Source organism: Arachis ipaensis, chromosome B6 (genome assembly GCF_059453495.1).
Source record: "Arachis ipaensis isolate K30076 ecotype BB chromosome B6, ASM5945349v1, whole genome shotgun sequence".
NCBI classification, from domain to species: Eukaryota; Viridiplantae; Streptophyta; class Magnoliopsida; order Fabales; family Fabaceae; genus Arachis; species Arachis ipaensis.
In genome coordinates this window covers 28722160-28794248 of record NC_142441.1, presented here as the reverse complement: position 1 = coordinate 28794248, position 72089 = coordinate 28722160, and the positions used below count along the sequence as shown (strand labels likewise).

At 39.8% G+C, this 72089-nt stretch overlaps 1 protein-coding gene and 1 non-coding gene across 2 annotated transcripts; one reads left to right on the top strand and one right to left on the bottom strand.

Moving 5' to 3' along the window:
- The first annotated feature begins 12470 nt into the window (after positions 1–12470).
- On the top strand, positions 12471–12577 carry LOC148554990 (small nucleolar RNA R71). The gene has a single exon (XR_015888212.1). It is a non-coding gene; the product is annotated as a small nucleolar RNA R71 (small nucleolar RNA).
- A 45969-nt stretch (positions 12578–58546) lies between these two features.
- Positions 58547–59497, bottom strand: LOC107646726 (uncharacterized). Its single transcript, XM_016350889.1, has 2 exons — positions 59393–59497; positions 58547–59344 (listed from the first exon to the last, which is right to left on the bottom strand). The coding sequence occupies exons 1-2, from the start codon at positions 59495–59497 to the stop codon at positions 58547–58549; spliced, it is 903 nt and encodes a 300-aa protein (XP_016206375.1).
- Between the last annotated feature and the right edge of the window lie 12592 nt (positions 59498–72089).

Below are 72089 nucleotides of genomic sequence, written 5' to 3'. Positions count from 1 at the left end.
AGGCTCAAAACTCACATGCTTATGTGTTCTTAGCTTAAAAACATGTTCCACAATATATAATTCAAGTAAGTTCGATAAATTTTTTTACTCAACTCAATTGGGGTGCCCTATAGATACATTTCTTGGAAAATTTTATTATTTTGACTAAGCTTATTATATATATATATGAAAAATAAGAAAATGAAACAAAAAATCCTAGAAGACCTAAAAATGAAATGTGAAAAGTGTTTGGATTAGAAATTTGTCACCCAAAAATGGCTGATCGGTCGGACGACCTCCCCATACTTAAAAGTTTGCACCGTCCTTGGTGCATCAAAGATGAGCAAGGGGGTTTGGCGACTTTTCGAATTGCCACCTTCAGCTAGTGGATTAACCGGTTGCTGTGTGTTCTTTCTCCTGCTTCTATTTTAGCTTATGATAACTCACCCATGAAAAATAGAAAATAGCAGAGTAAGATGAGAGAATGCAAAAGCAAGGAAGCATATATTGTTGGAATGAGGTAAGAACCACTAGAATAGAGTTAGTGAATTAGTGTGACATTAAGGAAGAGTAGTGTGTGAGTTCTAAGTTGCATGCGGTTTAGAACACACATACTAGCATAGAAAGTTTTATCACCACCACAAAAAAAAAAAAAGTATGCACTTCACTCATTCTAGTGTGCTTGAGATACTTCAAAGAAAACTTGTATGTTAAGACAACCAAACAAGTAGTGAAGAAGCATGAAAGCATTCAAGCAAAATTAAGTGATTGTGAAATAGAATGAATGGACATTGATTGATGTGCAAAGAAGCTTAATGAACAAAGGAACAATGAAAATCACACATCAATCAATGACACACTTTGAATTTTGGCTCACATCACCTAGTGGACATAAAATGGGAAACATTGTTGCTATGCAATGTAGTTAGATGTGAAAATCAATCAGATAGCAAGCATGGTCCATATGACTTGAGAATTTCATAAAGATGTCCCAAGGTGAACTTACAATCCAATTCACAATTGAAGCATTATGCCAAAATGAATTGTTTCAAATATGTGTATAGCACATAAGTAAACAATTAATGGTTAACATGTCATTAAAGCATAAGCATAACATATGGATGCATATGATCAAGAAACACAATGCATTATGATAATGCACAACATCCATCAAGGAATTGCCTAGTCAAAGAAAAGAATTCAAATCACCTGGTAGCCAAATCATGTAATTCAAAATATCTAGAATGCTTGAAGGCAATGTCAAAAGTACTTGGTATTCACAAATGTTAAGCATGAAGAACTAGAGCCAAGTAACAAAATATAACCTCAATTAAGAACTCCAATAATGATGCTAACATAGCATCCTATTAGTAATCAGCAGCAATAGATAGAAAACAAGATTAATAATCCAACACTTATAATGAAAAACAGAAAAATAAACATAAATCAAACTAACTAACAAACTAAAAGAGATGGTGATAGATGGTGATTGGTAGTGTTGGATGATGGTTGAAGGAGGGAAAGAAAAGAAGAGAAGAGAGAAGAAGGAAAGAAATGGAAAGAAGAGAAGAAAAGAAGTGGGTGAAACAAGGTAGTGGGTCACTCATATACGTCATGTCACGCACACGCGTGGATGGCAGAAGTGAGGTGCGACAGGTACGCATCATCGACGCACACGCGTGATAGTGCAGAGAGACAGATGACACGTACCCGTGGGTCAAAATTGTGCTAGACGCACAATTTCAGCACCCTACCCACGCAACTCTCTGGTTTTTGTACTGGACCTGATGAAAATTTTGAAGTGTCACGCGTACGCGTGGGCGAGATGTTCGCGTGAGGGGTTGAAATTCTTGGGGTCACCGTACGCGTGGGTGACGCGTACGCGTGGCTAAGTGCTCTGTTTCTCAAAATTTTTTAAGTTCTAGCACCAAACCAAGCATTCCAAACCTCCAAACAGCTACCAAAACACCATAAAATCTTATTTAACATACTAGACTACTAAACAAACAAAACTAAACATGAAATTAAACTTATTTTACCAATATTTACAAAAGAAAAAAATAAAAAGAGTTTACCATGGTGGGGTGTCTTCCACCTAGCACTTTTATTTATTGTTCTTAAGTTGGACTTATGGGGAGCTCTAATCAAAGAAGCTTGTGCTTGAATTCATCTTTGAACCTCCACCAATGCTTGGTCTTCCATTGTACCCCAAGATTCTCAATTAATTGCACCAAGTCTTGATGGAGTTCTTCACAAGCTTGGAGCTTCCAAAATTGATCCACATCTTGTAATCCGGGATCCCAAATCTTGTTTTCATACCCATCTTCAAGTTGATCATCATGATGCCATCCGGGTGGTTTAGCCTTGGAATTCTCATTTAGGCACTCAAATACCTTCCTAGATCCATTCGATGTAGCACTACACAACCATTGTACTTAGGCTTTGATAACTCAACCATAGTGAACCTTGAATTGTGATGCCTACGACTAACCAACTCTTTCTTTCTTTCTATTCCTCAAAGAGCTCTAAGTTGGCCATCCGTTTCAAGCGAACCATATTCAAGCGAAATTAGAAAGCTTAGATATAAGAGATTTACCCACTTGAATGGTGTAAAGGATGATTGTATCTTAGGAAGGGGGGCCTCCTCATACTTTGACAATGTGAGGTCTACTCCCTTGTGCTCCTCTTTGGTTACTTCCACCTGTTGACAAGCATCTTCCATGTCCACTTCTTGACAAAGTTCGTCACATTCAACCACTTCCTCATCAAACTCTTCTAGCTCTTCTCCATTATTCATGTCACAACTTGGAGGTAATATGGAACTTATCTCAAATCTACCTCAATTTCAATGGGGCGAAGGTTCCTCAAACCCAAAAGGATCATGTGTTGGTGTGGGATTATCATCAAGATGCGTATTTGTTGCTTGCTCTACTTCTTCCAATTCTTCATCATTCAAGATATGTTTTGGAGGTTGCACACCCTCCTTGACATTGCTTTCAATCTCAATGGAAGAAGGATCAATGGGATCTTTGAGGTGATTTGTTAGTGGGGACAAGAACTCATTAATGATTGAGTCCAATTCTTGATCACCCTCTCCTAATTCTTCAACCACTCCTTCCGACTCAATTGTCTCAACTTCCTCCCATGTTTGCGATTCTTTCTTCAACTCCTCTTCTTCACCTTGATCCTCCAAACTCACTCCCTCACTATGCTCCTTGGTTGATACTCCACATTCGTCAATAGGAGTACTTGGGATGCATGAGCTTAGGTGGGAGGCCATGTGGTTAATGGCTTCCGCCATGGTAGCAACCATGACTTCTAGCTTTTTTAGCTCCTTTTGCTTTTCTTCTTGCCTTTGGATATAAGAGCTAATATTTCTTTGTTGTTCTTGCAAGAAGGTTTGGAGAGTTTCATCCATTGAAGGAGATGGTGGAAGAGAGGGTTCATTGTTTGGGGGAAAGGCTTCATAATTGAAAGGTGGTTCATCTTGGTAAGGGTATGAAGGTGAGGTATATGGAATTGATGGTTCTTGAGAGTATTGATGTTGGAATGGTGGTGACTCTAAGTATGGCTCATATGGTTGTTGTTATGGTGGATATGGGTTAGGATCATATGGAGGTGAATGGTGGTATGGGGCTTGTGAGTATGGTTGTTGAGAACTATGTTGAGGGAAGGGGTCATATACATGTGGTGGTTGTGGTTGACAACCACAATGAGGGTCACCACATCCATTAGGTTGGTTTGCATTAGGGGTTGGATTATACCCAAAAGAAACCGGAGGAGGTTGTTGCCAAGAAGGTTGTCCATAAGCTTGAGACTCCTCCCACCTTTGATTTTCAAATCCTTGATGCACATCCTCATTGAAGCTTCCATTTCCATTTTCTACAATATAGTTTGAACCAAACTCATAGGCAAAGTGATGAGAATTCATAATAGACAAGGAAAACAAAAGCAAAAAACTAAGAAGAGATAAAGAAACAAGAACCTAACTAGTGACTCAAACAAGCAAACAGACAAAGAGCAAACCTATTCACACTATCAACATATATACAATAACCAATAACAAGCACACATTGCAATTTCCCGGCAACGACGCCAAAAACTTGATGTGAAGATTATCGTCGGTTAGGAATTTCACACAAATAATTCCATTGATAGTATAGCTTCCAACCAACAAATAATCCTCAATCAAAGTTTAATTTTTGGTTGCCACAAGTCCAACCCTAATAAAAATAACCGAGAGTATTAGTCCCGGGTTATTCTCCCTAGGAATTACAATCGAGTGCTCAGTTATTGATTATGAGATTCAAGGGGGTTGGGTTGATAAAACTAGAAATTAAAAAGGCAAGAAATGTAAATCAAATAACCAAAGAAAGCAATTACTAAAGAGAGACATTCATGGCAAGGATTTAGAATATAGGCTTTCTATCCTAGTCATTAATCATGATATTACAATTAACAAGAGCTAATCCTATTAAGTCATCTTCAACATCGGAAGAAGGTACAATGTTATCTTCAACATAGGAAAAAAGTCAAATAGGACTAGTTAATCTCAATCGAAAAGTCCTAATCAACTCACTAATTAAATTAGCAAGATATTAGAGTCAATGGAAACAATATTAACTAACAACTCTAGATCACCAACATAAGTTGGGTATTAATGACTCAAAATTACCTAGTTTCTCTTTCCAAGCCAAGAATGCTGATGCACGGAAACTTGTCTCTCAACAATTTTCCTTCGGCAAGTATACCGAATTGTCGTCAAGTAAAAACTCACAATAGAGTGAGGTTGAATCCCACAGGGATGGATTGGTCAAGAAAATTTAATTAGAGGAATGTTCTAGTTGAGCGAAGCAGAATTTGGTTTGAGAGTTGCAGGAAATTAAATGGCGGGAAAGTAAATAGCAGAAAATTTAAATGCTGAAAGTAAAGAGCTGAAAATAAATGACGGAAAGTAAATTGCAGAATCTTAAATGGGAATGGGGAAGATGCTCATAAAAGTAAATTGCAGAAATTAAAGAGAATGGGTAAGATCAGAAATGGGGAATTCATTGGGCTTAGGAGATGTTGCATTCTCCGGATCAAGTTTATTTTCACCTCTTCCTCAATCAATGCGTTCATTGATCTCCTTGGAAATCTTAAGTGATCAAATTACAATTCCTTGTAATTCAATCTCTCAAATCTTGATCAATAGCCAATTTCTTGGTCAATTGCTCATGAGAAGAGATGAAGTATGGTCACTGATTATACCACATGCATTCCCAAATCAAGTGTTGGTAGAATTATAGTCACCATATCCTTCCAACCCCAATTTGGTCCAACATGAGAAAGCATTTCTAGCATGATCTCCTCATTCCTCTTCCAAGGTTCAGAAGAGATCCAAGTATGAATAGCTTCTTTTCCAAGATAACTATCCAATTGGATGAAGATTGAAAGCTTTCTAGTAAAATCAAGAGAAAAGATAGAAGAAGAATAATGAAAACTAATATTGATCCATCAAATTACAACAGATTTCCCTAACCCAATGAAAGGGGGTTTAGTTGTTCATAGCTCTGGAAATGGAAAACAAAGATGGAAGATACATTCTGAAAAATAAACTAGAAATGCAGAGTAAATTATACAGAGAGTAGTTCTCAAATTTTCAACTCCCCAAAAAGCTCCACTTTCTAATTCAAAACTACCCCTATATATACTACTCTTCTGATCTTCTAGTTGGTTTATCAAGTCTTGGATATGGGCCTTTGGATCTTGAGTTTGAAGCAATTATCCTCTTCAGTGGGCTTAACTTTACTTGCAGAGAGAAAGTGTGAAGTAGGCAGGGTATTTAGCTCAGGACGTTAGTGGCGTTAACGTTAAGTGAGATTGTGGGTTTGAGAACGTTAGTGACAATCACCTTTTTCACTAACGTTCCTAACCCAGGGATGATCCACGTTAACTTCAATGTTAGTGGCACCAACGTGACCACTAACGTTGCCTCTAGGTCCTTCGCACACGTTATTGGGACTCACCTTTTCCAATAACGTTGAGAGTCTTCCCTTCCCCCTACGTTAGAGTCCACGTTAACTTAATTAACGTGGCTCTTAACGTAGGCTTGCCAATCCTTCGAGAACGTTAGTGACACTTACCTTTGTCACTAACGTTCCAAGATGCCCCTACTTCCCACGTTAGAATCCACGTTAACTAAGTTAACGTGGCTTCTAACATGGTGATGATAGCCATCTCCAACGTTAGTGACAAAGGTGGGTGTCACTAACGTTGGCTTATCATCCTTTCCTCCACGTTAGCTTCCACGTTAACTAAGTTAACGTGGGAGTTAACGTGGCTCATAGTGGCTCATTGTGGCTCATTCCAACGTTAGTGACAAAGGTGAGTGTCACTAACGTTGGCGATTATTTGCTTTCTCCATGTTAGTTTCCACGTTAACTAAGTTAACGTGGGAGTTAACGTGGCTCAAAGTCGCTTAGTCCAACATTAGTGACAAAGGTGAGTGTCACTAACATTGGCCATTCTTTTGCTTCCCAACGTTAGAGTCCATGTTAACTAAGTTAACGTGGCCCTTAACGTGGCCAATATGAGCTTGGTTCAACGTTAGTGACAAAGGTGAGTATCACTAACGTTGGCTCCACTTTCTTCTTCCACGTTAGAGTTCACGTTAACTTAGTTAACGTGACTCTTAACGTGGGCTATGATGGCTTCGAGGATGTTATTGGCGATTACTTTTCTCATTAACGTTGCAAGCTAGCTCCCATTCCATGTTAGTGGTCACGTTAGTGAGACTAACGTGGCTGCTAACGTGGTTCCTTCTTGCTTCCTTTGTCCTGAAATCAAGCAATAAAGTGCATCAAAGTTCTAATCCACATCATGAGTCATGCATCATCCAATTTGTCAATAAATTCATGCATAATTCTCATGAAATCATGTAAAGTGCACCATGTTTGCTTGAATCAAGATGTAAGTGAAATTCTACCCCAAAACTTGCTTATTTCCTAAGAAAATGCATGAAACTACCCTAAAACAGTAAAGAAAAGGTCAGTGAAACTGGCCAAAATGCCCTGGCATCACAACACCAAACTTAAAGCTTGCTTGTCCCTAAGCAAGTACTGGAACAAGAGAATGACAAGAGAAATGAGTCATTATTGTGGAAGTCATGTCCTTGGTTTTATGGTGGTTTCATGCATAGCAACTTAGGTTCATTCCTTCACTGGCTTTCAGACCTTTATCATGTCCTGGAATACCCACTTGACTGCATCTTATGAAACTTTTATTCATTGATCCTTTTTGTCATTTCAGGGCTTATTTGTGTTCTTAGACTAGGTGCTCTGTGAGGGGGCGACTCTTTAAGATAAGCTTTCAGCCAGCACTCCCGAACCAGTTGGTTCAAGGTGCTAGGTGTTAAGACACCCCTAAGGACTTACTCCCTCAAGTCTCTTTCCCCCATACATACACACCACAGGCACATGGTTTGTTATTTTCTTTTCTTGAGACCTTGGTGTCCAGCACCTCTTTGGGTTACTAAGTGTTCTGTAGCAAGGGTTACTCTTGATAGTGGACTTTCAGCTGATAATCCCGGGTTAGTTAACCCAAGTTACCAAGTGATAAGGCACCCCTAAGAGCTTATTCATCCAAGTAAATCCCTTACACAAGAGCACCACAGACATATCCCTTAAGATTCAAACCCTTGGTGCCTAGCCTTATTTCTTACTCTTTTTCTTTTATTTTTTAACTTTCATTTTTCTTTCCCTCTTTTTTTTATTGGGATCTTGTTATTCAGCTAGTCTTATAGGGTGTGTTTCAAGCATATGATTCAGGACAGATAGTTGCCTTCCCACCTGATTGGTGAACCAACTTAGCTAATCTATTACCACACCACAAAATTAGGAACTTACTCCACAACTTGAACTCCACTCTGGTCTTTGATAACACACATTCTCTTTTTATTTGATTAAAAAGGGGACAAGCATAAAAATAAGCAAGGTACGAATGCAGTGACATGAAGACTAGCAAGCATAGACCTAAGCAATGAAAAACTTAAAGGCATAATTCAAAATCCTAACTACCATGGAACATGTTCTATTTCATACATGATTTTCCTTATTTAAAGCTTGAAAAATATGGATCAAAGAGGGAACTCCACCACCTTTTATTCATACCTAGGGATTGCAGAGTGTAGATTATGCATATGACTAGACATATAGTTTAACTTAGCTTGAGTGTTTATGTTGAACTCCTCCTTATGTAGTTGCCGTCCTTCATTAAGTACACTGAACTCATTGAATGCCTTCGTCTGAGCTAACTGGCATTGGTTGAGTTTTTGAAGGCGCTTATCTTGACGCTCTTGCCTTCCAGACACTTGATTGATGGCTTGAGTGAGCTGGGAATAATGTTCCATTTGCTGTTTCTGCCACTCCCCTTGTTGATTCATCCAATAAGAAAGGAGCTCTTCTTGACGATCCATCCTTTGAGCTTGAATGTGCAGTTGTTGTTCTTGTCCCTCCATATAACTCCTTGCTAGTTCCTCAATGGCTCCATGAATGTGATTCAGGTTTATGTTGGTTGGGTCATAATATTCTCTTTGTTGGTGTTCTTTCTGATGAGACTCTTCTTGGTGAGCTCCTCCTTTTGGTTTTGGCTTTCCTATGTGAGGTCTTCTTTGTTGTTGGGCTGGTGTCACATGAGTTAGACGCTGAAACGTAATTAGCCTCCCAGGATTTAACCAATCTGGGTTGCTATCCTCGAAGACAACCTTGGCCTTCGTGCACAGTCTGAGGATAGTGCTGGGGTACCAAAGCCTGGCACCCAAATCAATCTTCTCAGCTGACTCTTGAATCCCCTCAGCTATAAGTTCATGCACATTGATATCTCCACCTTGTACTAAGGAATGTACCATAGTAGCTCGAGTGACGTTGACCTCAGAATTGTTCGCTGCTGGGAGGATAGATCTCCTCACGAGTTCAAACCATCCCTTGGCTTCAGGGCTGAGGTCTCCTCTCTTGATGAACCTGGGTCTCTTATCCGCATACCTTTCCTAGTCAGCTCCTATAACACATTTGTCATTCACAATTTGTTCGAGTTCATCATCGTCAGGGCTCTTGCTTACTCTTGCTTGATAACCAAGCTCATCAAAATGTGGTGATTTCAACTGAAGAGTTCTTGTTATAGCATTGGGGCTGAAGTCCACCTCTCTCCCTCTTATGTAACTTTTGAAGGTGGGAGCCTTGGTTTTGTCTTTTCTAACCATATTTGCATAGAACTCTTTGATGAGGTTTACATTTATCTTCCCCTCCGGGTTCGTAAGCCTTTGCCAACCCCTTTGTTCAGTCTTCTCTCGAATCTGTGGGCACTCATCCTCGTCAATTTGGAATGTTAACTCAGGCAGTATCTTCTTGAGCTTTATCCGTTCAAATTCGAGTTCATGGAATGCAGTTTTGAATATCTTCTCATCGAAAGGAATGCTCTCCACTGGTTCCTTCCTCTTTTGCCTCTTGGAGCTTGATGATGCCATGAGTTTGAGTTGATGTGTGAAGACGGTGGAAGGTACGGATAGATGAGGAATTCGGTTGGTTAGGACAAGGTGTGATGAAGAGATTTGGATGCCGAAGGTGTGAAGTGTGAGAAATGGGAATTGGAATGTGAAGGGGAAGTACGGACTAGGACTCACTTATATAGGGAAGTGATGAGGGAATGAAAGGTGTGGATTGATGGGGTAATTGTTTGATGGACGGTTGGGGTTTTGCATGGAATGAGCACAAGGATCACCAACTTTATGATGGGGTTGGTTCAGTTTCTAAGTTTGTTCTTCTTCCAATGTTGCATGGCAACCATTCCCAATGCAACCCCCTTGAAGACACGTGTGTGGTATCTTCCTTTTGTGTTATCCGAACCCTTCAATTTCCCCATCAATGCTTCTACAAAATGAAAGAAATGTGATTAAAAACATACTTTTAGAAATTGGTGGCAAAATTAAAAGGTTAAATATATTTTTTTTTGTTTTTGTTTTTAACTAACTAAGTGCTACTCATGAGTGCAAACCAACTGACTAACTCAACATCCATGTATGCAACATTGGCAACACCAAACTTAGTTTGGTGCCATGTGGTGTAAAAGATTTGTTCAAGGCCCCTAAGAGTGACATGATGTGGGTTACATTCATGTTCTCTTAGTGTGCCTTGAACACCAAACTTGTTCCTCACTATATGTTGCACACAATGATTCATTCAAGTGCATATCAAGTTGATTTGAATTTCATGAACCTTGAATTATTAACTATTTTTAAAAGCATGTAAAACATGGGTTGCCTCCCATGAAGCGCTTCTTTAGCGTCACTAGCTTGACGTTCTGCCTTTATCAGGGTGGTTGGTAGTGCTTCAAGTCCTCCCCCCTTGCAGTAAATCTATCTCCATTGGCTTCATCAAGGATCTCCACATGTTCCAAAGAGAGAACTCTGTTGATGGTAAAAACTTTAGGTAGCTGAGATGGGGTGGTGGGGAGATCGGGGGGAATGGTTGGGAAGTAAGCTGAGATTACTTTATCCCCTGGGGAGAAGTCCTCTGTAGGGATCTTCTTGTTCCTCCACCTCCTTGGTACCTTCTTCTTTGTTCCTTTTAATGTTGCCTTGCTCTTTATGACCTCCTCTTCAAAGTAGGTTTTGTTGCTGGTCTCATATAGCTCTGGTGGTTTAGGTTCCTTCTGATTTTTTTTGAGCTGTGACAGCTACTGATTGCCTCGTTCCTCAACTAAGGGGATTCCCAGATGTACTGGTTGTGCTTCAGTACTTGTTTCTTCCTTCAGTATCTCACTGTGATCTTTGCTTGGTTCTTTGTTCTCTTGATCTGTTTCTTGTGAGGGTTTGAAAACATTGAAAGTGAGTTGTTCATCATGAATCCTCAAAATTAGCTCCCCTCGCTCCACATCTATAAGTGCTCTGGATGTAGCTAGGAATGGTCTTCCCAATATGATTGGGTGGAGATGACTCTCTTCCATGTCCAAGATGACAAAGTCTGTGGGCAGGAAGTATTTTCCAACCTTCACCAGCATATTTTCAACCACTCCTACTGCTTGTTTTTGAGTTTTGTCAGCCAGCCTGATAACTACATCTGTGGGTATTATCTGATTGATCTGCAGCTTCTTCACAAGGGATAAAGGCATTAAGTTGATGCTTGCTCCCAAATCGCAGAGTCCTTTATCAAACATTGTTTCTCCTATGGCACAGGGGATGTAGAAACTCCCTGGGTCCTTCCTCTTTGTAGGCAGCTCTGGTTGAATGAGAGCACTGCACTCCTTATTCATCACTATTGTTTGTTCTCCCTTGAGTGAGCTTTTCATGGTCAGCAACTCCTTCATATACTTAATGTATGAGGGCATTTGTTGGAGGGCCTTGATGAATGGTATGTTTACATGGAGAGATGCAAACATGTCAAGAAACCTTGAGTATAGTCTCTTCTCTACACAGCCATTTAGTAATTGGGGGAAAGGGTGCATAGAGTCTCAGCAGCTCCTTCTGTGTCAGCTCCTTCTGTGTAATTGTGGTTTCTTGATGATTCTCCCCCTGCTTTCCTGCCGAAGTATCTTCAGGTTGTTCTAATGGGTTGTTCAGCTCTTCCTCAGTCTCCTTATTACTTATAGTAACCATATTGCAATCTTCCCATCTGACTTTCTTTGCTTCACCTCTCAGATTTTTTTCTGTGTCACTTGGGAAGCTATCAGTAGGTTTGGGAATTTGCTCGGAGAGGTATCCCACTTGAAATTCCAGCCTCTTGATGGTGTCTCCCTGATTCTTGATATTGGCTCGCACCTCCTCCTTGAATACCTTATTATCTTGAATCTCTTTGCATATGCCCTCAAGTATAGTCTCAATTTTGGAGAGTCTATCTTCAGATGATGGTGAGTTGAGAGTGGATGGGTGAGTTGGGTTATTTTGGTTTTGGTATGGATATGGAGAGGTGTTATTAGGGTGGTGTTGATATGATCTCTGTGTGGACTGTTGGTGAGCTGCATGGTTGTTGGGGTTGTGACGTCTCTGATCTTGGCTTTGATCTTGTTGATTTCCCCACCCAAAGTTTAGGTGATTCCTCCAACCAGGGTTGTAGGTCTTGGAGTATGGATCACGGGTCTGCCTGGGTGAGTTTCCAATGTAGTTGGCTTGTTCTTGCTCATCCTCTGCCTCTGCATTCACTCCCTCTTGGGTTGCTGATGAGGTGGTGATTGCTGCTACTTGGTTCCTCTCCATCTTCTTGGTGAGGTCAGCCAGCTCCTTGGTAATAAGCTTGTTTTGGGCCAGCAGTGCATCCACATTGTTTAGCTCCATCGCTCTTCTAGTGTTGCCTCTTTCAGAAGCATAGAAGTAGTCATTCTCAGCTACAGTCTCAATGACATCTATGGCTTCTTCAATGGTCTTCTTCTTGTTCAGAGATCCCCCGGATGAATGGTCTACTGCCTTCTTTGATTCATAAGAAAGGCCTTCATAGAAAATGTGTAGCTGCATCCATTCATTGAACATATCTGGTGGACACCTTCTTGTCAGGTCCTTAAACCTCTCCCATGCTTCATATAGAGTCTCACCATCTTGCTGCCTGAAGGTTTGCACCTCAGCTCTCAGCCTATTGATCCGTTGAGGAGGATAGAATCTTGCCAAGAATTTGTTCACCACATCTTCCCAGGTTGCTAAACTCTCCTTTGGGAAAGATTCTAGCCATTTAGATGCCTTGTCCTTGAGTGAGAAAGAGAACAGAAGTAATCTATAGGTATCAGGATGAACAATTGTTCTGAACAAGGGTGATGAGCTGTGGCTTTAGTTCAAAGTTGTTGGCATGTATAGTTGGCCTTTGGATGCTACTCCCGCAATTTCTTGGGTTTGGATTGATGTACGAACCCAGAACCCTTCTCTCTTGCCCAGCCTGATATGTTGGACCTTCTCGGCCATGGTTGTGAGCCTCTTCTTCATGATGGTTCTCCATATTCTCATCCATATCTGGTTCAAAGTACTCCTCCTTTTCCTCAGCACCAACTACTTTCTTTCCTCTTGCTTCCCTCCTTAATCTAAGGAAGGTCCTCTCAGGTTCAGAATAAAAAGAAGTTGAAGCCCCGCTTCTTCTCCCTGTCATACAACCAACAAGGCACAAGCAAGGAAATAGATGCAGAAAGTAATTTCTACAGAAATACTGTTAGTGTGAGTGATGCAATATATCAAACAGTTAGTGGGTTAGTGGACTGAATTGTAAACAACTAAGAGAATGGGTAGGGGAAGGGGAAGAAAATAATAGAACAGAAAGTAAATTACTCAAATGAGCTTAAATCAAACAAAAGAAAAATGCTCATTCTAGTTATCCTCCAATTTAATCATTGTTGATACAAAATCAATTCCCGGCAATGGCGCCATAAACTTGATGCACGGAAATTTGTCTCTCAACAATTTTCCTTCGGCAAGTATACCGAATTGTCGTCAAGTAAAAATTCACAATAGAGTGAGGTCGAATCCCACAGGGATTGATTGGTCAAGCAATTTTAATTAGAGGAATGTTCTAGTTGAGCGAAGCAGAATTTGGTTTGAGAGTTGCAGGAAATTAAATGGAGGGAAAGTAAATAGCAGAAAATGTAAATGCTAAAAGTAAAGAGCTGAAAATAAATGACGGAAAGTAAATTGCAGAATCTTAAATGGAAATGGGGAAGATGCTCATAAAAGTAAATTGCAGAAATTAAAGAGAATGGGTAAGATCAGAAATGGGGAATTCATTGGGCTTAGGAGATGTTGCATTCTCCGGATCAAGTTCATTTTCATCTCTTCCTCAATCAATGCGTTCATTGATCTCCTTGGTAATCTTAAGTGATCAAATTACAATTCCTTGTAATTCAATCTCTCAAATCTTGATCAATAGCCAATTCCTTGGTCAATTACTCATGAGAAGAGATGAAGTATGGTCACTGATTATACCACATGCATTCCCAAATCAAGTGTTGGTAGAATTATAGTCACCATATCCTTCCAACCCCAATTTGGTCCAACATGAGAAAGTATTTCTAGCATGATCTCTTCATTCCTCTTCCAAGGTTCAGAAGAGATCCAAGTATGAATAGCTTCTTTTCCAAGATAACTATCCAATTGGATGAAGATTGAAAGCTTTCTAGTAAAATCAAGAGAAAAGATAGAAGAAGAATAATGAAAACTAATATTAATCCATCAAATTACAACAGAGCTCTCTAACCCAATGAAAGGGGGTTTAATTGTTCATAGCTCTGGAAATAGAAAACAAAGATGGAAGATACATTCTGAAAAATAAACTAGAAATGCAGAGTAAATTATACAGAGAGTAGTTTTCAAATTTCCAACTCCCCAAAAAGCTCCACTTTCTAATTCAAAACTACCCCTATATATACTACTCTTCTGATCTTCTAGTTGGTTCTTCAAGTCTTGGATATGGGCCTTTGGATCTTGAGTTTGAAGCAGTTATCCTCTTCAGTGGGCTTAGCTTTACTTGCAGAGAGAAAATGTGAAGTAGGCAGGGTATTTAGCTCAGGACGTTAGTGGCGTTAACGTTAAGTGAGAGTGTGGGTTCGAGAACGTTAGTGACAATCACCTTTTTCACTAACGTTCCTAACCCAGGGATGATCCACGTTAACTTCAATGTTAGTGGCACCAACGTGACCACTAACGTTGCCTCTAGGTCCTTCACACACGTTATTGGGACTCACCTTTTCCAATAACGTTGAGAGTCTTCCCTTCCCCCTATGTTAGAGTCCATGTTAACTTAATTAACGTGGCTCTTAACGTAGGCTTGCCAATCCTTCAAGAACATTAGTGACACTTACCTTTGTCACTAACGTTCCAAGATGCCCCTACTTCCCACGTTAGAATCCACATTAACTAAGTTAACGTGGCTTCTAACGTGGTGATGATAGCCATCTCCAACGTTAGTGACAAAGGTGGGTGTCACTAACGTTGGCTTATCATCCTTTCCTCCACGTTAGCTTCCACGTTAACTAAGTTAACGTGGCTCATAGTGGCTCATTGTGGCTCATTCCAACGTTAGTGACAAAGGTGAGTGTCACTAACGTTGGCCATTCTTTTGCTTCCCAACGTTAGAGTCCACGTTAACTAAGTTAACGTGGCCCTTAACGTGGCCAATATGAGCTTGGTCCAACGTTAGTGACAAAGGTGAGTGTCACTAACGTTGGCTCCACTTTCTTCTTCCACGTTAGAGTTCACGTTAACTTAGTTAACGTGACTCTTAACGTGGGCTATGATGGCTTCGAGGACATTATTGGCGATTACTTTTCTCATTAACGTTGCAAGCTAGCTCCTATTCCACGTTAGTGGTCACGTGAGTGAGACTAACGTGGCTGCTAACGTGGTTCCTTCTTGCTTCCTTTGTCCTGAAATCAAGCAATAAAGTGCATCAAAGTTCTAATCCACATCATGAGTCATGCATCATCCAATTTGTCACTAAATTCATGCATAATTCTCATGAAATCATGTAAAGTGCACCATGTTTGCTTGAATCAAGATGTAAGTAAAATTCTACCCCAAAACTTGCTTATTTCCTAAGAAAATGTATAAAACTACCCTAAAACAGTAAAGAAAAGGTCAGTAAAACTGGCCAAAATGCCCTGGGCTCAAAAAGCTACTTGTTCCGAGGGTTACCTGAAACTGTAGGTCGATCTCGGACGAGATCTTCTGTGCTGGTCAGAGATGACGTGTCCGGCTGGTGGGTAACGGTCGGAGCTGTCGTGCTTGACTTGTTGGGCTGGCTGTACTGCTGATCCTTGTTCACCGGAAGGTGGGGGGTACCTGCAAGGGACTCCGATGCTTAAGCTAGCAAGGGTATTAAGCAGATTTTTAGTAGAATCAGAGTATGAGTTATACCTGGGTGCTCCAGTGTATTTATAATGGTGTGGTAGTGACCTTTTTAGATAAGATAAGTTAGTTATCTTATCTTATCTTATCTTATCTTTGAGTGAGGTCATCTTATCTTCTGAGGAACTGCCTTTATCTTTTCTGGGCTTTAGCTGTCTTTAGATTGGGCTGTGTTCCTTCGTTTGGGCCTACTTGGGCCTCTGTGGCATTTTGTCTGAGCTCTTTGTGAAGAAGTCGGACATTGGCCGAGCTCTTTGAGAAGAGGTCGGATAGTCTGATCTGAAGAGGTCGGTCGGCTTGTCGTTAAACATCCCGGGTCGGACAGCTTGACCCAGGGTATGAACAGTGCCCCTGCTTGAGTTCGATCTTTCCGTGAGATCGTGCTTTTCAGAGCTTCGATCTCTTTGGAAGTCATGCTCAAGCATCTGTCTGGCTTGTTTCTTCATTGCTTTGCAATCTTTGTAGATTTTCTAGAGGTTTGGTACTTCACAGTCCAACCTCTTTTGAGTGGTAGTTTGGGTTTTCTACCCTTGCCTTCTCGATCATGCCTTGCTTTAAGTTTGTGTTGACAACCCTCTGCTTTGGCGAAGTTATCCTTGCGGCTTGATATCCGGGCTTTTAGTGACTTGTCCAATGACTTTTTAGTGTTCTTTATATTGAACCTTTTTTAGTCTCGGATGACGTACGTAGCCCTGTTTGAGATTGTACCTTCTTTGAGTGGAGTTGTATCCCTTTTATCTAAGCATATTTGAGCTTTAGGTTTTTTCCCAACCTTTTGGCTTGTTCTTTTTTGAGATCGTGCTTGCGCCTCTTCTTAGCTGACGTTGACCTGTACGATTTTGCCCCTGCTTAAGTTCGGACCTTTCCGTGAGATCGTGCTTTCAGAGCTTTGATCTCTTTGGGGAAGTCGTGCTCAAGCATCTTGACTTTGGTCTATCTTGAGTAGTTTCTCCTTGTGCGAGTCTGGTATTGCCCTTTTTTGTTGAGAGGTCTTTTCAGCTTTCTTCCGACTAGTTTGTCTTCACTGCTCGGGCTTTTTAGTCATAATCCAACAACTTTTTAGGTAGTATTCCGATGGAGAACCTTTTTATAGTTTGTTTGGACGACTTTTTTAGCTCCGTCTTTAAGGCCGTGCTTTTTGCTTTTTAAGTAGTGTCTTTTTTCAAGACTTTGTACTTTTCAGCGAAGCACTTCTGGCTTTGGTATTTTGACCTTTCCTTGGCCTTTGTGAGATGTTTGTAGAGTGTTGGCATTTTGCTGTCTGACCTCTTTTTGTTTTGTCCACTTTTTGTTTTGTCAACTTGTCCGACAACTTTTTAGTGTTCTTTGGTAGAACCTTTTTAGTTGGTCTGAACAATTTCGATAGCCTTTTCATGGAGCCGTGGCTTTTTGGGCAAAGCTATGTCCCTTTTAGTGCACGTTTTTCGTTGGTCCGATTTCTCTTGTCGATCCTTCTTTAGCTTTCATTGGTCCGACTTCTCTTGTCGGTCCAAGTTGTAGCTTTCGTTGGTCTGACTTCTTCTTGTCGGTCCAAGCTGTAGCTTTCGTTGGTCCGACTTCTTCTCGTCGGTCCAATCTGTAGCTTTCGTTGGTCCGACTTCTTCTTGTCGGTACAACCTGTAGCTTTCATTGGTCCGACTTCTTCTCGTTGGTCCAATCCGTAGCTTTCGTTGGTCTGACTTCTTCTTGTCGGTCCAAGCTGTAGCTTTCGTTGGTCCGACTTCTTCTCGTCGGTCCAATCTGTAGCTTTAATTGGATCGGGCTGACTTCTTCATGTTAGCCTCTCCTAAGTTATTTCTTAGTAATCCATTTTATTTGGACCTTTGTCAGATCTCTTTTATGGATTACTTTTTATAACTTTTATCGGGCCGACTTCATTATGTCGGGCCTTTCTAAGTTACTTTTATAATCCTCTTTCTTGGACCTTGCTCAGGTCTCTTTTCGGGATTACTTTTGTACCTTTATGTTTTGGGCCGACTTCATCATGTCGGGCCCTTCTAAGTTATTTCTAGCAATCCTCTTTTTTGGACCTTGCTCAGGTCTCTTTCAGGGATTACTTTTGTAACTTTATGTTTTGGGCCGACTTCATCATGTCGGGCCTTTCTAAGTTACTTTTGTAATCCTCTTTCTTGGACCTTGCTCAGGTCTCTTTCAAGGATTACTTTTGTAACTTTATGTTTTGGGCCGACTTCATCATATCGGGCCCTTCTAAGTTATTTTTGTAATCCTCTTTCTTGGACCTTTGTTCAGGTCTCTTTCAGGGATTACTTTTATAACTTTTATATTTTGGGCCGACTTCGTCATGTTGGGCCCTTCTAAGTTAAAGTAATCCTCTTTTATAGGATTGGCCAGACCTCTTTCCAGGGTTTACTTATAACTTAGGTTGACTTGGTCCGACTTCTTAACGTTCGCCAGTCTTTAAGTTATTATTTAGCAATCCATTAAGACCTCGTCAGGTCCTTTCTCCGGATCACTTTCGATAACTTCTTGTATTATTCTGTTTTCATCTTTGCCAAATTGTAGAAATTGGGTTTGATCCCCATTTGGTTGACCTTTTGATGAATTTGGTTTTCATCTTTGTTGGTCTTTATCGTGATCGTGCAGTGAATTTGATTTTCACTTTCTGCCGATCTGTAGCTTTATAATCGGGCGATGAATTCTGCTTTCACTTTTTTGCCGACCTTGTCGAAATCGGGCGATGAATTCTGGTTTCATCTTTGCCGACTTTTATCGTGATCGGGCGGTGAATTTGGTTTTCACCCCGCTGACCTTGTCGTGATCCCACAGTGAAATTTTGCGTTTCAGATTAATGCGTCTTAGTATAGCAGTGAATTTTGTTTTCACTTTGTCGACCTTTGTCGAAATCAAACGATGAATTTGGTTTTCATCGTGGTCGGGCGGTGAAGTTGGTTTTCACCTTGCCGACTTGTCGCTTTGTAATCGGATGATGAATTTGGTTTTCATCTTGCCGACTTTGTCGTGATCGGACGGTGAATTTGGTGTTCACCTTGCCGACCTGTCATAGTCGGGCGTCTTGGTAGGAAATTTTTTAGGAAATCTGCAATCTTTTAAACAATAAAATGAAGATAAGAGTGTGTGCATGTTAGTACTTACCTTTCTAGGTCGGGCAATCTTTTTGGATCTCGGCCTGGGGCCCTTTTTAGAATGCAGGCATGCCATGACCTTGGTAGCTCTTGCCCCTCGAGGTTGGACACTTTGTAGCAACCTTTCCTAATTCTTCTGAACAACTTGGTATGGTCCATTCCAGTTGGCTGCTAGCTTTTCTTCTCCTGACCGACCTATTCTGATGTCATTTTGGATTAGGATGAGATCGTTGTTGCTAGATTACCTTCCGATTGTATCTTAAGGCCATTTGACGTTTTAACGCCTCTTCCTTGATCCGAGCTCTTTCTCGAGTTTCTAGAAGTAGGTCGAGTTCTTCCTTTTGAAGTTGGGAGTTGGCCTCTTCACTGTAGTGGATCACTCTGGGTGATCCTTCTTTGACTTCCACTGGGATCATTGCCTCCATTCCGTAAGCTAATCGGAAGGGTGATTCCTTTGTAGTGGGGTGTGGAGTTGTCTGATATGCCTAGAGGACTTGTGGGAGCTCTTCTGGTGGGGCTATAGGGAAGTTGGCATGCTTTTGATGTAAAGCTTTGACTTTGTATTTAGGTTTTTGCTCTGAAGAACTTTGGTTCTTTCTGCAAAAAGTTTGCCTCTTTAATCGTTTGTTGTGACTTTTCTTTTGTCGTTCGCCTTTGAGAAGAATGTGTGCTTTGCTTAGGGTTTGGTTGCTGTTCCTGTTTCTTTTCGTTGTTGCCTGACTCCTTTTGTACAAAAGTTCTAGCTTTTGTTTTGACCTTTTGTTTGAGAGGTGTTCGGACTGTTTGGGTATAGATTGTCGACTTCTTTTCTCTGTGTTCTTACCCTGTTGTTGCCTCCAAAGGGTGCCCCTGGACTTTCGTGTGAGTCCTGGGGTTTTCCTTTTACTGCCACGTCTGTCACTTGATGTTTTGCTGTTATTGTCCGAGTTGTTTTCTTATTTGCCCGAGTTATTTGGTAGTAACCCCATAGTCGACCTATGTCTTTGAGATGTCTATTAAGATCCCGGACAGCATGTCTGATTGGCTAGATTTTATAGTTTTAATACGTATTACTGTGGCTAACCCTGAGTACATTCCTTATACCGCCTTCGAGATCGACTTGTTGTGGTCTTGTAATGTAGCCTGGATGAGGCTTCTGTTATTGCCCCCTGGTTTGGTGTTGGCTAGTTTTGAAAATGCATCAGCTTGCGCATTCTATGTGTCAGACTTCATTTTCCCCGATTTTGTCCGAGTTGTTGGTGCTGGCTGGTTTTGAAAATGCATCAGCTCGGGCATTCTATGTATCGGACTTCATTTTCCCCGATTTATCCGAGCTATTTTCTGTTTTTGTCCAGGGTCTCCCAAATTATTTGAGATGTTCTCTGGTTTTGTCCAGGGTCCCCCAAATTATCCGAGCTGTCCTCTGTAGGATTCTTCCAGCTAAGTTTGTTATCTGTAGGATGCCTTTTATGGGCTGGTTGGTCCGAACTCTAATAGTGTGAGCTTGAAAGTATGGGTGGAGTCGTTGAGAGGCGAGTACGAGGGCGTAGGCGAACTTTTTCTATCTTTTGATAGTTTAGCTCGGCCCCTTGTAGAGCTTTGCTGATGAAGTAGATGGGTTGTTGCCCACTTTCGTCTTCTCTGACTAGTGCTGAGGCTATTGTCTGACTTCCTACTGCGAGGTATAATATGAGTTCTTTACTTTCCCAGGGTCTGGTGAGAATGGGTGGTTGCCCTAAGAATTTTTGAAATCTCGGAAGGCTTGTTCGCATTCCGTTGTCCTTTTTAAACCTCTCTCCCTTCCTTAATATACCTCTTTGAGGTGTCTTTTGCAAGATGATTTGGAGATCGAACCTCCTGCGAATCCTCCATTTATCATATGAACACGTCTCCTAGGGGGTGAGGTAGACGTTTAACTTGTCCGACCTCTTTGGTGTGAGGTGGATGTTCCACTCGTCCGACCTCTTCGGTGTGAGGTGGACCTTCAACTCGCCCGACCTCTTTGGTGTGAGTTGAACCTTTAACTCGTCCGACCTCTGATGGGGTGCAGAAATTGGCAAATTAAAAATTGTTAAAATATTCACGTTGCAAGTATAGTTCTTAACTTGCCAGAAATCCGCTCATCAATTTAGAAAGGTGTCACAGAGAATTAAAATTTAAATTACTGGGAGTATGAATCCCAGGTCATCTCCCAATGAGTTGCAGAAAAGTGTGCTATTTTATTAACCAGAAATTTTCAAGGAAATGAGTTGAGTAAACAGGAAATTCAAATTGATGAAATTAAATAATATAAATAAAAGCCTTGATTGGGAATTGATTAGTTGGAATCTCTATTATTGTTGGAATGCTTTCAAGATTAATTGATAATTAATGGTTGTTCTGTTTAGTTATCCTTTACTAGGTAAAGGAAAGTCAAACAAGTTGGAATACTACGTCTATTCACGAGTTGCAACCCACTTAGTTCAAAGGGATTGGTGTTGGTGACTAGAGAGCAATCCAACAGTTAACCCAATTACAATTTCTCTTTCAATCCTTCTAACTCAAGAGTTCCTTTCAATCAACTCCCCATCAAGTGAGGGAACTACTCGCTCATTGTAAATAATAAATCCATAACATATGAAAGGGAATTAAAAGAAGACATGATAAATATAATTTAAATTGATTAATTAGAAAATAAAAGTAATATTTGTATTAAATAAGCATAAAAGTATCCCAATGATGAAATTAAACAAAGCAAAGGACATGGAAGAATAGTACCCAGTAAAAAAAACGAATTAGAATGACGGAGTCTTGATGAGGTAATAACTCTTCTCAGTGTTCCAATGCAAAGAGCAAGTAAAAATTAAAATCCTAAAACTATGAATGTCTAGGGAGAAAACCTAGAGGAGGAGTAAAACTAGATCTAAAAAAAACTAAAACTGTGTAGAATGAATGTTGTGTTTTGTTTCTGCATGTTCTCTGGCTCTAGTCTGCTGTTCTGGGCCGAAAACTGGGTCAAAATACGGCCCGGCAATGCCCCCAGCGATTCTGTAAATTATGCAGATCGCGCATGTCACGCGATCGCGTCGCTCATGCGGACGCATCATTTGCGTTTCGCTTTACCACGCGGGCGCGTCATCCATGCGGCCGCGTCACTCGTGCTGTTCCATGCCGTGCGGTTGCGTCATCCATGCGGCCGCGTCACTGCAATTTGCTATCTTCCACGCGGTCGCGTCGTCCATGCGGCCGCGTCGCCTCTCGCTGGTCATCTCAATTTCTTGTGTTCCTTCCATTTTTGCTAGCTTTCCTTTCAAATCTCCAACTCATTCATGCCCTATAAAGCCTGAAACACTTAACACACATATCACAGCATCGAATGGAATAAAGGAGAATTAAAATGCACAATTAAAAGTCTCTAGGAAGCAATTTTCAATCATGTACTAATTCCAGGAAGGATATTTAAATGCATGATAAATTGATGAATAAGTGGATGAGGATCATGATAAAACCACACAATTAAACACAATATAAACCATAAAATAGTGGTTTATCAACCTCCCCACACTTAAACATTGGCATGTCCTCATGCTTAATTGAAGGAGATACAGTAAATAAGTATGAACATGTAGAAACTAATGCAATGCAATCCTATATATATATATATATATATATATATATATATATATATATATATATATGAATGAATGCAACTATATGATACTTGTCCACTTGATCAAAAGTAAATAGGCTCTTCAAAACAATTACAAATCAAATCTCACTAATTTTATCATTATCCAGTAAGACAGATAAAAGTGCAAGAAGAGAGCTCATGAAAGCAGGGAACATGGAAATTCAAGCATTGAACCCTCACTGATAATGTATGTACGCTTTCATCTCTAGTGTATAGGGTGATCACTCTATTCTTCTCTAATCATGCTCTCTAACTTTTGTTCTTCTCCTAACCAATCAACAACAGTTAATATACTAATGCAAACATCATGAGGTCTTTTCAAGGTTGTAATGGGACTAAGGTAGAGGTAAGGATACATGTATGGTCAAGTGAGCTTATAAATTGAATCTTTAATTAACCTAAGCTTCAACCCAACCTATATATAATGTAATTTTAAAATTCATACCTAGCTACCCAGAATTCCCTTTTTCAATCCATACTCATGTATCAACTTTTTATTTTAATTTTTATCATATGTGCATTGATCCTTGAATCTTAATTCAGCATTGGGGTGATTTTGTCCCCTTATTTATTTATTTATTATTATTATTTATATATATATATATATATATATATATTTTTTTTTTCATAAAAATAAATATAGCTTATCAATGCACATAGATTTTTAATTCTTATAGTCTCACATGAGTAGGTATCCAAATTCCTATTGTATTATCATGATACATTCCTTTAATGACTTTTGTTCCCACAATTTCCCATACTTAACTAGTACACACAATTCTATCTTAAGCTAACCAAAGATTCAATTTGGGATATACAATTATTTTTCCGCTTAAGGCTAGTAATGTGGTAAAATATAGAACAAATGGGATTTATAGGCTCAAAGTGGCTAACAAAGGTAATTGAAAAGGGTAGGCTTAATTTGGATAAGTGAGTTTAAACAAATAATGGCCTCAATCATGTGCAAGCATATAAATATAATAAATATTGGACATATAAGATAAAACAAAATATAGATTACAATCATAGAGAAGTAAACAGACAAGAATAAAATAATTATGGTTAAATAATGTAACCATGCATAAAGGCTCAAATCCTCACAGGTTGTGTGTTCTTTAGCTCAAACATCATGTTCCAAATATAACTTCAAGAAAATTTATCATAAAAATTTTAAAAATTAGTGAAATTTTGTTCCAAAGATAGAGTCTTAAAAGAAACTTATTGTCTTTTCAATCAAGGAGAACATGCATGCGACTAACCTATTACTATACAATTTATCCTATTCTATAAAAGAAAGAAAATCTAACTAAAATATCCTAATTATTGGTGCTAGGGAAAAGAAATTACCTTCGGAAGTCAGGTACTGACCGACCTCCCCACACTTAAGGCTTTGCACCATCCTCGGTGCCATCTGTTAGGAACAGGGGTGGGCTGGTAGCAGTATCTCCACAGTCGGGACCATCATGGCTCCCTGTGCTGGTAAAAGAAGTGGAGTCCGGGGTGTCGGAGTCCTTGAATTTTCCCATGATCAGCTCCTTGAGGTATGTGAATCGGCGCTTGTTACGGCGCTCTCTCAGCTTATCTTTCTGTTCATGCCGATCCAACTTTTCAAGTATCTGCTGGAGCAGTTGGGCTGTTGTCGGTGCTTGTGGTATGGAAGAAGGAATATCTTCAACCGGTGCAGTAGGAAGGCTTGTAGTGGCTGCTGGAGGTCTGAGGTATTTCCCGTTAGGGACATACTGATCATCCCGTGGAAGCATGGCTTTGGTGTCTCCAGCTCTGTAGGAAACTCTGGCTGCTGAGACAAGATCTGAGACCAAGGCAGGAAAAGGTAAGTTGCCCGCAATCTGTACGTGTCCCATGGCATTCCGGATTTGTCTTGATAGATTCAGAGGTTGGTCTGTAAGGATGCACCATAGTAGGACAGCCATGTCTGCAGTGAAGGAGGACTCGTGAGTGCTCGAAAAGACGTAATGGGACATGATCTGTGCCCAAACGCGAGCTTCCAAGGTAAGTGCTGAAGCTAATATACCCTTAGGGTGGGTACGATGGTATCCGTAGATCCAACGGCTGCCAAGTAGTGCGATAACTCTGAGAACAACTTTCCAGTCAAATTGGTACATATGGCGCTTGAGTGTGGCTTCTTGAAAGGCGTCCAATCCTTCTGGAATAGGGGGAGTACTCAAAGCTTGTTGAATAGCCTCTTCTGTAATGGGGACTTGCTTCTGACGGACATAGACAGACTACAGGGTAAGCAGGTGGAAGTTAGAGTAGAACTCAACTACCCAAGAAAGATTGACCTGCTTCTGTTGTCTCTGTAGGAAACCCCATTGTCTTCGTTCAATTTGCGGCTCAACAAAAGTGGTAATATTGGGCAGGAGGATAAGAAGGTGTTCGTTGTTGTAATGCCTTTCAGCTAGAATAGGGAACAGCTACTCACAGTAGCGATTTGGAAATCGCGCAGTGTCCTTTACTGGAAAGGCTTTCTCCTTTTCATCAACCTTGATGATCCTCTTAACTCTCTTTGTTGAGGGCTTGACTGCAGTTGAAGAAGGCTCTGCCACTAATGCTCGTTTAGTTCCTCTTCTTGCTGGGGGTTTGGGAGTAGCTTTCTCTTTTCCTTTCCTGGTGGCCATCCTGAAAAAAGAGAAGAGAAAGGAAATTAAATTTAAAGAGATATATAGCAATAAAGAGTACGGAAGAGGATGGTTATAAATGCACATTAAAAGATAAATGATGTGAACACATGCTCATGAGTACATGTGAAAAATCATTAATAGAAAATAGCAAGTGCATATAATGACAAGTGAATGCAAGGTGTTTATTGGCATGCCGGAAAAGGGCATGAGTAGCATAGACCAAGCAATACTTTGTAACAAACCATCACGTTTGTATTGACAATTAAATTCAATTAATACAATAGTAAGGGGAATTTGTTAAAAGCAAGCATTGAATAGTAGAATAACATAGAGAAGTGCATAATGCTATATGGGCTTTTTCACAAACACATAGCATGCATGGTGAATAAGGTATAGAAAATGTGAAGGTGAACATGCAAGCAATCCCTTAAATAGAATAATAACAATTGTCAAACAATTTGCAACAATCCACAAGCATATAATGAGGAATAATGACTCAAATAAATTTCTAACACCATATAAAAAGGAAAAGAAAAAGAAAGAAAATAAGAATAATGAAAGGAGAAAGAAAAGAAAATAACATATAAGATAAGAAGAATGGTAGAAAAGAAAAGGGTAAAAAAGAAAATAAAACCTTGTTAATGGAGGTAAGGGAGAGAGAGAGTGAAAAGTGAGATAGAAGGGAGAAGGGGGAAGGAAGAAGTAAGGAGGGAAGAGAAAAATCAGGATTAGAGAGGAAAAAGATAAGATATTTTGGCGATCTAGGTTGAGCTGTGCGGCGCAAGCGACGCGGCCGCGTGGGGCACGCGTTCGCGTGAATGCGCTTCAAGTAAGGTGACGCGATCGCGTCGGTCACGCGGTCGCGTGACCCGTGTTATGCTTCTGGCGCGAGTGCAGCCTCGCGCTAGCACAACTCTCTGTTCAAATTAATTCATATGCCAAAATTGGGTGACGCGATCGCGTGGGGCATGCGATCGTGTGAGTGGGCTTCGGAAAAGGGGTCACGCGGACGCGTAATCGACGCGATCGCGTGATAGGGATTGTGCGTCTAGCACCAATCCAGCACCACTCTCGCACAATATTTTGTTGTGCACCCTTTTTACGTCGAAAAGTAGGGCACGCGGCAGCGTGGGTAATGCGGTCGCGTGGGAGGCCATTTTTTTCATGCGACGCGGACGCGTCATCGACGCGATCACGTGGGACAAGTCGTGCCATTGGCACGCCTCCAGCCACGCTTCAGCGTGACTCTCTGTTTAGTTTTATTTTTCTCCCTCTCCATGCGACGCGGACGCGTCGCTGATGCGGTCGCGTCGCTGATGCGGTCGCGTCGCTGATGCGGTCGCGTCGCTGATGCGGTCGCGTCGCTGATGCGGTCGCGTCGCTGATGCGGTCGCGTCGCGTGGTATTTTTTTTTTAAATATGCAGATGTAAATGCACGAAATGAACTGATAAAGAGAAGAGTTATTGAATAGGAAAAACTAAAAATAAAGAGAAGAACGATCATACCATAGTGGGTTATCTCCCACCTAGCACTTTGCTTTAACGTCCGTAAGTTGGACGCTCCACTAGCTCAATCTTCTGCTATGTGGGGATCTTCCAAGAGGAAGATCTCAAGTTCCTTGTTTCTCTGCATCTTCTCGCCGTGGTATAGCTTCAGGCTTTGTCCATTAACTTTAATAAGTTCAGAGATTGAAGGATGGCTTAGATGATAAACTCCGTACGGTTCGGCCTTCTCCACTCTGTATGGACCTTCCCATCTTGATCTCAACTTGCCTGGCATGAGCCGCAGTCGAGATTTGTAAAGGAGGACTAAATCCCCAGGTTGGAACTCTTTCTTCTTGATATTCTGATCATGCACAGCCTTCATTTTCTCCTTGTATATTCTTGAATTCTCATAAGCTTCTAGGCGAAGGCTTTCCAGTTCCTGCAGTTGCAACTTCCTTTCAGCTCCGGCTTTCTCCATTCCCATGTTGCACTCCTTGACTGCCCAAAAGGCTTTGTGCTCCACTTCAACTGGTAGATGGCAAGCTTTTCCATAAACTAAGCGGAAAGGACTCATCCCAATGGGTGTCTTGTATGCTGTTCTATATGCCCAGAGAGCATCTTGTAGCCTGGTGCTCCAGTCTTTTCTATGAGGTTTGACTATCTTCTATAAGATACGCTTTATCTCTCTGTTTGACACCTCGACTTGCCCATTGGTTTGAGGGTGGTATGCTGTTGCAACCTTATGAATTATCCCATGCTTCGTCATTAATCCTGTTAGTCTCCTGTTACAAAAATGGGTGCCTTGATCGCTCACGATTGCGCGTGGTGATCCAAAGCGAAAAATAATGTGGTTTCTCACAAAGGAAATAACAGTGTTAGCATCATCAGTTCGGGTAGGAATTGCTTCCACCTATTTGGAAACATAATACACAGCTAACAATATATAAAAATATCCATTAGAATTTGGAAATGGACTCATGAAGTCAATGCCCCAAACATAAAAAATTTCACAGAAAAGCATAATTTGTTGAGGCATCTCATCCCTCCTGGATATATTACCAAATTTTTGGCATGGGAGACAAGATTTACAAAACTCAGCAGCGTCTCTAAAAAGAGTAGGCCACCAGAATCTACAGTCTAGGATCTTCCTAGCTATTCTTTGAGGGCCAAAGTGTCCTCCACTCTCGGATGAGTGACAGGCCTCTAAAATGGACTGGAATTCTGATTGAGGTACACAACGTCTAATTACCTGGTCAGCACCACATCTCCATAAATATGGGTCATCCCATATATAATATTTAGACTCACTTTTCAGCTTGTCTCTTTGATGCTTAGAAAAGTTTGGGGGAAGTGTGCGGCTAACTAGATAATTAGCTACAGGTGCCCCAGGGGGCTACCTCAGATACTGCTTGCAGGTTATCAAAAGGAAAATTATCATCTATAGGAGTAGAATCATCCTTAATGTGCTCAAGGCGACTCAAGTGGTCTGCCACTAAATTCTGGTTACCACTCCTATCCTTAATTTCTAAATCAAATTCTTGTAATAGCAGTATCCAATGTATAAGCCTTGGTTTGGACTCTTTTTTAGCTAATAGATACTTTAAAGCTGCATGGTCCGAATACACTACTACTTTAGTACCAAGTAAATAAGCTCAGAATTTATCCAGAGCAAAAATAATAGCAAGAAGCTCTTTCTCAGTAGTAGTATAATTGGACCGGGCAGTGTCTAAAGTCTTAGATGCATAAGCAATAACAAAAGGATCCTTACCTTCACGCTGAGCCAACGCTGCTCCTACTGCATGGTTGGAAGCATCGCACATGATTTCAAACGACTGGCTCCAGTCTGGTCCTCTCACAATTGGAGCTTGAGTCAGAGCGGTCTTCAGTTTATCAAACACGTCTTTACAATCCTCACTGAACTCGAACTCTATATCCTTCTGTAGTAATCTGGATAAGGGAAGTGCTACCTTGCTAAAGTCCTTAATAAATCTCCTGTAAAAACCTGCATGGCCAAGGAACGAACGGACTTCCCTCATAGAAGAGGGGTAAGGTAAACTAGAAATAACATTCACCTTTGCTGGGTCTACAGAAATGCCAGTATTAGATACCACATGTCCTAATACAATCCCTTGTTTTACCATAAAGTGACATTTTTCAAAATTTAATACAAGGTTTGTATTGACACATCTATCCAATACTCTAGATAATCCATCTAAGCAAAGGCTAAAAGAATCACCATAAATGCTAAAATCATCCATGAAAACTTCTATACAGTCCTTAATAAGATCAGAGAAAAGACTCCTCATACACCTTTGGAAAGTAGCTGCTGCATTGCACAAGCCAAAGGGCATTCTTTTGTAAGCATAAGTCCCAAAAGGACATGTAAAAGTGGTCTTTTCTTGATCCTCAGGAGCAATATGAATCTGGAAATAACCTGTGTAACCATCTAAAAAGTAATAATGTGATTTACCTGACAGGCGATCCAGTATTTGATCAATAAATGGAAGTGGGTAGTGATCCTTACGGGTGGCTTCTTGAGACGCCTGTAATCAATACAGACTCTCCAAGCATTCTGAACTCTAGTTGCTATGAGCTCTCCATGCTCATTCTTCACTTTATTGACGCTAGACTTCTTGGGCACCACTTGTACTGGGCTGACCCATTCACTGTCTGAAATGGGATAGATGATCCCTGCTTCCAATAGTCTGGTCACTTCCTTTTTGACAACTTCCAGGATAGTGGGATTCAATCTTCTTTGGGGTTGGCGGACAGGTCTTCTCCCTCTTCTAGAAAAATTCTGTGCTCACATACTTGAGGGTTGATTCCTACGATGTCTGCCAAACTCTACCCAATTGCCTTCTTATGCCTCCTTAGCACATCAAGTAACTGCTCTTCTTGTTGAGAAGTAAGTTCCCTTGTAATGATAACTGGAAACCTCTGCTCATCTTCAAGATAAGCATATTTGAGATGCGGAGGGAGGGGTTTCAATTCTAATTTCTGATCGTGGGCAGTCTCTGGATTATCTGGGGCTTGTGAAAATGGCGAAGTGCCCTCATTGTCAGTTAAAAGGGGTCCCCACACTTGGACCTTGTCCAGTGTGCCTCTCAGGAATGATCTTCTGGAGGGTTGTTTATGACTCCATTCAGATTGAAAATTACTATGCGGCCATCTATTTCAAAAGAGTATGTTCCTAAAAAAGCATCCAATTTGAATTTTGATGTCTTCAGGAATGGTCTTCCAAGTAGGATTGATGATGGCTTATCTGAGTCATTATGGGGCATCTCCAAAATATAAAAATCAGTGGGAAATGTAAGCCCTTTAATGTTCACTAAAACATCTTCAGCAACTCCAGCCACTGTAATAATGCTTTTATCTGCTAACACAAAACGAGCTGCCGACCTTTTTAAGGGAGGGAGCTTCAAAACATCATATATAGACAAAGGCATTATACTAACACATGCTCCTAAATCACACATGCAATCATAAATTACTACACCACCAATAGTACAACTAACTATACAAGGACCTGGATCACTACATTTTTCAGGTAATCCTCCCATTAAAGCAGATATAGAACTACCTAAAGGAATAGTTTCTAATTCATTAATTTTGTCTTTATGTATACATAAATCTTTTAGAAACTTTGCATATTTAGGTACCTGTTGAATGACATAAAAAAGAGGAACAGTTACCTCAACCTTTTTGAATATTTCTACCATTTTGGGATCAGGTTCCAGCTGCTTCCTGGGCTTCCTTGCAAGTTGTAGAAATGGAATAGGAGTAGTGTTTTCTGCAGTGTCTGCGCCCTTTTTTGCTTCCTCCTGTGGTTGGGCTACTTCTTCTTCAGCTATGTTCTGTGCATCCTCTTCCTCCTCAACATCTTCTATTTCTACTACCTCTTCAGCTGAGGCGTGTTCTGGTGAGCTTGGCTCTTCCTGAGTCCTCTCCTGCAGTGTGGTTCCAGACCTTAGGGTGATGGCATTAATGCCTTCCTTTGGATTGGGTAATGATTGAGAGGGGATTCCAGTGGAGCTTGAAGGTTGGTTATTGGAATTTTGCATTGATCCAATCTGTGAGACAAGAGCTTGCAAAGTAGCGGTCAAACCATTCAGATTGGCATTAATGGTATTTTCCATGGTCTGTTGCCTCCGCTCAATAGATTGCAGTAACTCATCATTAGGAGATGAAGAAGAATGAGTAAATTGAGAGGTCTGCTATTGGTTGTTCTGTGGTCCTTGGGATTGCCTCAGGTGAGGTGCTCTGTAGGGTTGATTCTGCTGCCTGTTGTTGTTATTATTCCACCTCTGATTTCCCTGATTATCTCTGCCTCCTCTATTATTGTTGTCCCTCCAATTCTGGTTAGAATTGTCCTGCCATCCATGGTTATTATTTCCACTGTGATTGTACCCTTGGTTGGGGCAGTCATAGAAATTATGAGTGGATGCCACCATGTTGTCTTCTTGTTGGAGCTGCAGGCATTCATCAGTGTAATGGCTATAATCAGTATAGATTCCGCAAATTCTCTGCGGGACTAATTGTTGGTTTTACTGTGGCGAATGAGGTGGAGCTTGCTGAACTTGTTGATTCAATTGCATCTGCTTCAGCAAGTTGGTCATTTCACAGATACTCTGAGTTAGAGCAGCAGTCTCTCTGCTAGAGGATACTTCTACAACAGCTTTTGAATGGCTTTGCTTCTGTCTGTGGTTCCTAGTAGATTCAGCCAACTCGCTGATCAATTGCCAAACCTCATCAGTGGTCTTGTACTTTTTCATAGACCCATCGCTAGCACTTTCCAATGTGGTCTTATCTTGGGGCCTCATGCCCTATGTGATATAGCTAAGTAACACTATCTTGTCAATCATGTGGTGGGGGCATGCTTCCAGAAGATTATTGAAGCGCTCCCAGTATTCAAAAAGAGTCTCATTGTCATCTTGAACGATCGTGGAAATGTCTTTCCTTAGTTTATCAGTAACTTCAGATGGAAAGAATTTCTCCAAAAACTCTTTTCTGAGTGTATTCCAGTTGGATACATTTGCTAGAGGTTGAGTGTAGTACCACTCCCTTGCTTTTCCCTCCAGAGAAAATAGAAAAGCTTTTAGCAGAATTGAAGTTTCATCCGTACCATCTCGCCTGATAGTAGAACAGGCTGCCTGGAAATCTCTCCGGTGCTTGATAGGCTCTTGAGCAGGTAAGCCATGAAACTTGGGCATCAAATTAAGCAGTGCAGTCTTTATTTCAAAATCTGTAGCCACTGCTGGGTGATGCGCTTGAAACGGTTGCATTGTAAAATCAGGAGCTCCTTCCTCCTGGATAGTAACTCTTCCGGCTGCCGCCATGTTACCTGTGCGTAAATCAACCGAATCAGTAGAACCGGGGCTGGTTTCTTCCTCGAGTTCACTTTCAGATCCGCCCTCAGAGCGGACTAACCGACGCCGATCTCGCCTTATTCATGAAACAGTCCTTTCAATTTCAGGATCGAATATTAGCAAGCGTGGATCAGGAAGTGAACACGTCATTTGACGAAAGAAACATGCAACTCATAGTAGTAAAATAAAATAAAATGCAAATAAATAAATTCTAATTAATAACTTTAGCACTCTATTGCAACTCCCCAACAACGGCGCCAAAAATTGATGGGGTGCAGAAATTGGTAAATTAAAAATTGTTAAAATATTCACGTTGCAAGTATAGTTCTTAACTTGCCAGAAATCCGCTCATCAATTTAGAAAGGTGTCACAGAGAATTAAAATTTAAATTACTGGGAGTATGAATCCCAGGTCGTCTCCCAACGAGTTGCAGAAAAGTGTGCTATTTTATCAACCAGAAATTTTCAAGGAAATGAGTTGAGTAAACAGGAAATTCAAATTGATGAAATTAAATAATATAAATAAAAGTCTTGACTGGGAGTTGATTAGTTGGAATCTCTATTATTGTTGGAATGCTTTCAAGATTAATTGATAATTAATGGTTGTTCTGTTTAGTTATCCTTTACTAGGTAAAGGAAAGTCAAACAAGTTGGAATACTACATCTATTCACGAGTTGCAACCCACTTAGTTCAAAGGGATTGGTGTTGGTGACTAGAGAGCAATCCAACAGTTAACACAATTACAATTTCTCTTTCAATCCTTCTAACTCAAGAGTTCTTTTCAACCAACTCCCCATCAAGTGAGGGAACTACTCGCTTGTTGTAAAGAATAAATCCATAACATAGGAAAGGGAATTAAAAGAAGACATGATAAATAGAATTTAAATTGATTAATTAGAAAATAAAAGTAATCTTTGTATTAAATAAGCATAAAAGTATCCCAATGATGAAATTAAACAAAGCAAAGGACATGGAAGAATAGTACCCAGTAAAGAAAACGAATTAGAATGACGGAGTCTTGATGAGGTAATAACTCTTCTCAGTGTTCCAATGCAAAGAGCGAGTAAAAATTAAAATCCTAAAACTATGAATGTCTAGAGAGAAAACCTAGAGGAGGAGCAAAACTAGATCTAAAAAAAACTAAAACTGTGTAGAATGAATGTTGTGTTTTGTTTCTGCATGTTCTCTGGCTCTAGTCTGCTGTTCTGGGCCAAAAACTGGGTCAAAATGCGGCCCAGCATTGCCCCCAGTGATTCTGTAAATTATGCAAATCGCACATGTCACGCGATCGCATCGCTCATGCGGACGCGTCATTCGCGTTTCGCTTTACCACGCGGGCGCATCATCCATGCGGCCACGTCACTCGTGCTGATCCATGCCGCGCGGTCGCGTCATCCATGCGGCCGCGTCACTGCAATTTTCTCTCTTCCACGCGGTCGCGTCGTCTATGCCGCCGCGTTGCCTCTCGCTGGTCATCTCCTCAATTTCTTGTGTTCCTTCCATTTTTGCTAGCTTCCCTTTCAAATCTCCAACTCATTCATGCCCTATAAAGCCTGAAACACTTAACACACAGATCATGGCATCAAATGGAATAAAGGAGAATTAAAATGCACAATTAAAAGTCTCTAGGAAGCAGTTTTCAATCATGTACTAATTCCAGGAAGGATATTTAAATGCATGATAAATTGATGAATAAGTGGATGAGGATCATGATAAAACCACACAATTAAACACAATATAAACCATAAAATAGTGGTTTATCAACCTCTTGGTTGTGAGGTGGACCTTCAACTCGTCCGACCTCTTTGTTGTGAGTTGGACCTTCAACTCGTCCGACCTCTTTATTGTGAGGTGGACCTTCAACTCGTCCGATCTCTTTGTTGTGAGGTGGACCTTCAACTTGTCCGACCTCTTTGTTGTGACGTGGACCTTCAACTTGTCTGACCTCTTTGTTGTGAGGTGGACCTTCAAGTCGTCCGATCTCTTTCTTGAACCTCGTTTAGAGATGTTGGGTACTTCTTGGATATTGATGGCTGAAAGGTCCTTCTCTTAGGCCATTGATGAGTCCTATGATGGCCGCTTCTATTGGAAGACTTTGTATGTCAAGGCATGCTTTGTTGAATCTTTCCATGTAGCTGCGGAGTCTTTTCCGATCTCCTTGCTTGATTCCTAATAGACTTGGGGTGTGCTTGGCTTTGTCCTTCTGGATGGAGAATAACGAATTGCATCTGAGGCCTCCGTGAGATACATCCTACTTCTGAAATTGCTAAGATGATGGCTTGGATCCGATGTGCCATCGTACGAAGTCATGTCGTGAGCTTTAAAGTCCTTTGGGACTTTAGCTTTCATGAACTCCTTGGTGAATGGATCTTTGTCCTTGTGGGAGTCGTCATCGTGACTGGGTTGAATGGTTTTGGCTTTGAGATCAGCCTCGAGCTTTAGGAGCTTGTCCTCTAGCTCTCGTCGTCGCCTAGTTTCTCTCCGGAGGTTTCTCTCAGCTTCTTGTTCCAGCTGTTTAAGGCGATTCTGTTGCTTACAGATAGCTTCCAAAATTTCTGTGTTTGGGGGTTGCTTATCTCCCCCATTTTGAGGTGTGTCTTTGGAGGTGGTGCCCGCGTCTTTGTTTGGCATTCTGTCCACCAAACCAGAGTTATGGTCATTGTCATGGTCGTCCGCCTTGGTGATGGGATGACTTCCAGGTTCCCCAGAAACGGCGCCAATATTCCGAGGGTTACCTGAAACTGTAGGTCGATCTCGGACGAGATCTTCTTTGCTGGTCGGAGATGACGTGTCCGGCTGGTGGGTAGCGGCCAGAGCTGTCGTGCCCGACTTGTTGGGCTGGCTGTACTGCTGATCCTTATTCACCGGAGGGTGGGGGGTACCTGCAAGGGACTTCGATGCTTAAGTTAGCAAGGGTATTAAGCAGGTTTTTAGTAGAATCAGAGTATAAGTTATACCTGGGTGCTCCAGTGTATTTATAATGGTGTGATAGTGACCTTTTTAGATAAGATAAGTTAGTTATCTTATCTTATCTTATCTTATCTTTGAGTGAGGTCATCTTATCTTCTGAAGAACCGCCTTTATCTTTTCTGGGCTTTAGCTGCCTTTAGATTGGGCTGTGTTCCTTCCTTTGGGCCTACTTGGGCCTCTGTGGCATTTTGTCCGAGCTCTATGTGAAGAAGTCGGACATTGGCCGAGCTCTTTGAGAAGAGGTCGGATAGTCTGACCTGAAGAGGTCGGTCGGCTTGTCGCTAAACATCCCGGGTCGGACAGCTTGACCCAGGGTATGAACACTACTCTAACACCCAACCAAGCATTTTGTCAAACACTTGGAAGGCATAAAAGGAAAGTATCATAAATTGCAAGAAATAATAAAATCTACCACTACCCAATGCAAGAAATCAACAATAACCACAAAAGAAAGCAACATTAAACATGAAATACCTCAAATTGCATTAAAGGAAATTTAAATTTCCAAGAGTGTTCATAAACATAAAAAGAGGCATAAAAGAGAAATTGATAAGAGGAACTAAGGAAATTAAAGCAAATCAACAAGGAAAAGTAAAGGAAACTAAATCAAAACAAGTAATTAAACCAAAATCTAAGATGAAATTAAACTAAGAACCCTAATTTCTAGAGAGAAGAGGGAGCTTCTCTCTTTAGAACTAACCTAAGGCATGCTTTCTACACTATCTAATTGCTTCCCCTTTGTCCAATCTTGAATTCTGCATCAAATAGCCTCAGAAATAAGTTGGATTTGGGCCTGAAAAGCTCAGAAATAGCTCCTAGTGTATTCACTTTAATGAGGTCACGTCATCAGCATCATGCGTGTGCGTCGCTGGCAAATTTCCTCCTCACGCGTACGTGTGGGGGACGCGTGCACGTGGCCATTAATGTCCTCCTCACGCGTACGTGTGGTTGATGTGTGTGCATGGCCTTCAATTCAGCAAATCCTCATTTCTTCATGAATTCTCCACTTTGCATGGTTTTCTCTTCACCTCTTCCATCCAATCCTTGCCTTATGAACCAGAAATCACTCAACAAATAAATCAAGGCATCGAATAGAATTAAAGTGAATTATATTTAGCTATTTTAAGGCCTAAAAAGCATGTTTTAACTCTTGAACACAAATTTAGAGAGAATTACAAAACCATGCTATTTCATTGAATAAATGTGAGATAAGTTGATAAAATTCCCTAAATTCAAAATAAGATAAACTACAAAATTAGGGTTTATCACTAGCTTTGACAAGAGGTCAGCTCTAGCGTTCCTCTCCTGGGTACATGCTGGATTGCCACTTCTTCAAAACCCTCACGTAGCCATTTCACTCTTTCCAAGTACTTCTGTAGCAAAGGGTCTCTGGCTTGATAGGTTTCGTTAACCTGGGAAGTCACGATCTGTGAATCGCTGCTGACTTCGACCCTTGATGCTCTAACTTTTTTGGCTAAGGTCAAGCCTCCTATCAGAGCCTTGTATTCTCGAACTTGATTGATTGCTCATAAGTCATGCCCTCAGAGCTCTCGAGAATTATTCTCACTCCTCCAAATGCCTGGTTGGATGCTCCATCAACATGGAGCTTCCACCGTATTGGTGAGTTACTGGGGGGTCCCCTGTCACTTCTACCAAAAAGCCCGCCATTGGTTGGGCCTTTATTGCATGCCTAGGCTCGTATTGTATGTCGTATTGGGACAATTGTATCGCCCACGTCATCATACAGCCCGCTAGGTAAGGTTTTTGCAGAATCTGGAAAATGACTTGTCAGTTTGCAATATGATTGGGTGCCCTTAGAAGTACTGCCTTAATCTTCGTAACGAGACTAATAAGGCATAAGTCAGTTTCTCCAACTTGGTGTATCTCAGCTCCACCCCTTGGAGCACTTTATTGATGAAATACATCGACTGTTGGGCTTTATTTTCTTATCGGATGAGGACAGCCACCAAGGCTTCCTCCGTCACGGCCAGATAAAGGTACATGGTTTCCTCTTCGTTCGACTTCCCAAGGATTGGCGGTTCCGAGATGATCTTCTTGAAATGGTTGAAAGCTTCTTCGTAAGCTGGGGTCCATTCAAAAGCTATTCCCTTTCTCATTAAGTTGAAGAAGGGGAGGGCCTTTACAGCCGAGGCCCTAAGGAAATGGGACAAAGTCGTGAGCCTTATGGCCAATCTTTGCATGTCTTTGACACAGCTAGGGCTTGTCATTCGAAGGACAGCTTCGCACTTGTCTGGATTGGCTTCCACCTCCCCTTTGAGTTATCATGAAGCCCAAGAATTTCCCGGCTTCCTGATGAGTGGATTTTTGACGGTTTAGAATTCACAATAAATTCTTGTTGCAATATAGTTTCTAAACCAACATTAATCCTTTCATACAAAAATTTGTTTGTCACAAGTAACAAACCCCTAAATTTATAAACCGAATTATTGGAACCTCGGGTTGTTCTCCCTACGAATTGCGATAAAGTGTCTTGTTATTGGTTATGAGATATTTTGGGGGGTTTTTGAGATAGGAGACAAGAAATGTAAAATGCAATGAAAACAAACTAACAACTATGAAAGCTCTTGGCAAGATTATGAGAATTGGAAGTCCTATCCTCATTATCCTCCTCAATTGTGATGAGAATCGTCCATTGCTACCACTTAGTTAACCTCTAACCATGGAGGAAAGTCAAGTGGATGAATCAACTTGATTCCACAAGTTCTAGCCAACTCCCAAGGGAAAGACTAGCTTTAGTGGTATCCAAATCAATTAGCAACTTCTAATTGTCAATCAACAAAGGAATTAGATAATTCAAGAGTCACTAATTACTCTACCTAGGCCAAGAGGAACAAAATCTATACTAAAATCCAACCAAGCATTTCATCAAACACTTGGAAGGCACAAAAGAAAAGCATAGTAAATTGACAACTAGAATGAAATCTAACAACAATTATTGCAAAGAATTAACAACAACAACAATCAAAAGAAACACAATTAACATGAATTACCTCAACTTGAATTAAAAGGAAATAGAAGAAATAAAAGTATATCTACAACAAAGTATAGGAACAACATAAAGGAAATTACAACAAAAGAATAGGAGAATGATGATTGCAACAACAAGGAATTGAAAGGTAGAAGAAGATGAAAACATGAACTAAAACCTAGATCTAAGATTATTGAACTAAACCTAATCCTAATTTTAGATAGAAGTGAGAGCTTCTCTCTCTAAAACTAACTAATCCTAATCCTAATGTGTATGAATGAGCCAAAGATGTCAATTCCCTTCAATCCTTGGTCCTTTAAAGCACTTTGGCGCCAAAATTGGTTACAAACTGGGCCCCACAGCTTCCCAGAGTTTGCTGGGCACGTTTTCTATTTAAAAATCACGTGCGGCCACCGACGCATACGCGCACAGCACGTGTGTGCATCCCTTGAGGTTTCACGATCCACGCTTGCGCGTACAGTGTGCGTGCGTGTGGATGAATTAATCTAAATCTTTTGGCTTTTTCATGTGTTCTCCACTTTGCATACTTTCCTCTTCACTCCTTTGATCCATTCTCAGCCCTTTTCAACCTGAAATCACTTAACAAACAAATCAAGGCATCTAGTGGAATCAAAGGTGAATTAAAATCATCAAATTAAAGGTCTAAAAGCATGTTTTCACATTTAAGCACAAACCAAGGGAGAATCACAAAACTATGCTATTTCCTTGAGTAAATGTGAGGAAAGGTTAATAAAATGCTCTAAATTCAACACAAGATAAACCCTAAAAATGGGGTTTATCACTTCCATGGCAAATGCGCACTTGAGGGAGTTGAGCCACATGTTGTGTTTCCGGATGACCTGAAGACAGCCTCGAGGTCAGCAACAATGTGTCCTAGCTTGGCTGTCTTAACCAGGACATCATCGACGTACACTTCAACAGATTTGCCGATTAGATCCTTGAAGACTTTACTCATCAGCCTCTGGTATGTGGCTCTCGCATCTTTTATTTCGAACGACATAACCCAGTAGCAGTAAGTCGCAGCTGGCGTTATGAATGCCGTTTTCTCCTCGTCGGTTCAGTGCATCGGGATCTGGTTGTATCCCGAGTACGCGTCCATGAAACTTAGGAACTGGTATCCCGCTGTTGTATCTACCAAGGCGTCGATATTCGGAGTGGGAACGAGTCTTTCGGACATGCTTTATTAAGGTCCAAATAATCGACACACATTCTCCATTTTCCATTGGCTTTCTTAATGAGAACCACGTTTGAAAGCCACATTGAGAACTCTAGTTCTCTTATGAATCCTGCTTCTAACAGGCCGGCCGTCTGCTTGGCCACCTCATTAGCTCTTTCCAGCGACATTTTCCTCTGCCGTTGTGCCACTGGCTTGGTGTCTGGTTTCACGGCAAGATGGTACGACATGAACTCGGGGTCTACTCTTGGCATGTCAGCCAAAGTCCAGGCGAATAGGTCGTTGTTTGCTCTGACAGCATCAATAAGAGGTTCCTTTAACTCGTGGTGGAGGTTTTGGTTCATGAAAGTGAACTTATCTTCTATGTCTCCCAATCGAAACTTCTCTAAATTACCCTGAGGCTCAGGTCTCAGCTTGTCGTCCACCCTCGCATCTAAGTCTTCCAGGAACACCCCGGCTGCCTCTTTTGACCTCTTTCTCAGCGAGAGACTGGCATTGTCGCAAGTTATTATCATTTCCAAATCTCATCGGATGGAACCCACAGTTCCGTTATCTACCACAAATTTCATTGTTATAAACTTCGTGTATATGATAGCTAAAAGTTCATTATGGTCCTTCTTCCTAGGATGATATTGTAGGCTATGGAGTCTCTTAAGATCATGAATTCTACCATTACAGACCTCTTACTCTCCATGGTTCCCACACAGATGGGGAGTGAGATTAGCCCGTCACGTTTTATGTAGTTGTCGCCTAGGTCAACGACCCCGTGTTAGTGGGTTTGGAGGTCGGTTTCTCTGAGCCCCAAGGCATCAAACATGTTTCTAAACATGATGTTGGAATTAGCTCTGGTATCAACGAGGATCCTCTTTACTAGGCCCTTCCCGATCTTCGCTGTAATCACCATGGGTGGATTTTCGGAGAGATTGTGACACCACCGATCTTCTAGGCCGAAAGATATATCGGGGAATTCCTTGGACTAGGCTTTTGAGGTTCCTGACAAGATGGCCAAGATCTTGGCATCCTTTTTGGCTGCTGACTTCGATTTAGGTGGTGCATTTTATCCTACCACGACATTAATGACTACGGTTGGGGCATTATTGGTGCTCTCAGACCGCCCCTGCCTTGGCTTCATCGCACGGCTGTGATCCTCCTCGGACCGTTCTCGCTCTCTCTTCCTTGGTTTTCTTATAAATTACGAGAACTCAGTCAGCTTGCCCTCCCGAATAGCTTGCTCGAAAGCATCCTTCAAGTCGAAATAGTCCTGAGTTATGTGACCGAAATCCTTGTGGTAATCATAGTAGAGACTCCTGTTTCCACTTGACCGAAATCCCTTCCAGCTCCACTCTGCAGCCTCTAATCTGTATTTTCGGGCCTGAAACAGGGTCAAAAGCAGCCCAAAAATCGCCCCCAGCAAATTCTGTTTAATGCAGCTCGTCACGCTCGTCACGCGTACGCATCGCTGAACTTTTCACTGGCCATGCGTAGGCGTCAGCCACGCGTGTGCATCATTTGTATGCTACACCAGTCACGCGTATGTGTCGTCCATGCGTGCGCGTCGCTACCAGATTCTGAAATCCTTAATTTCTTGTGTTCCTTCCACTTTTACATGCTTCCTTTCCATCCTCTAAGCCATTCCTGCCCAAAAAACCCTGAAAACACTTAGCAAATATATCACGGCATCAGATGGTAATGAGAGAGGATTAAAATTAGCAAATTTAAGGCAAAAGAAGCATGTTTTCAATCATAGCATAAAATTAGGAAGGATTTGTCAAACCATGCAATTTATATGAATAAGTGTATGAATATTTGATAAAAGCCACTCAATTCAGTACAAAATAAACTATAAAATAGTGGCTCATCAAGTGGGCATTGGGCACCTACTAGGGAGTAAATATGTTGCTTCGTTACTCCCCTTGTGGTGTTGAACGCCAGGTTTGGGCGTTCAACGCTGGCTTTGGTCCTCTTGGGGTGTTGAACGCCCACTAGGGAGTAGTTTGGGCGTTCAACGTCCATTTTGGGAAGTTCAATTCAAAGAAAAGTTTAGACTATTATATATTTCTGGAAAGGTCTAGAATTTAGCTTTCCAACACCATTGAGAACGCATCATTTGGACTTCTGTAGCTCCAGAAATGCTCGTTTGAATGCACGAAGGTCAGAATCTCACAGCATCTGCTATGCTTTTTTTGCCTCTGAATTAGACTTTGGCAAAACTTTCTGAATTCAACCAAATTCACCTAAAGTCATATGAAAAACACAAAAGCTCAAAGTAGTATCCAAAAAGTGAAATTTTCACTAAAACTTACTAAAACAGATTAAAACTTAACAAAATATATTAGAAACACTAAGAAAATGATGCCAAAAAGCGTATAAAATATCCACTCATCAATAATAATTGCCCAATTTCTTCCTGGGAATAGCGACAATAGTTCAGAGTCTCCTTCTGAGGACGTGCCCTCCTCCCCTACTGCCGAGGTCTAGTCCCAACCTACCGCTGAGCTGATTGCCACAACTAGTGCGACGGGTGTAGGTAACGAAGTATTGGTAGACTCTGGTCCCGAGGTGACTATCGTTGAAAATCCTTTGAAGAGGAAAGCCACCTCCAGCCCCGAAGGGGTGCTTACCGTGATGAAAAGAAACTTCGATTCCAGAGCTTTATTGATTCTCAACTCCTGCCGAGCACGAAGGATTTCTTCTAAGGCGGGGACCTGGCTTCCCAAGCTAAATGGAGTTATCATTGCATGCTTCGTGCCGCTACCATTGTGAGGAAAGCAGAACCCGTGCTGGCCCGTTGCCATGTCTTGGATGGTAAATATCGGGTAGCTTTGAAGGACATTGGTGAGCTTAAATTTGAGGTGGAGGCCGCGATGATTAAATTGGAGGAGTCTGAGAAAAAACTGAAGGTTACTGACGAGGCGGTGGCTCGCCTTTCTGACCGAGAGCTAAAATTGGAGAGCCACCATAGCGCCGCTCTAGGTCGGGTGAATGTGGCGGAGACTAAGGTAGTTGACCTGGAGAAGTAATTGGTTACTACCATTGCGTCGGCCGATGCTACCAAGGTTGAGGTCGCCAATCTCAAGAAAAAGAATAAAGAAACCGTCAAAAATGCTCGTGAGGCTATTGGAGGTACCGAGGAGGCGATCAAGGTGCAGATCAAGTTGTTGTCCCCCGATTTCGATACTTCGGCAATTGGAGCTTTCAAGACCATCAAGGATAGCAAGTTAATCGATATCCTAAGGAAGTAACTTTGTATTTTTACCTGTATTGCCGAATGTATATCTGCTTTGGTCGGGCCGATATGGTGACTATCTTTGTACTCTGAACATTTTTAATTTCCTTCTCGTTTTATCAGGCCGAAATGGCGCCTTATTTTGTACCTTGAACACATTTTCTTTAATCATTTGTCCGCATGATGCTTGTTGTGTAGACGAGTGTTTGTCAGGCCGACGCGGTGCACTTTTATTTCTTTAATCCATTTTTGTTCATGGAATATTGGTTATTTTACTTGGAGTTTCCTTGCTTGGCTTTTAAGTTGTGAGCTGCTCTTCGTCTGATACTTATTGGTGGTTAGTTTTGGCTTCCGGGGTGATCAGTCCCGGATTGCCGTTAGAACGGTGACCGTTTTGAGCCAGCAACGGTGTGAGGTAATAGTAGATCTCGCTAGAACCCCTTACCACGACCTCGAGTAAAGGGTAGGGGGGATGGGCCCCTTATATTGAAAACTTGGAAAATGTTTTATAGATAAGCAAAAGTATACACATACTTGACTCATGAATGCTTTTAACCGTGGGAGAGGTAAATTAACAAGAAGATGATAATTGAAATAAAAATGTAAAGAAAACAACATATTTAGAATAGGAACTGTAAAATAAAATATGACAAGATATGGAAAGAAAAGACCGGTAAATCGGGGAGTCGCCTCTCAAGAGTAGAACCTCTTCAGATTCGCTACGTTCCATGTCCTCGGGACGTTACTTCCATCCAGCCGCTCTAACTTGTAAGCGCCCTTTTCGAGAACTTCTCTAATTCTGTACGCGCCTTCCTAATTAACTGCCAACTTACCTTCTCCCGGAGTCGGTTGCCCGATGTCATTGGGCCGCAACCTAGATCTTCTTCTTCGAAGCTCCTGCTGAGTACTTTTCCATTGTATCGCAACACTATCCTCTGTTTTAGTGTGGTTTTTGTCAAGTGGGCTATCTCTCTTGTCTCATCGATCAAATCCTTCTCGACTGCTTCTATGCCACAGCCAAGGAGAAGCCTCGGGCTTGGCTCCCCGATCTCCACAATAATGACCACGTAAACTCAGTAGGTAAGCCGGAACGGTGTTTTTCCGGTGGAGGACTGCGGTGTTGTTCTATAAGACTATAATATCGACACTAACTCATCTGCCCAGGAGCCCTGCTTCTGATCAAGCCGCTTTTTCAGCCCCTTGAGGATTATCTTGTTTGCTGCTTCTACCTGTCTGTTGCTCTGGGGTGCTATGCCGAAGAGAACTTTTGCTTGATCCCCAGCCCAAACAAGAATTCTGCAAACTTCTTGTCTGCAAATTACGTCCCGTTATATGAGATTACAATCTCTGGGATTGCAAAGTTTGAGATTACTTATCTCCACAGAAACTTTCAACAATTCGCTAATGATATGCTGGCCAGTGGTTTTGCTTCCACCCATTTGGTGTAATAGTCAATGGCCACTATCAAATACTTGACTTGTCCAGGTCCTACCGGGAACGAGCCCAAAAGGTCGACTCTCCACTGCGAGAAAGGCTGGGAGGCCAGCATGAGACTCAGCTCACCCACTGGGGCCTTATAAAAATTCGTGTTTTCATGGCATTTTCTGCATTTCTTCACGAATTCCTGCACATCTATCATCATGGAGGGCCAATAATACCTGACTCTCACGAGCTTCCTAGGTAGCGCTTTCCCTCCAATATGGTGGCTGCAGCACCTCTCGTTGACTTTACTTAGGACCTAGTCTGTCTGGTCGGGTCGTAGGAACTTCAGCAGGGGTTGATTGAGCCCTCGCTTGTACAGCTGCCCCTGTATCACCACATACTTGGATGCTTCCCTTATTACCATTCTGGCCTCCTTTTCGTCTCTAAGTGGTGTCCCTTCTTCGAGAAAATTTTGGATTGGGTTGATCTAAGATGGAGGGATTGGAATCTGGGTCACGCAGTCACTGAGGGTTCCTTCACCAACCCTTGGGTTAGGGATCGATTTCCCGTGTCAGGTTTCGTGCTTGCTAGCTGATGTGAAGATTATTGTCGATTAGGAATTTCACACAAATAATTTCGTTGATAGTATAGTTCCCAACCAACAAACAATCCTCAATCAAAGTTTAATCTTCGGTTGTCACAAGTCCAACCCTAATAAAAATAACCGATAGTATTAGTCCCGGGTCATTCTCCCTAGGAATTACAATCGAGTGCTCAGTTATTGGTTATGAGATTCAAGGGGGTTGGGTTGATAAAACTAGATATTAAAAAGGCAAGAAATGTAAATCAAATAACTAAAGAAAGCAATTACTAAAGAGAGACATTCATGGTAAGGATTGAGAATATAGGCTTTCTATTCTAGTCATTAATCATGATATAACAATTAACAAGAACTAGTCCTATTAAGTCATCTTCAACATCGGAAGAAGGTGCAATGTTATCTTCAACATAGAAAGAAAGTCAAATAGGACTAGTTAATCTCAATCCAAAAGTCCTAATCAACTCACTAATTGAATTAGCAAGAGATTAGAGTCTATGGAAACAATATTAACTAACAACTCTAGATCACCAATATAAGTTGGGTATTAATGACTCAAGATTGGCTAATTTCTCTTTCCAAGCCAAGAATGCTCAAAATGCTACTCTAACACCCAACCAAGCATTTTGTCAAACACTTGGAAGGCATAAAAGGAAAGCATCTTAAATTGCAAGAAATAATAAAATCTATCACTACCCAATGCAAGAAATAAAAAATAACCACTAAAGGAAGCAACATTAAACATGAAATACCTCAAATTGCATTAAAGGAAATTGAAATTGAGAAGAGTGTTCATAAACATAAAAAGAGGCATAAAAGAGAAATTGACAAGAGGAACTAAGGAAACTAAAGCAAATTGATAAACCCCAATTTTGTGGTTTATCTTATGTAGAATTTGGGAAGTTTTATCAACATTTTCTGCACTTATTCATATAATATTCATGGTTTTGTGTTTCCTTCCTAATTTTGCTTCATGGTTTAAAACATGCTTCTTTAACCTTAAAATTGCTATATTTTAATCCTCTTTTATTACTATTTGATTCCGTGATGTGTTTGTTAACTGGATTCAGGATCTATAGGGCAGGAATGGGTTAGAAGATAGAAAGAAAGCATGCAAAAGAGGAAGGAAAACGAAGAATAAAGCTTTGGAGAAGTTGGCATCGACATGCATGCGTGGCTGACGCGCACGCGTGGATTGGCGCAGCAATGACCGACGCGTACGCATGCTCGACGCGTACGTGTGGCTCGCAGAATTTAGACGACGCGCACGCGTGACCGATGCACACGCGTGACGCCCAACACGTGATATCATTAGTGAAGTCGTGGTTGGCGATTTCTGAGAGGCTCCAGGCCCAAATCCAACTTGATTCTGCATGGAAAAGACCCAAGGGACTAAGGGGGAAAATTTGGGGGGGGGGATCCAAGCACAATACACATAATTTTAGCTAGTTTTTTGTTCTTATTTTCTAGAGAGAGAAACTCTTACTTCTCTCTAGATTTAGCTTGTTTTGATTTTTCTTTGTTGAATTTCTGAATTGGGTCTTGTTAATTTTAGTTTCAATTACTTAATTTGAGTTTTCTAGTTATAATTTTGTTTAGATCTTGTGTTGAATTTGTGCTTTCTTGTTATTTTCCCTTTTCCTCTCATCTTATGAACTTTGTTGATTTTGAATTCCTCTTAGTGCATTGATGTTTCTATGGTTGATAGTGTTATTTGAGTTGTTTTCTATTGATAATTGTTAGTGGGTACTTGTAATTTCTAATTAATTTACAATTTGAATATGTCTTTAATTGATGCATACCATGTGTTTGATGAAATGTTTCCTTTGATTATGGAGTAGTTTTCTTTACTCTTGGCCTATGCTAAGAAAATTGGGTGATCTTGAGTCATTGGGTCTAATTGATTTGGTGATTTGATGAAAATTCTTCGTGGTCAAATTGATACCCATCGACACCAATCTACTACTAAGCTAATTAGTAGTTGGATTGGGACTTATGAGTTGATGTTGATCAAGCCTATTTGACGTACTTCAAGCATTGAAGTAGACTTTTGATGTACTTCAAGCATAGAAGTAGACTTGATGGGTTGGTCCCTCATAATTGTCAATACATGGTTTGTAGAGAAGGATGGTAACCCCAATTCCTATGCCTAGCCAAGAGTTCCTTTTATTATTCATATTTAAAACCCAAAAATCCCAATTGCTTGATTCTTATTATAGTTAATTTAGCTGTTCACTTATCCTTAGAATAGAAGTAGCTTTATTGTTATCTTGTCAGAGTGCATTTACTTATACTTTTCTTTAATTGCCTTGATTTAATTTCTTGCACTTCAAGATTTCTTGCATGTTAAGCTTTAGTAGTTTAAATTCTTATTTATGACTCCCAACCCCGGAATTCTAACCAATATTGATGCACATGTTTGCCCATTCTCTTGAGGACGACCCGAGACCAATACTCTCGGTTACTTTTTATTGGGGTTGAACTTTGTGACAACCATATCAAAATTTGACCGATAGGATTTTATGTTGGTCTAGGACTATTCTATGACAATGACATTGATTTTCTATTGATGAAAATTCTAGACCGACTATAATCTTACCATCACAAATCAACAAGGAAAAGTAAAGGAAACTAAATCAAAACAAGTAATTAAACCTAAATCTAAGATGAAATTAGACTAAGAATCCTAATTTCTAGAGAGAAGAGGGAGCTTCTCTCTCTAGAACTAACCTAAGGCATACTTCCTACACTATCTAATTGCTCCCCCTTTGTCCAATCTTGAATTCTGCATCAAATAGCCTCCTAAATGAGTTAGATTTGGGCCTGGAAAGCTCAGAAATCGCCCCAGCGTATTTACTTTAATAAGGTCACATGATCAGTGTCACACGTGCGCGTGGGTGACGCGTGGGGGATGCGTGTGCGTGGCCATTAATGTCCTCCTCATGCGCACACATGGATGACACGTGCGCGTTGCCTTCAATTCAGCAAATCCTCATTTCTTCATGAATTCTCCACTTTGCATGCTTTTCTCTTCACCTCTTCCATCTAATCCTTGCCTTATGAATCTGAAATCACTCAACAAACATATCAAGGCATCGAATGGAATTAAAATGAATTAGATTTAGCTATTTTAAGGCCTAAAAAGTATGTTTTCACTCTTAAGCACAAATTTAGGGAGAATTACAAAACCATGCTATTTCATTGAATAAATGTGAGATAAGTTGATAAAATTCCCTAAATTTAACACAAGATAAACCACAAAATTGGGGTTTATCAAACCTCCCCACACTTAAACCAAGCATGTCCTCATGCTAAACTCAAGAAAGAGACAAAGGGTATCAACATTTATTCAATGCAACTATCTAAATGCAATCTATCTAAATGTAACCTATCTACATGCATGCAACTACTTGGTCAAAATAAATCAATTTCCCAAAATACATATATAAACACAAGGGCTAGAGGTATTAACAACCAAGTTAAATCCACAATTGAATTGAGTTATTAAAAAGATTTTACAAACTTGCAAGAAAAGAGATGATCATAGGTGAAAACATGTAATTGAGCAATCAAACCCTCACCAGATGTGTATCTGATCTAGTCGCTCAAGTGTATAGAGTTGATTCACTTAATTCTCCTCTAATAATGCTTTCTAAGATTTGTTTTTCCTCTAACAATCAACAATTATTCAATGCATGCATATAAATACCATGAGGACTTATCCATAGGTTGTAATGGGGCTAGGGTCAAGGTAAGATTGTATTTGGTCAAGTGGACTAGAATTTGAATCTTTGATTAACCTAAACTTCCCACCTAACCTACAACCTATTTAACTCTAATGCAAATCTAACTACCCATTCTTCACTTTTTTATACACCCTCATGCATTCTTTTTTCTATTTTACAACCTATTTAACTCTATTTAACACATATGCATTGATTATTATTGAACTTCACTTTGGGGTATTTTGTCCCTTTTTTATTTCTATTTTTTCTATTTTTTTCTTTTTATTTTCTTTTGTTTTTCTCTTTTTCTTTTTGATGAATTATATACAAAGGTACCAATGCATATGGCTTAAACATTTAATGCATGAGTATATACTCAATTCCTAATTTTTTTAACAAAACTACCAAAAACACACTTTTATCTTTACCCAGTATTCCCAACTCTCCCACAATTAAATGATAAACACTCTCACTAGCCTAAGCTAATCAAAGATCCAAACAAGGGACATTTATTATTTTTCACTTTAAGGCTAGTAATATGCTAAAATTAAGAACAAATGGGGTTTAGCATAGGCTCAAAATTGGCTAATAATGGTAGATAAAAGGTAAGACTATTTGGGTAAGTGAGCTATTTGAAGCAATGGCCTCAATCATATAAATGCATTCATACATAAAATAATGGACATAAAGAATCAAACAAATCAAAGATTACAATCATAGAAAGAGAATAATACACACAAGAATGAAAATAGTGGTTATATGATATAACCACACAATTAGGCTCAAAACTCACATGCTTATGTGTTCTTAGCTCAAAAACATGTTTCACAAGATATAATTCAAGTAAGTTCGATAACTTTTTTTTACTCAACTCAATTGGGGTGCCCTATAGATACATTTCTTGGAAAATTTTATTATTTTGACTAAGCTTATTATATATTTATATATGAAAAATAAGAAAATGCAACAAAAAATCCTAGAAGATCTAAAAATGAAATGTGAAAAGTGTTTGGATTAGAAATTTGTCACCCAAAAATGGCCGATCGGTCGGACGACCTCCCCACACTTAAAAATTTACACCGTCCTTGGTGCATCAAAGATGAGCAAGGGGGTACGGCGACTTTTTGGATTGCCACCTTCAGTTGGTGGATTAACCGATTGTTGCGTGTTCTTTCTCCTGCTTCTATTTTAGCTTATGATGACTCACCCATGAAAAATAAAAAATAGCATAGTAAGATGAGAGAATGCAAAAGCAAGGAAGCATATATTGTTGGAATGAGGTAAGAACCACTAGAATGGAGTTAGTGAATTAGTGTGACATTAAGGAAGAGTAGTGTGTGAGTTCTAAGTTGCATGCAGTTTAGAACACACACACTAGCATAGAAAGTTTTGTCACCACTACACAAAAAAAAAAAGTATGCACTTCACTCATTCTAGTGTGCTTGAGATACTTCAAAGAAAACTTGTATGTTAAGACAACCAAACAAGTAGTGAAGAAGCATGAAAGCATTCAAGTAAAATTAAGTGATTGTGAAATAGAATGAATGGACATTGATTGATGTGCAAAGAAGCTTAATGAACAAAGGAACAATGAAAATCACACATCAATCAAAGACACACTTTGAATTTTGGCTCACATCACCTAGTGGACATAAAATGGGAAACATTGTTGCTATGCAATATAGTTAGAGGTGAAAATCAATCAGATAGCAAGCATGGTCCATATGACTTGAGAATTTCATAAAGATGTCCCTAGGTGAACTTACAATCCAATTCACAATTGAAGCATTATGCCAAAATGAATAGTTTCAAATATGTGTAGAGCACATAAGTAAACAATTAATGGTTAACATGTCATTAAGGCATAAGCATAACATATGGATGCATATGATCAAGAAACACAATGCATTATGATAATGCACAACATCCATCAAGGAATTGCCTAGTCAAAGAAAAGAATTCAAATCACCTGGTGGCCAAATCATGCAATTCAAAATATCTAGAATGCTTGAAGGCAATGTCAAAAGTACTTGGTATTCACAAATGTTAAGCATGAAGAACTAGAGCCAAGTAACAAAATATAACCTCAATTAAGAACTCCAATAATGATGCTAACATAGCATCACACCAGTAATCAGCAGCAATAGATAGCAAACAAGATTAATAATACAACACTTATAATGAAAAACAGAAAAATAAATATAAATCAAACTAACTAAGCAACTAACTAACTAACTAACTAACTAAAAGAGATGGTGATAGATGGTGATTGGTAGTGTTGGATGATGGTTGAAGGAGGGAAAGAAAAGAAGAGAAGAGAGAAGAAGGAAAGAAATGGAAAGAAGAGAAGAAAAGAAGTGGGTGAAACGGGGTAGGGGGTCATGCGTACGCGTCATGTCACGCGCACGCGTGGATGGCAGAAGTGAGGTGCGACATGTACGCATTGTCGACGAACACACGTGATAGTGCAGAGAGACAGATGACGCATACGCGTGGGTCAAAATTGTGCTAGACGCACAATTCCAGCACCCTACCCGCGCAACTCTCTGGTTTTTGTACTGGACCTAATGAAAATTTTGGTGTGTCACGCGTACGCGTGGGTGAGGCGTCCGCGTGAGGGGTTGAAATTCTTGGGGTCACCGTACGCATGGGTGACCCGTACGCGTGGCTAAGTGCTCTGTTTTTCAAAATTTTTCAAGTTCTAGCACCATAAAACCTTATTTAACATACTAGACTACTAAACAAACAAAACTAAACATGAAATTAAACTTATTTTACCAATATTTACAAAAGAAAAAAATGAAAAGAATTTACCATGGTGGGGTGTCTCCCACCTAGCACTTTTATTTATTGTTCTTATGTTGGACTTATGGGGAGCTCTAATCAAAGAGGCTTGTGCTTAAATTTATCTTTGAACCTCCACCAATGCTTGGTCTTCCATTGTACCCCAAGATTCTCAATTAATTGCACCAAGTCTTGATGGAGTTCTTCACAAGCTTGGAGCTCCCAAAATTGATCCACATCTTGTAATCCGGGATCCCAAATCTTATTTTCATACCCATCTTCAAGTTGATCATCATGATGCCATCCGGGTGGTTTAGCCTTGGAATTCTCATTTAGGCACTCAAACACCTTCCTAGATCCATTCAATGTAGCACTACACCAACCATTGTACTTAGGCTTTGATAACTCAACCATAGTGAACCTTGAATTGTGATGCCTACGACTAACCAACTCTTTCTTTCTTTCCATTCCACAAAGAGCTCTAAGTTTGCCATCCGTTTCAAGCAAACTATATTCAAGCAGAATTAGAAAGCTTAGATATAAGAGATTTACCCACTTGAATGGTGTAAAGGATGATGGTATCTTAAGAAGGGGGGCCTCCCCATACTTTGACAATGTGAGGTCCACTCCCTTTTGCTTCTCTTTAGTTACTTCCACCTCTTGACAAGAATCTTCCATGTCCACTTCTTGACAAAGTTCATCACATTCAACCACTTTCTCATCAAACTCTTCTAGCTCTTCTCCATTCTTCATGTCACAACTTGGAGGTAATGTGGAACTTATCTCAAATCTACCTCAATTTCAATGGGAGAAGGTTCCTCAAACCCAAAAGGATCATGTGTTGATGTGGGATTATCATCAAGATGCAGATTTGTTGCTTGCTCTACTTCTTCCAATTCTTCATCATTCAAGATATGCTTTGGAGGTTTCACACCCTCCTTGACATTGCTTTCAAGCTCAATGGAAGAAGGCTCAATGGGATCTTCGAGGTGATTTGTTAGTGGGGACAAGAACTCATCAATGATTGAGTCCAATTCTTGATCACCCTCTCCTAATTCTTCAACCACTCCTTCCGACTCAATTGTCTCAACTTCCTCCCATGTTTGCGATTCTTTCTTCAACTCCTCTTCTTCAACTTGACGCTCCAAACTCACTCCCTCACTATGCTCCTTGGTTGATCCTCCACATTCGTCAATAGGAGTACTTGGGATGCATGAGCTTAGGTGGGAGGCCATGTGGTTAATGGCTTCCGCCATGGTAGCAACCATGACTTCTAGTTTCTTTAGCTTCTTTTGCTTCTCTTCTTGCCTTTGGATATAAGAGCTAATATCTCTTTGTTGTTCTTACAAGAAGGTTTGGAGAGCTTAATCCATTGAAGGAGATGGTGGAAGAGAGGGTTCATTGTTTAGGGGAAAGGCTTCATAATTGAAAGGCGGTTCATCTTGGTAAGGGTATGAAGGTGATGTATATGGAATTGATAGTTTTTGAGAGTATTGATGTTGGAATGGTGGTGGCTCTAAGTATGGCTCATATGGTTGTTGGTATGGTGGATATGGGTTAGGATCATATGGAGGTGAATGGTGGTATGGGGCTTGTGAGTAGGGTTGTTGAGGACTATGTTGAGGGAAGGGGTCATATACATGTGGTGGTTGTGGTTGACAACCACAATGAGGGTCACCATATCCATTAGGTTGGTCTACATTAGGAGTTGGATTATACCCAAAAGAAATCGGAGGAGGTTGTTGCCAAGAAGGTTGTCCATAAGCTTGAGACTCCTCCCACCTTTGATTTCCAAATCCTTGATGCACATCCTCATTGAAGCTTCCATTTTCATTTTCTACAACATAGTTTGAACCAAACTCATAGGCAAAGTGATGAGAATTCATAATAGACAAGGAAAACAAAAACAAAAACCAAGAAGAGATAAAGAAACAAGAACCTAACTAGTGACTCAAATAAGCAAACAGACAAAGAGCAAACCTATTCACACTATTAACATATATATAATAACCAATAACAAGCACACATTGCAATTCCCCGGCAACGATGCCAAAAACTTGATGTGAAGATTATCGTCAGTTAGGAATTTCACACAAATAATTCCATTGATAGTATAGTTCCCAACCAACAAACAATCCTCAATCAAAGTTTAATTTTTGGTTGCCACAATTCCAACCTTAATAAAAATAACCGAGAGTATTAGTCCCGGGTTATTCTCCCTAGGAATTACAATCGAGTGCTCAGTTATTGGTTATGAGATTCAAGGGGGTTGGGTTGATAAAACTAGAAATTAAAAAGGTAAGAAATGTAAATCAAATAACCAAAGAAAGCAATTACTAAAGAGAGACATTCATGGAAAGAATTGAGAATATAGGCTTTCTATCCTAGTCATTAATCATGATATTACAATTAACAAGATCTAATCCTATTAAGTAATCTTCAACATCGGAAGAAGGTACAATGTTATCTTCAACATAGGAAGAAAGTCAAATAGGACTAGTTAATCTCAATCGAAAAGTTCTAATCAACTCACTAATTGAATTAGCAAGAGATTAGAGTCAATGCAAACAATATTAACTAACAACTCTAGATCACCATCATAAGTTGGGTATTAATGACTCAAAATTGCCTAGTTTCTCTTTCCAAGCCAAGAATGCTCAAAAAGCTACTCTAACACCCAACCAAGCATTTTGTCAAACACTTGGAAGGCATAAAAGGAAAGTATCATAAATTGCAAGAAATAATAAAATCTACCACTACCCAATGCAAGAAATCAACAATAACCACAAAAGAAAGCAATATTAAACATGAAATACCTCAAATTGCATTAAAGGAAATTTAAATTTACAAGAGTGTTCATAAACATAAAAAGAGGCATAAAAGAGAAATTGATAAGAGGAACTAAGGAAATTAAAGCAAATCAAAAAGGAAAAGTAAAGGAAACTAAATCAAAACAAGTAATTAAACCTAAATCTAAGATGAAATTAAACTAAGAACCCTAATTTCTAGAGAGAAGAGGGAGCTTCTCTCTCTAGAACTAACCTAAGGCATGCTTTCTACACTATCTAATTGCTTTCCCTTTGTCCAATCTTGAATTCTGCATCAAATAGCCTCAGAAATGAGTTGGATTTGGGCCTAGAAAGCTCAGAAATTACCCCCAGCGTATTCACTTTAATGAGGTCACGAGATCAGCATCATGCGTGCGCGTAGGTGACGCGTGCGCGTCGCTGGCAAATTTCCTCCTCACGCGTATGTGTGGGGGACACGTGCGCGTGGCCATTAATGTCCTCCTCACGCGTACACGTAGTTGATGCGTGCGCGTGGCCTTCAATTCAGTAAATCTTCATTTCTTCATGAATTCTCCACTTTCCATGCTTTTCTCTTCACCTCTTCCATCCAATCCTTGCCTTATGAACCTGAAATCACTCAACAAATATATCAAGGCATCGAATAGAATTAAAGTGAATTAGATTTAGCTATTTTAAGGCCTAAAAAGCATGTTTTCACTTTTAAACACAAATTTAGGGAGAATTACAAAACCATGCTATTTCATTGAATAAATGTGAGATAAGTTGATAAAATTCCCTAAATTTAACATAAGATAAATCACAAAATTAGGGTTTATCACTAGCTTTGACAGGAGGTCAGCTCTAGCATTCCTCTCTCTGGGTACATGCTGGATTATCACTTCTTCAAAACCCTCATATAGCCATTTCACTCTTTCCAAGTACTTCTATAGCTAAGGGTCTCTGGCTTGATAGGTTTCGTTAACCTGGGAAGTCACGATCTGTGAATCGCTGCTGACTTCGACCCTTGATGCTCCAACTTTTTTGGCTAAGGTCAAGCCTCCTATCAAAGCCTTGTATTCTCGAACTTGATTGATTGCTCATAAGTCATGCCCTCTGAGCTCTCGAGAATTATTCTCACTTATCCAAATGCCTGGTTGGATGCTCCATCAACATGGAGCTTCCACCGTATTGGCGAGTTACCGGAGGGTCCCCTGTCACTTCTACCAAAAAGTCCGCCCATTGCTTGGGCCTTTATTGCATGCCTAGGCTCGTATTGTATGTCGTATTGGGACAATTCTATCGCCCACGTCATCATACAGCCCGCTAGGTCAGGTTTTCGCAGAATCTGGAGAATGAGTTGGTCAGTTTGCAATATAATTGGGTGCCCTTGGAAGTACTGCCTTAATCTTCATAACGAGACTAATAAGGCATAAGCCAGTTTCTCCTACTTGGTGTATCTCAGCTCCACCCCTTGGAGCACTTTATTGATGAAATACACTGACTGTTGGGCTTTATCTTCTTATCGGATGAGGACATCCACCAAGGCTTCCTCCGTCATGGCTAGATAAAGGTACATGGTTTCCTCTTCGTTCGGCTTCCCAAGGATTGGTAGTTCCGAGAAGATCTTCTTGAAATGGTTGAAAGCTTCTTCGCAAGCTGGGGTCCATTCAAAAGCTATTCCCTTTTTCATTAAGTTGAAGAAGGGAAGGGCTTTACAGCCGAGGCCCCAAGGAAATGGGACAAAGTCGTGAGCCTTATGGCCAATCTTTTCACGTCTTTGACACAGCTAGGGCTTGTCATCCGAAGGATAGCTTCGCACTTGTCTGGATTGGCTTCCACCCCCCTTGAGTTATCATGAAGCCCAAGAATTTTCCAGCTTCTTGATGAGTGGATTTTTGACAGTTTAGAATTCAGAATAAATTCTCGTTGCAATATAGTTTCTAAACCAACACTAATCCTTTCATACAAAAATTTGTTTGTCACAAGTAACAAATCCCTAAATTTATAAACCGAAGTATTAGAACCTCGAGTTGTTCTCCCTAGGAATTGCAATAAAGTGTCTTGTTATTGCTTATGAGATATTTGGGGGTTTTTGAGATAGGAGACAAGAAATGTAAAATGCAATGAAAACAAACTAACAACTATGAAAGCTCTTGGCAAGGTTATGAGAATTGGAAGTCCTATCCTCATTATCCTCCTCAATTGTGATGAGAATTGTCCATTGCTACCACTTAGTTAACCACTAACCATGGAGGAAAGTCAAGTGGATGAATCAACTTGATTCCACAAGTTCTAGCCAACTCCCAAGGGAAAGACTAGCTTTAGTGGTATCCAAATCAATTAGCAACTTCTAATTGTCAATCAACAAAGGAATTAGATAATTCAAGAGTCACTAATTACTCTACCTAGGCCAAGAGGAACAAAATCTATACTAAAATCTAACCAAGCATTTCATCAAACACTTGGAAGGCACAAAAGAAAAGCATAGTAAATTGACAACTAGAATAAATCTAACAACAATTATTGCAAAGAATTAACAACTACAACAACAATCAAAAGAAATACAATTAACATGAATTACCTCAACTTGAATTAAAAGGAAATAGAAGAAACAAAAGTAGATCTACAACAAAGTATAAGAACAACATAAAGGAAATTACAACAAAAGAATAGGAGAATGATTATTGCAACAACAAGGAATTGAAAGGTAGAAAAAGATGAAAACATGAACTAAAACCTAGATCTAAGATTATTGAACTAAACCTAATCCTAATTCAAGATAGAAGTGAGAGCTTCTCTCTCTAAAACTAATTAATCCTAATCCCAATGTGTATGAATGAGCCAAAAATGTCAATTCCCTTCAATCCTTGGTTCTTTAAAGCACTTTGGCGCCAAAATTGGTTGCAAACTGGTCCCCACAGCTTCCCAGAGTTCGCTGGCCATGTTTTCTATTTAAAAATCACGTGCGGCCACCGATGCGTATGCGCATAGCACGCGTGTGCGTCCCTTGAGGTTTCGCAATCCACGCGTGCGCGTACAATGCGCGTGCGCGTGGATGAAGATATCTAAATCTTTTGGCTTTTTCATGTGTTATCCACTTTGCATGCTTTCCTCTTCACTCCTTTGATCCATTCTTAGCCCTTTTCAACCTGAAATTACTTAACAAACAAATCAAGGCATCTAGTAGAATCAAAGGTGAATTAAAATCATCAAATTAAAGGTCTAAAAGGATGTTTTCACATTTAAGCACAAACCAAGGGAGAATCACAAAACCATGCTATTTCCTTGAGTAAATGTGAGGAAAGGTTAATAAAATGCTCTAAATTCAACACAAGATAAACCCTAAAAATGGGGTTTATCACTTCCATGGCAAATGCGCACTTGAGGGGGTTGAGCTACATGTTGTGTTTCCAGACGACCTGAAGACAGCCTCGAGGTCGGCAACAATGTGTCCTGGCTTGGCTGTCTTAACCAGGACATCATCGATGTACACTTCAATAGATTTGCCGATTAGATCCTTGAAGACTTTACTCATCAGCCTTTGGTATGTGGCTCTCGCATCTTTTAGTCCGAACAACATAACCCAGTAGCAGTAAGTCGCAGCTGGTGTTATGAACGTCGTTTTCTCCTCGTCGGTTCGGTGCATCGGGATCTGGTTATATCCCGAGTACGCGTCCATGAAACTTAGGAACCGGTATCCCGCTGTTGCATCTACCAAGACGTCGATATCCCGAGTACACACATTCTCCATTTTCCATTGGCTTTCTTAATGAGAACCATGTTCGGAAGCCACATTGAGAACTCTAGTTCTCTTATGAATCCTGCTTCTAACAGGCCGGCTGTCTGCTTGGCCACCTCGTTGGCTCTTTCCAGCGACATTTTCCTCTGCCGTTGCGCCACTGGCTTGGTGTCTGGTTTCACGGCAAGATGGTACATGAACTCGGGGTCTACTCTTGGCATATCGGCCAAAGTCCAGGCGAATAGGTCGTTGTTTGCTCTGACAGCATCAATAAGAGGTTCCTTTAACTCGTGGGGGAGGTTTTGGTTCATGAAAGTGAACTTATCCTCTATGTCTCCCAATCGGAACTTCTCTAAATTACCCTGAGGCTCAAGTCTCAGCTTGTCATCCACCCTCGCATCTAAGTCTTCCAGGAACACACCGGCTGCCTCTTTTGACCTCTTTCTCAGCGAGAGACTGGCATTGTCGCAAGTTATTATCATTTCCAAATCTCATCGGATGGAACCCACAGTTCCGTTATCTATCACAAATTTCATTGTTATAAACTTCGTGTATATGATAGCTAAAAGTTCATTATGGTCCTTCTTCCTAGGATGATATTGTAGGCTATGGAGTCTCTTAAGATCATGAATTCTACCATTACAGACCTCTTACTCTCCATGGTTCCCACACAGATGGGGAGTGAGATTAGCCCGTCACGTTTTATGTAGTTGTCGCCTAGGTCAACGACCCCGTGTTAGTGGGTTTGGAGGTCGGTTTCTCTGAGCCCCAAGGCATCAAACATGTTTCTAAACATGATGTTGGAATTAGCTCTGGTATCAACGAGGATCCGCTTTACTAGGCCCTTCCCGATCTTCGCTGTAATCACCATGGGTGGATTTTCGGAGAGATTGTGACACCACCAATCTTCTAGGCCGAAAGATATATCAGGGAATTCCTTGGACTAGGCTTTTGAGGTTCCTGACGAGATGGCCAAGATCTTGGCATCCTTTTTGGCTGCTGACTTCGATTTAGATGGTGTATTTTGTCCTACCATGACATTAATGACTACGGTTGGGGGCATTATTGGTGCTCTCGGGCAGCCCCTGCCTTGGCTTCACCGCACGGCTTTGATCTTCCTCGGACCGTTCTCGCTCTCTCTTCCTTGGTTCTCTTATAAATTGCGAGAACTCAGTCAGCTTGCCCTCCCGAATAGCTTGATCAAAAGCATCCTTCAAGTCGAAATAGTCCTGAGTCTTGTGACCGAAATCCTTGTGGTAATCACAGTAGAGACTCTTGTTTCCACTTGTCCTATCTTTTAGTTTTCGGGGCTTCGATAGGATACCTTTGTCTATAATCTGTTGGTAAACTTCCACTATCGGAGCTGTGAGAGGGCTGTAGTTTGTAAACTTGCCTACCCGGGAAAATGGCTTGAATTGTTTCCTTGATGTCCCTTCCTTGAGCGTCTCCTTTGGTCTCTCGGTGAATCCGGGTTGACTAGTAGGCGGGTTGGGTGGTTGCTGCTTATTGGCTGCCACCATTTGACTCACTTCCTCATCGTTGATGTATTTTCTTGCAACATTCTGGATTTTCTGCATGGTCCATAGGAGCTTGGTGGTAAGGTGCTTCGTAAAGTCTTTGTTCAACAGGCTGTTCGTCAGGCATAGGCTCGCCACAGAGTCCGTCAAGACGTCGATCTCTAGGCATTCATCATTGAATCGGTTAAGGAATTTCCTCGTCGTCTCACTAGCCCGCTGGGAAACCCCCAATAGATTGATCGGGTGGTTAGCCTTGGCTATGCGGGTAGTGAACTGTGCCAAAAAGTTGCGAGAGATATCCGCAAAGGCGATGATGGACTCCTATGGAAGCGCATTGAACCACCATATCGCGGGACCTGCTAGAGTTACTTGGAAAGCCCGACATCTGATGGCGTCATCGACACCCTCCAGATTCATCCTAGCCTTAAAGGCCGTCAGATGTTCTTGTGGGTCCTTCATCCTGTTGTACCTCATGTCTGTAGGCTTGTCAAAATTTTTTGGAAGCAGGACCTTGAAGATCGAGGGGTGGAAGGGGGTCGCACCCATGATGATGGGGTCCCGCCACTTTTTTACTCTCTCTTTTCTAATCTCTCAGTGGCCTTCTGACATACCACGGGTTGAAAGAAATCAGGCGTCAGTTCGTTCTTGTCTGTTGTTCCTTCGAGGGCTTCTTCCTCGGTCTTCCGACCTCCTGGTAGGAGATCGGGTGCGGGACTGGCTGGGGCTAGTGTTCTTGCTACGTCCGGGGCGGTAACAGTCCCTCGCCGCCAACTCCCTTTCTAGGTTTTACACTAGGTGACAAAGATCCTACATGATCTTTGAGCTATCGTCGCCCGTACTGCCAAACGGGCATCTTTCGGGAGATCTGGAGGGAGGGTCGCTCCAACGGGATCGTGGTCCCAAGGGTTCTTGGATAGAGGCTACAGAGCCTACCCGACTTCTCAAGCGGGGTCCTCCCTCCTCTCGTACCTCTTCTCCATGGGGAAAAAGCTCCATCCTCATGCTAGGTCCCCATAGATGGCGCCAATGTTCGTTTGTTTCTTGATGGGTCGGGTTGAGATGGTAACGGAGCAGGTGCGAAAGGAAGTCGGGACCTGAACGCGAGCTTGGATGGTGGAGCTTGGTTGTGACGTTAGCTGGACGATGAATAGGGCACTCCAAAACTTAAGTTTGTGTCTGTACAAAGGCGGCTAATTAGGATAGGAATAGTAACATACCTCTGGGGAAGGGTAGGTCCCTCCCTTTTATCCTCTGTACCCGCGTGGTCCCTTTATGGTCAGCCCCTTCCTTCTGGAAGGTTCTGATAGCTGTCTAGGTTCTTTGTGGAATGGGAGGTGATGTGCGGCTCACCTCTTGGATCGGGTCGGCGGACCCATTAGGCCGGTGGGTCGTAACTGGACCCGGCTTTTTTGTGGGCTATTGATAAACCACTATTTTATGGTTTATCTTGTGCTCAATTGAGTGGTTTTTATCAACTCTTTACCCACTTATTCATAATATTTGCATGGTTTTACATTTGCCTTCCTAATTATGTGCTTTGATTGAAAACATGCTCCTTTGATCTTATATTTGCTCATTATTAATCCTCCCTTATTACCATTAGATGCATTGATATGTGTGTTAAGTGATTTCAGAGATTACAGGGCAGGAATGGCTCAGAGGATGGAAAGGAAGCATGCAAAAATGGAAGGAATACAAGAAGTTGGAGATACTGCTAAGCTGTCCAGCCTGACCTCTTCGCACTCAAACGGCTATAACTTTAGCTACAGAGGTCCAAACGACGCGGTTCCAGTTGCGTTGGAAAGCTAACGTCCGGGACTTCGATTTGATATATATAATGCTATACTTTCTCTGATGCTAGGCAACGCGACTGCGTGCTCCATGCGGCCGCGTCGCAGTGACGAAAATCCAGCGTGGTTGAATTCGAGACCAGCGAATTCTGGGCTGTTTCTGACCCAGTTCTCGGCCCAGAAAACACAGATTAGAGGCTATAAAGTGAAGGAATGCATCCATTCATAAGGAGGATCTCATAATTCACTTTTTATGTTTTAGATGTAGTTTTAGAGAGAGTGGTTCTCTCCTCTCTCTCTCTCTCTTAGGATTAGGATTTAAGACTTCTCTTAGTTTTAGGAGTGACTCTCGATCCCAGGTTTAATGTTCTTTTCTGTTTAATTTCGTTTCCATTTTTATTCACCTTAGTACTTTAATTGATATTTATCTTTTGAATAATTGGCTTATGGCTTTCATGTTATGATTTTCTTTATTAATGCAATTGAGGTATTTTCAGATTTGTGATTTATATTTAGCTTTTTACATTCTTGGTTTTGGTTAAGAAATCAGTAACTCAGGAGTTATCCAATTCAACAGCATAATTGATAATTGTTATCTTGCCAATTGAATTGAACTTCAATAATCCCAATCTTTTCTTAGGAAATAAATAGGATTCGAAGATCAAACTAATTAATCCCTTGACTTTCCTTTACTTTAGTAAAGGTTGACTAAGTGGAATTAAGATTCAACTTTCATTATTATTGATAAGGATAACTAAGTCTGGACTTCCAATTTCTAATACCTCGCCAAGAGTTTATTTTATTATTATTATTTATTTTTCTTATCATTCAACATACTGCTTCCTTACTTTCAAAACTCCCAATTTACAAGACTCATAACCAATAATAAGAACACCTCCCTGCAATTCCTTGAGAAGACGACCCGAGGTTTGAATACTCGGTTATCAATTTCAAAGGGGTTTGTTACTTGTGACAACCAAAAAGTTTGTACGAAGGGATTTCTGTCGGTTTAGAGACTATATCTACAACGCGAATGTTTTTATGAAATTCTTTACTGGCAAAAATTCCAACGTCAAAATGGCACCGTTGCCGGGGAATTGCAAACGTGTGCCTTATTATTGGTTATTGTAAATATTTGCTTTTTGATCTGTTTTTATTTTTATTTTTATTTTTGCTTTTTCGTAAATTAAGAGATTATTAGTTTTTATTTTAAAATTTTTATCTTATCTTATCTTATTTCAAAAATTAAATTTCAAAATTTTCAAAATTTAAATTTAAAAATTTTCAAATTTTAAATTTCAAATTTCAAATATTCAAATTTCAAAAATTTAAAATTCAAATTTCAAAATTCAAATTTCAAAATTTCAAATTTCAAATTTCAATATTTAATTTTCAAAAAAAAAAATTTAAATAACCTTTTAATTTCAATTTGTTTTTATTTTTGTTTTTAATTTTTATTTGCTACTATGAACTCTCACCCCTTTGGCTATGAGTCTGGTTACAATAATGTTGCAGGAAGAAAAAATTACAATGAGAACAGGCATCAAGGTTGGAACAATCAAAGATGGGAGGAGCCACAAGGATTTGATCAACCCTCATGGCAACAACCACCTCCAATGGACTATCAACAACCACCACCATATGCCTATGAACCCTTTCTTCAACATGACTTTGGACCACCATACTCACAAGCCCCTTTCCACCAGTCACCTCCATATGACCCTAACCCACATCCACCATACCAACCACCTTATGAACCAAATGAACCATACATAGATCCACCCAAACCTCCATGGAGAAAGCACTTGCCAATCTAAACTCTACTATACAAGCTCTCGTCGCCCAAATCAGACCACCAAATACCTTCAACAATCAACCCTCAAGCTCTAGTACACTTCCTTTTCAACCACAGAATGATCTCTCCATCCCATCACCACCATCCATGAAAGAGCACCCACATCCATCAATCCAAGAGCAACATGATCCCAATGATGCTATTGACATGGAACAAGAGAGAAGGGATCATCTTCGCGAATCCATACTTCATAAGGAGCTAGAGGAGGCCCTAAAGGTGAAGGTAGTAAATACCCTTGAAGATGAAAGAACAATTGAAAGGAGTTGTCATGGAAAGCAAATCATCAAGGATGAGTACAATTTTATATTAAAACTACTGGACAAAGCAGTAATTATTAAAGAGGAAAAAGTGGTTGAAGACTTGCGAGATGCTGAACCTCCATGGGAAAGTCAAGACATAGAGCCTCCTTCCAAGACGGTTGCATTTGATGTTGAGGAGGGTGTACAACCTCCAAGGCATACCCTGGTTGAAGACTTGGAAGAGGTTGAAATTGAAGAAGCTTACAAGGAGGTGGAAGTTGTCAGAGAAGAGCACAAGGGAGTGGAGCTTGCAATTTCATTAGAAATACCTCCCCCTAAGTTACCATCATCCTTCACAACATTCAAGTGGGTAAAATTCATATCCCTTAGCTTTCTAATTCCACTTGAATATGGGCTACTGGAGACGGATGGTCAACTTAAAGCTCTTTGTGGCATAGAGAGTAAGAGGAAGATGGTTAGTGGTTGGAGTTGTCATACAAGGTTCAACATGGTTGCATACTCAAAGTTTAAATGCAAAGGTTGGTGTAAAGCTCAACTGAATGGGTCTAGGACGCTGTTTGGTAGCTACAGTGAGAATTCACATTACTTATCACCCAGTTGGAAAAATACAGATCCCGACAAGGATGGGTGTAAAAACAAGATTTGGGATCTTGGAATCTGCTCTAACATCTGTTACCCCGGGAGCCTAAGAATTTGTTTGAAGCTTCTTAAGGGCTTTACATGCTTAGTTTGGGACCCCGGAGGTTACTGGAAGTACAAACACTGGTGGGAATTCCTGGATGAATACAAGCATAAGCCACCATAACAGGGAGCTCACCAAATGTCCAACTTAAGGACTTTAACTAAAAGTGCTAGGTGGGAGACAACCCACCATGGTATAATCATTCCTTTCTCAATTTTAATTTTATTTAGTTTTATTTGTTTTTGAAATTTTATCTTATTTTATTATATTGAACCTGGAGTTTTGTATTACATTCATATTAACATTGCATTCTGCATCTTTTCAGATTAAAAAAAAAAGAAAAAGAAAGCGAGCACGCGACGCGACCGCATCAGCGACGTCCGCATCGCAAGGAGATGGGAGACAATATTAATATGAATAGAGAGTTTCACAGGAGCAGCGCTGGAGGCGTGCCAATGGCACAAATCACCCCATGCGACCGCATCGCTGACGCGACCGCGTCATATGGGAATAATGGCCTCCCACGCGACCGCGTCACCCACGCGGCCGCGTGACCTGAAATCGGCGTAAAAAGGGTGTGTGGCAGAAAGTTGAGTTGGAGTTGGGCTGGACTCGTGCTGGAAGCCCAAGCCCTACCACGCGTCCGCGTCATTTTTAAAAGAAAGGCCACTCAAGCGATCGCGTCGACCACGTGATCACGTCACCCAGAATTTTGGTAAAAAGAGTTTCGAACAAAGAGTTGCGCGACCGCGAGGCTGCACTCGCGCCAATCGCACAAAACAGGCCACGCGATCGCGTGACCCACGCGTCCGCGTCGCCAGCGTCACGCAATCTATCCAGATTAGTGCCAATTTTCTTATCTTTTCTTTTCTAATCCTAATTTCTTCTATCTTTTCTTCTTTCTTCTTTCTTTCTTACTTTATTTCTTTCCCTTCTCATTCTTCTTATCTTTTATTTTATTTTATTTATTTGCATACTTTCATTCATTGCATATTTTTATTTTTCTAAATTTTTTATTGGTGTTCAAATGTTCTTATTCAACTGTTACATCTTTTCTGGTATTTTCTTGGTGCTTAGTGACTTGTTTAAATCTGATTGGGTAATATTATTTAAATCAATGCTAATTTTTATAATACTGATATTCCTTTTGCATTGACATGAACTTACATTGTCTTTCATTACCCACATTCTCCCCTCCTTTATTGCAAATTTTGCACCACTGGTATGCCATGGCTTCTATTATTTTCTCACTTACATGTTGAAGCTTTCATGTAAATGAGACCCTTATCATTTGGCATTAACCCACCCATACTTCTTTTATTTTCTTATCTCTATTTCTGGGTTACTCTTCTTCCCTTTTTCTTTCAGGATGACCACCCGGAAGGGAAGCGGAAGACGTACATGGGGAGACAGACAAGTCCATCTACACAATCCTTAGAGAAAAGCAACAGTTGAAACAACCCGTCCACCTGCAAATCTCAGCATGCACCGAGGACGGTGCAATCTTTTAGTGTGGGGAGGTCGATACCGATCTCCATGGGTTAGTACCTTTCTGTTTCAACACCAATGTTTAAATTTTCTTTGTTAAATTAGTTGTTGCATTTGCATGTTTATTTGATTTTATGCATTTAGTTACTACTTGGTTAAAGTAATAAATTTCTTTTAAGACCCTATTTTTTAGAGAGAAATTTCACTAATTTAATTTAAAATTTTTTTGTTAAAACTTGTTTGAAGTTGTATTTGGAACATGGTTTTTGAGCCAAAGAACATACAACCTGTGAGATTTGAGCTTATTTATATGGTTACATTATTTAACCATAAATATTTTATTCCTGTGTGTTTCCTTCTCTATGATTGTAATCTATTTTTTGTTTCATTCTATATGTCCAATATTTAGTGTATTTACATGCTTGCTTTAGCTCACTTATCCCAAAATTAGCCTACCTTTTACATCACCCTTGTTAGCCCCTTTGAGCTTTTAAATCCCTTCTGATTTATAACCACATTACTAGCCTTAAGTAGAAAAATAAAATAAGAATCCCAAGTTGAATCCTTGGTTAGCTTAAGATAGATATTGTGTAAAATTTAAGTGTGGGAAATTTTATAGGAACATGGGATGATATGAAAAACTAGGGAATTAAATTGAATAAGTTATTTGAAAATTTGGGAAGCATGCTCATGTGAAATCAAAATAATTAAATTACCATGTGCATTGAAGAAAAATATATTAAGTAATTAAATAAGGGGATACAAAAAAAAAGAAGAAGAAAAGAAAAAAATGAAAAAAATATATTACCCCAAATACAAAATAAAAAGAATCAATGCACATGGGACAAAATTCGAAAATAAGTTTGATACATGAGCATGTAATACAAAAGTGGGAAAAATTTGGGTAGTTAGGTAAAATATTTTAAAATTGTATAAAGTATGTATATGGTAGGTGAGATCTTAGACTAATCAAGGATTCACTTTATAAAGCACACTTAACCATATATATATATATATATATATATATATATATATATATATATATATATATATATATATATATATATATATATATATATATACCCTTACCCTTACCTTAGCCCCATTACAACCCTGAAAAGACCTCATGATGTTTACATTGGTACATTAAATATTTTGTTGAATGGTTAGATGAAGAACAAAGTTTGGAAAGCATGACTAGAGAAGAGTAGAGTGAATTACCCTATACACTTGAGAGACTAGAGTGATATACACTATCAGTGAGGGTTCAGTGCTTAATTCTATGTTCCCTGCTTTCATGAAGCTATCTTCTTACAAGTTTACTTGCTTTTTATTGTATGATTTGAATTAGTGAAATCTGATTTATATTTGTCTTGGAGGACTTATTTACTTTTAACCAAGTAGGTAGAAACATTCTGCATTTAGTTGCATTCATAGGTTGCATTTCATACATTCCACCATTCCTCTTCATCTTTATAGTTTCTCTTGAGCTTAGCATGAGGACATGCTAATATTTAAGTGTGGGGAGGTTGATAAACCACTATTTTATGGTTTATCTTGTGCTCAATTGAGTGGTTTTTATCAACTCTTTACCCACTTATTCATACTATTTGCATGGTTTTACATTTGCCTTCCTAATTATGTGCTTTGATTGAAAACATGCTCCTTTGATCTTATATTTGCTCATTATTAATCCTCCCTTATTACCATTAGATGCCTTGATATGTGTGTTAAGTGATTTTAGAGATTACAGGGCAGGAATGGCTCAGAGGATGGAAAGGAAGCATGTAAAAATGGAAGGAATACAAGAAGTTGGAGAAACTGCTAAGCTGTCCAGCCTGACCTCTTCGCACTCAAATGGCTATAACTTTAGCTACAGAGGTCCAAACGACGCGGTTCTAGTTGCGTTGGAAAGCTAACGTCCGGGACTTCGATTTGATATATAAGATGCTATAGTTTTCCTGACGCTCAACAATGTGACTGCGTGCTCCATGCGGCCGCGTCGCAGTGACGAAAATCCAGCGTGGTTGAATTCGAGACCAGCGAATTCTGGGCTGTTTCTGACCCAGTTCTCGGCTCAGAAAACACAGATTAGAGGCTATAAAGTGGAGGAATGCATCCATTCATAAGGAGGCTCTCATAATTCACTTTTTATGTTTTAGACGTAGTTTTAGAGAGAGAGGTTCTCTCCTCTCTCTCTCTCTCTCTCTTAGAATTAGGATTTAGGACTTCTCTTAGTTTTAGGAGTAACTCTCGATCCCAGGTTTAATGTTCTTTTCTGTTTAATTTCGTTTCTATTTTTATTCACCTTAGTACTTTAATTGATATTTATCTTTTGAATAATTGGCTTATGGCTTTCATGTTATGATTTTCTTTATTAATGCAATTAAGGTATTTTCAGATTTGTGATTTATATTTAGCTTTTTACATTCTTGGTTTTGGTTAAGAAATCAGTAACTCAGGAGTTATCCAATTCAACAGCATAATTGATAATTGTTATCTTGCCAATTGAATTGAACTTCAATAATCCCAATCTTTTCTTAGGAAATAAATAGGATTCGAAGATCAAACTAATTAATCCCTTGACTTTCCTTTACTTTAGTAAAGGTTGACTAAGTGGAATTAAGATTCAACTTTCATTATTATTGATAAGGATAACTAAGTCTGGACTTCCAATTTCTAATACCTCGCCAAGAGTTTATTTTATTATTATTATTTATTTTTCTTATCATTCAACATACTGCTTCCTTACTTTCAAAATCCCCAATTTACAAGACTTATAACCAATAATAAGAACACCTCCCTGCAATTCCTTGAGAAGACGACCCGAGGTTTGAATACTCGGTTATCAATTTCAAAGGGGTTTGTTACTTGTGACAACCAAAACATTTGTACAAAGGGATTTCTGTCGGTTTAGAGACTATATCTACAACGCGAATATTTTTATGAAATTCTTTACTGGCAAAAATCCCAACGTCAGCTATGCTGGAACAACTGTGATATTTCACAAATTTTATTTTGTTACGTGCTTTTTGGTGCCCCTTACCATGTTTAGACATCTCTTAATTTATAGAAATACAAGTTTAACTCAGTGGAAAAGTGAAGCAAGGCAAAGAATTATGCTCTTAGTTTGAGTTTCACCAATTGCAGCGCTTTTTAAATTTTTTTTAAAAGGCTCCTGCATGTGCACTGTGGACCAACACATTATAGGTGCAACAATTGCATGCTCATATCAGTGCCCAAACACACATGTTTTCAGCGAGTTTGATCATCATTGATCGAATTATTAGTATTTTAGATTCTAATTTTGAATTGAACTGCCTGGACTATCGAGTCATCGAATTTTCAATCATACTTATTGGTCTAGTCCGGTCCAGTTATGATAATACTAATTTTTATTGTATGAGTAATAATAGTTCTTATTTTCTTCAATATGTGTGTGGTTGCTGCACCATGCAACAACCTATGGTAGGTCGTTCCGTTGAAATTTGACACATGGTGACCTAAAGGCTTTTTTTAGTCGATTAATGTTTGGTTTGAAATTGTAATAGGGTTGTCTGTCACTAATTTTTACCATGGTGAAAATTAGACATATTTAATGAATTTGAAGTTTTGTAGAGGTTAAACTAAATTTAATTTTCATACACTATTAGAACAAGAAGTTGTTACGGTCCAATATTTCAACTGGACTCGGAGTATTCTCTTAAAATAAATACACCTCTTTTTGGGGCTACGATTCACTATTAAATCTGTCTATAGATTCATCTGTAATACAAGTTTAGCTCAGGTGGATTTATATACAGATTTGGTCTTTATTATAGACCGATTTTTAGTTACTGATGGATTTTGTTTATCGGTAAAAGCCTCGTTGAAAATTATTTAGCAATGGATTTTTTTCCGTCAGTAATTTATCGACATATTTTTCTCTATTACTGACAGATTTTTCTTCAATAATCATCCCCTTTGTTCGGCTAAAAACGTCAGATTTTTTGACAGATTTTTTGTCGGTAACTAGCGTCAAACTTTCCGACAGATTTCTGTCAATAACTAGAGCCAAATTTTTCGACAGATTTTCTATCGATAATTGGAGCCTGGAAAAGCATTCACAACTCTTAATACATACAAATTTTCCGTTTGTAAATCTGTCAGTAAAGTAAAACATATTTTTTTTAGATTTTTTCATTACAAAATAAATCTAATTTCATACAAAATAAATATAAATTTAATGAAGACAAATATTCATCTAACTTGTATTCGAACATTTATAATATTTCAAAAAATAAATAAGTTCGTTGTATTATCAAACTAAAAGAAAAGTACTATAAACAAGCAAAAATTGAGGGTGGCGACAGAGGCGGTGGTAGTGGAACAACATTGGAACTACTTGACGCTCTAATATTCTTTTGTTTCAGCTTTTTCTTCTTTGCCTTTCCAATTGCCCATTCTAACTTCTTTTGAGTCTTTTTTAAAGGAGCCAAGCGTGTATCTAACAACTTACTAATATGCTCATTTGTCTGTTGAGTAACACGCTGAAAAATCTCTTCATTAAGATTATGAATCTATTAACGCAAATCAGGAATGAAACTTTGATTTGTAGATGCTATTCCAGATATAGAGTTGGCAGAAGTGGTTCTAGACTTGATAAAGCTAGAGAAGAATGCCCTTTTCTGTAAACTCGATTTTTCTTTATGTCACCACACACTTTTTTCCAAATCAAGTCCTCATTAAATGGTGGTAGTTCCATTCTCTGTGCTTGAGCTTTGGCATGTTGGGCCTGAACATCTGCCAACTTTTTTATAAACTTCTCATGTTGTACAATGATTATACCTGTAACACCCTAACTATCAGAATATCACGCTTCTGACTGCGCCACTCTAATAATTCGAGTATTACGATGACTCTTATAATATTTAATACTAAAATATGAGCCTGTTTAAAAACTTAAGTCATATTACCGCTCGAAATATTTTTTAATAGATAACATACATATGTATGTATATATATACATCTTATTAATTTTACAAGTATTACATAATCAGAATCCTATCCCTCTTATAAAACTTGTAAAGATAAAGGCGAGGGAAAAAGTAACTAATACAATACAATATCATTAAAATAGAAAAGAAAACTAAATAAGCTCTTCCGAACTTCGTCGTCTATAACCTGAAAAAGAAAGGACCTATAGGGGAGTGAGAACATCGTTCTCCCAGGTTCTCACTATGGGGTTAGAAAATTACTATAATAGGATACGTGAAGATAAAACTCTTTTTAAAGCATAGTGATTAATAACCGTCTCATGTATCCTTTTAAAACCCAAAGATTTACCATTAAGAATCTGAAATCTTTTCTGAAAGAGGAAACTATTTATTTCTTCAAAATTCAAAAGCCTTTCAAAAGGTTTTTCCTAACAGCATGAATGACCAACCTATTCCAAGCATAGTTTCATTAAGTCTATGCTGAAACAGTTTAGTTTTTCATACTTTTCTAAACCAAAAATACAAACCAAATATGGCCTTCGGCCTATCTCATAACCAACCACGGACCTAGGCCCAAACAATTCAAACAACAGCCAATCCAACCAATTTTCAATCACAAACACAAGTAGGAATGTTCAAGCACACTCAAGCAGTTACATCAAGTAGAGAAAATAGAAATTAAACATAATTATTCACATAGGCAAACCTAGTACAATATGCACACCCAAACAATGTCACATAGATGCAAATGATGAATGTCTGCCCTATGTCTGATGAGTCTCATATGTCGGTTATCAAGCCAACCCGATAAGTCCGGCTGCTAAACCATGGACTGTCCCCCGACGCGCATCCCCAAGAGTCTATGCATAGTTTTTTCTCATATTTATAAATTTCTCAATGGGGGTCAACCTTCCCGGGAATTTAGAGTGCCTGGTCACATCTTACGTCGTAGGGTCAACAGAGTATCGAGTCTCGACCTGAAACACATAGTGGCAAGCGACGGTACTTTACCCAGGGAAACTCGTGTCTTAGATAAAAGAAGTGCAAAAGCCACATATTCATTTATTCATCATCATTTCTGCACTTCATTAACAATTCATATCAAATCAATCATCATTCAAGCCATAAGTCACTTTTTTCTCAAATCTCTTTACTTGGAAACCAAAATCAATCCATCTCAGTCTTAACTTTAAAATCCTCATTTCTCAAATCATTTTAAACTCACGAAATACTTTTTCTCAAACATAAATTCCTCTTTTTAAAACACAGTCACCCTCAACATCTTTCCAAAACATTTCAAAAACCACACCAAATCAAAAGTATTTTCTAAAAGATTCAAAATCATTCATCCTAAAATAGAATGTGGTAATAAAAATTTCTCAGCAGAGTCTCAAGACTTTAGGAGAGTGTAACCAAATTCATTTCCTCAAATTGATTAAAATCTTTAAGACCTTAATTTCTTGATTCGAATAAATAAAAAGAGAATTTAAGCCAAACCAAGTTGTATAATCAATTACTTCGAACAAATTTTCAAAGAAACCATATCTTTTACTTAAACCAAAACCAACTCCAATTTCATGATTAAATCCGAAGCATTTCTAATTTGCCTAGAAATTGTTTTAGTTTTGCAAAACTCAGAATTTAAAGAATACTTTAAACTTTTCCTAAGACCTTGTAAAATGAGACTTGTCAATCGAAATTCAAGTTCTTTCAAAGTCACTAAAACTCCTCTAATTGAAAATCCTCAAGCCAATTTCCAAAGGCATAAACCCTTTTCATATTTAAAATAGCCTTAAAACATAAGTTTCTTCTAAATGACTCGCTCCCAAAAGAGATAGAATACTTTTCTTAAGAAACTAGACTAAGTCATAATTTTCTTTTTAATACTTCTTTTCAAAACATAATTCATAACTTTCTCAAACAATTCAAATGAAATAATAAAGGTCTTAAACTCATAATTTTCCAAATGACATTTCAATAAATTCTCGGATTTTATAGGAATTTTGGCAGTACCT

Excerpts from the sequence above, each read along its gene's own strand:
- LOC107646726 (XM_016350889.1), bottom strand. The coding sequence starts at position 59,497 with ATGAGGTACAACAGGATGAAGGACCCACAAGAACATCTGACGGCCTTT. Across the intron at positions 59,345-59,392 it reads TCAGATGTCGGGCTTTCCAA|GAGTCCATCATCGCCTTTGC; the intron begins GTAACTCTAGCA and ends GCGCTTCCATAG.